A 72,089-nucleotide genomic window follows, 5' to 3' on the forward strand; every position below is an offset into this window, starting at 1 on the left:
TAAAAAAAAGTCCTGTGCAAAGACATCTGTCTTTTTAGGCAGAAATGTCATAGTGTACTTTGCCATAATCAAGCAGTCAGATCTTGTTTTTAATAGTAGTAGGAACACAGTTGCAGTTTTTACAAACAGAAAGAACTTAAATAGGTTATGGAAGAAGTATCAACTGCAATAATTTTTAGTACTAAAGTTTGCCGAATAAGCACTAGAAAAAATATACTTGTGATAACAGTCGTTCAGCAGATAGACCTGCTTTCTGAGGTGATAGTTATGAAAGTACCATGTCATTTATCAGATAATTTAGCTTCACTTTAGTAGAAACTAAAACAGGAGGGAGAAATAACTCTTGAGGAAGATAGTCCTTCTGTATACGTTAGGCTAGAATGAGAAACATCATTATCAGATTAACTCCGAAGGACGGAGACTTTAACTGGTAATAGCTCTTTCACAAGTGTAATATTCCATTATGAACTCAGTACAGGATAGATACAAGTGGTAAAGAATGGAATATTACACTTGCAACAGAACTGGAAGTGTAATATTCACAAGTGTAATGAAATAACAGAACTGGAACAGAACTGGAAGTGTAATATTCCATTACAATTGTGAATATTACACTTCCAGTTCTGTTGCAAGTGTAATATTCCATTCTTTACCACTTGTATCTATCCTGTACTGAGTTCACCAAGTTATACATCCTATAAAAGGTGCTAACTAGACGAAAACCTGCTTGATAAAATACGCAAATGATTTAAAATAGAAAGGAAAATTATTATTAAAAAAAGTGGAATATTTATAATAACCTAGTTTTTTCTAATACTCTTTGTAATACTGAATGTATTAATATCATAAGTAGAGGGACTAAGCAAAACTACTCTGCATAAGCAAGCAGCTATAACAAAAAAAAGAATATAAGTCTAGTAAGTCAAAAATAAATTAATCTAAAATTATAAGATGAATCAATCTGATTTAGCATTTGGAATCAGTTGTAAAAAATCATCCATGTTATTTAAAAGTCATTAAGCTAATAGAATTGGTGAAAGAGTAGTTGAAGAGATAAATAAAGAAGAAAACATTTGCTGCTGTTAAAATGTATTGCTGTTGCTCTAAGGTTGACAGTTTCATTGCAGATTTTTGTGAAATATAGATGAAACTGTTGGCTGCTGATATTGTGAAAGCATAAGAGGACCAAATAGATACTATTTTGAGATCATATGCTTCATCCGAAGTGTGTGGGATCCGAACAATAAATGAATGGGAAGACTGTAAAAGGATATTATTTCATGACAAATTCTCATACTTTGTTACCTACATTATAATTTTCAAGCCAAAATTCCTTTAGTTTCGTACATATTTTCTCCAGTAAAAGGCTTTGTTTCTTAAACCTTTTCATTCAAGAACCCTTTTTATAATTGATATTTTTTTTGCGACCCCAGTTATTAAATGTAAAGCTACAAATATTTTCCCATAAATAATTTATTTTGGTAATCATACACATATGAAAAGAAATAGTTTGAGTATTTGTTTCAGGTGTAAAAAAATTAAAGGAAATCGTATTTTAATGAAATAGATGTGTTTGTTTTGTGCCTCATAACAAATTGAATCTTGGTGCAAAGTTAGACACTGGTGGATGTAAAATATCATCTATATATCGAGTTGAATAAAATTTTAATTTAAAAAGGCTTAAAACTGAAAAAAAAAAAAAAAAAAAATCGTTTTGCACACTGTGGTGGTGAATAGCAGAAGAAAATTTAATGCTGCGTCAGAAATTGTGGGAAATTCAGGTCTAGTTTCGATCCAGAATTCAATCGAGGATTTTTGTGGGCACTCGTTTTCAGTCACTCGATGGCTCAGTCAGTTTCTCTTGCACTTTAAGTGGCATGTCAATCAAAAATAGTTTCTGATTCCAAGATAACTTTTTGAAATCAATTCGATATTCCCTGTGTGTTTAAAGTAATCTACAATAATTTTTGCAATTTCTTAAACATTTACAATTCTGAAATAACTCATGCTGAAACTACAATGGAACACCGCTATTGTTGATATGTTTAATGATATTTTTCAGTTTGTAAATATAATTTACAGCTCAACGTGGCCAGTATTACGATTTTATAATTGTGCTGTATAGAATGTTATTTATTATATTAAAGGTAATGAAGGGAATTGCAACTGAAGTTTCTTTAAATTCCTGCATCTGAATTAAATTTTTGCAGACCCTACGGGTGGTCATGACCCGCAGCTTAAGAAAAATTGGTCTGGTTTCAAGAAAACAATTTGCATGCTTGTACATTGATGACATTGCTTGCTAGTATTTATTACTGGCCATGAAAAGTGTACTGAAGTCCCCCTCCTTGTGATATGCTTGAGGAAATTTTTTGAATTTCAGAAAAACAACAAAATTGGTCTTCTGCTGTAAACTTTATCCTGAACGAAATCAGGCTGAACTTAGATGGTGAGTTTGCTGCAAAGCAGTCTTTGGATACATGTTTGAGAGTTTGTGCCTGTTATTTGCTGTTTTTATGGCAGAAACTGGTGTATGTTTTTAACATGCTAAATTTGATTGGTTATAAATAGCTGTTTTAATCAGTTTGGTGGAACTTGCCAGCCATGACTGAGATGTAATTATCAGGGCTCAATTAACAATCTGGGATTCTAGGCTTGGTATTCTTACAGGGATGCTTGCTTTCCTTGTTTTGTGAAGGCAAAATAGGATTATTGGATATTCTACAATATTGAGATCCCTTTAAATCTGAGGCCCTATAGACCTATGTAGTAATTCAGGACTTGATAATTACATTAATAAATACTTAACAGAAAAGATTTAATTTCTCAAGTGTAATTAAGTATTTATTTCTTTAATTCTCTTGAAATGTTTAATTTTGGCTGTATTAAAATCAATTAGTGACTCAGTTTAGTTGTATGAAAGTCATAAATGTATAATAAAGATATTTTGTGGCACTTCTTATTTGATATGATGGAATTTATTTGTTTTCACATCATTTGTAGCATTAAACAGTTGTGAACAGACAAGAAAAAAAAAAATAATAATAACGTTTATATTTGATAGTACTTACGGATAGTGCCAATTTATATTGGTTTTTATAGTTCCATTTAAATTAATGTGAAATATATTTAGAATTCATTATACTAGTTTTAATTTTGAATAAAGCAACATGATCATCAGATCAATAACAGCAAAGTAACAGGTCATAATTTTGTATTTTCACCATAATGTAACAAAAACGATCATATTGATGTGTCTTCTGAATCATCATTATTGCTTAAGTTTCTGCTTTTGATGTTCTCAAAACAACAGTTTTATTTTTGATTAATTTTAACAATTTTAGAATTCTTTAAAGAGTAATTTCACTGTCACGTGCGATCAGACAGTGTTAAAGACCAGAAGAATATTTGTCACGAGGAGGGGAGGGGGGATCAAAGATGTTTCTAAAGATAGATGAAGGAGTATATCAGGTACCACTTCTTTCCTCACAAAACAAATTATAGGTATTATAAGTCTATATCTATAGATGCTACATTATTGTTTCCAATACAGATATATTTTATTGCTTGATATTTAGTTTCTGTAGCATGCTACAGAAATTATTTTCTACTCTGAGATGAACCAAGCTTAAAATCGTAATGAAAAATATAGTATAAATTACCATATTCTCTTCCCCACCCCTTTTCATTTCTTCTAGCCAAAAAAAAGTTAGGTATGGTACAAAGTCCTATATTCCGACGTCCAGTATCCGGAAATCCGGACCTCAAAGCCAACCTTTTTTGGGAGGGGGTATGCCTTACGCATGCGCACTTGATTTTATTCTCCGGTAAAAACATTCAGAGTCCCGATTCTTAATTTCACTTCGTCACTCGTTATTGAAGAAACAATTATTTTAGCATAAATTTGTATCATGAAAAAATTTAGCTGCGTATCTGCTTGCCATACATCTCAAACCGAAACGTTCTACATGGAAACAGCATTGATTAAACAATCACTAATATTTTATATTCCTGACGCCAACCTGGCGAATCATTATTTATTATATTTTCCTTTCATTCCCGCATGTTTATCGGCATACGACAACTTGAGTGAAGACTCGTACAGGGAGCGATGCTTAAACAATTTTGTTTTTAGTAATTGAATAACAAAGAGTTTGGTAATGTTTTATGTTGACGTTACGTTTCCCGATGATTAAAGTTAAATGCGCTAAGAAATGTTGACGAGGAAAAATTTAACGAAAACTTCTTTCCGTATGCTCAAAATAAATTTTGTTCAACATACTCATAGGCCAAAAGATAATATTTAGTGCTATTTGAATTAAGAGTAATTGATTTGTTATTCGTATAAATCCAGAGCTCGTATGGCCGAATTTAGGAACGACAAAATTTTTGGAATTTAGAAAAAGCACCGACCAACACAATTAAGGGATGACAAAATTTTTAGAATTCAGGGAAAGCACTGGGACCCAAAATTTAGGACCCGCAGAAACTGCAGCAGGCGGTAAGATAGTATCTAGCGTCGGCACTCGATAAGCTTATGTATCTATGGAAATATATTCAGGACTCGGATAAGCATGTCATTCCGAGGTGGTACAGCGTTCGAGATAGACGTCTTATCGCTTCGCTCTCCGTTTCCTTGCATTGCTACCAATCCCGCTCTTGTATCGAGTTCATCGACCTCGCCTCACGGGCTCTGGGTTGTTTCTTTGGCTTTCGCCTCGCAAAAGCGTCGCCTTAACCACTGCTGTATCCTTCGCTGGATAAAACAGGTCGTATTTTATTCTTTCTTCTGATTTTCTTTATTCACCGTGCTGATAAGGGTACCTTCGGGTACGGCCTCTAGTTAGGCCTTTTTCCAACTTTTTGCCTCGCATGATTAATCAATATGACACAACAAACATAACTGTAACTAATAATAATATAAACATGGAAAATTCACCTCCAAACTCAGAAAATCCTCACATGAGACATCTCAATGATGAACCTAACGTTCTCCAAATATTAAGTCACAAAATTACTTTATCCAATGACGTCGAAGCTACCAGATCCTTGGTGGAAGATATCCAAGATATCCGTAATGACACAAATGTGATTATGCCCGCTAGTGATCAAAAAGAACTAAACTTTCTCCTTGTAAAAGCCATTAATCAACTGCGTATGCAGGAAAACGAGATGGCCAATGCAAAAATAAACGAATTACAAACCTCTAACGAAAAGCTCGCTAAGCAATTTGAAGAGATTAAAAACTTCTGCGACATGCTTCAATCCACTAGTGGTTTCAAAGAAAAAGAAAATTGCGCCATAGACAAACGGATTCTGACTCCGATGAGGAGCCTTCCCTCAAAACCAGCAATCGATATAACCAATTAGAGAACCAAATAGACGACATGCATTTGGACAACGAAGATGAATCAGCTCACTACCGCCCCAAAAGACCAACCAAACAAAAGTGACACCATTCCCGCAAATAGAAAACCAAACTCCAGCCCCAAAACAATCAGAATTGATAAAGTTCCAATTATTGTCGTAGATGACGTACCAAAAGCGGATGAATTCTTCAAAAACTTAAACAAACAAACCGGAAAATAGAACTGGCACCTTAAAAGGACGCCGCCTTGAAATACAGCCTGCAGACTCTGACTCACATCGATTCATTCGCAAAATAGTTGAAGAAACTAAGCTTAAAGCCCACACCTACTTATTGCCCGAAGATAAAGTTTTAAAAATCATAATAAGAGGCTTACCCATCACCACAGATCCCCAAACCATTACTCAAGAACTTCTTGACAAAGGATTTAAGGTTAACTTTATTACACTATTAAGAAACAGAAAAGAAAATAAACCAATGCCGCTTTTCTTAGTACATATACCAAAATGAGAAGAAAATAAGGAAGTATTCAAAATCAAACGCATAGGTTATATAAACGTAACAATATAATCATTACGCAAGAAACCTGGCCCTCCACAATGTTATAGATGCCAGGGATTTTTTTCACAGTTCCCTGCTCTGCACCAGAGACTGGGTATGCGTCCGTTGCGGAGGCAATCACAAACCTATAGAATACACCCGTAGTCGCGACCAGCCAGCCATATGTTATCACTGCAAAGGTCCTCACCCAGCCAGACCAAAAAACAAACAAGTTCAGTTCCAACCCAGTCCTCCACCAGCGACCAATCCCTGGATTAACAGAAGACAAGACTTTCCTCCGCTGACATCAAACAGTAACGAAAATATCGCTCAAACCTCCATTCAAAACCAAATTCTAACAGAAGAAACTACCAGCACCTCCCTGTCAGACCTCTTTGACTTCTCTTCACTAAAAACAATCTGGACAATAGTGATACAAGGACTCAAAAACATTAAAACCAAGAAATCACCTCTTGATAAAATAATCGCAGTAGTCGAAATCATTGAAAAAATAGGAAATCATCTGTAGTGCTAATAAATTCAAGAACAGATGCAACATAAAAATCTTCTCTTGGAACGCTAACGGTCTTTACCATAAAAAAGATGAATTATTCAACCTCATTATTGAAATTGAAGCTGACGTAATACTCTTACAAGAGACTCACCTTAAACCAGCACTCAAAGTACTTTATGCCAATTATAACACCTACCGTACGGATCGTGAGACAGGAAGAGGCGGTAGCATCATCACATTTGTTAAAAGGAACATAAAACACGCTCAAATTCCTAATCCCAGTACCACTTTCTAAAGTAACACAATAGAAATTGTAATAGAACATAAAAAATTCAAAATTTCGAATATATACATCCCACCAAATAACAATCCCAGCGCACAAGAACTGATTCACCTCCTTAATTCTAATACTTCTACCACTGTCGGAGGGTACTTCAACGCCAAACAGCCCCGTTGGAACCGAGGACCTGCTAACAAAAAAGGAAATGACATATTTAAACTCATTCAATCAAATAATTATAACATTCATGCTCCAGACGAGCCCACCCATTACGGGTGCAATAGCGCCACCACAATTGACTTCATCTCAAGTAACATTACTAACAGATGCAATATCTCTGTAATTTCAGGCCTGTCTTTCGACCACAACCCCATTGTATTTAAAATCCCCATTAATAAATATCCCCATTAATAATACCTCCTCTCACTTGACAGAAGTATAGGAGTTACAAATTGGATCAAATACTCTGAAATTCTGAATAACTCCATACAAGGTAACCCATGCATCAACAATACAGAAGATTTAGAACACGAAGTCGCAAAATTTACCAACAGCATCAATTCTGCTTTAAAGGAAGCCACCAATACTTTTTATGTGAACAAGCCTTTCCTTCCCCTGCCTGCCGATATAAGAAATAGGATTAAAGAGAAAAACCGGATCCGTAAAAGATGGCAAACCGCCAGCGATCCACAACTCAAACACGAACTAAACTCTATGCAAAAAGAAATCAACAGAAGAATCAAGAACTTCAAAAACCAAAAATGGACCAATTTCCTAAATAACCTAGCTATAGAGGACAATTCCCTATTTGACATTTCCCGCAAATTCAAGAAACCCTATAAACCTATTCCACCTATCCATGGACCTAGTGGAACTTCATATACAGAAGAAGATAAAGCTAAATCTTTTGCGGACTATATGGAAGATACATTCACTCTTAATCCCATTCCGTACGACAATAACCATATTGAACGGGTCAACCAGGTGGTCAGTAACTTCCTTAATACCCCTGCTCCATACAACTTCACTTTCCTGACTACCCCAACAATCGTTGCCAACACCATCAGCGCCTTACAAACGAAGAAAGCTCCAGGGCACGATGGCATCTCGACCAAAGCACTGAAGCATCTTCCGATCAACGCTCTTACCTGCCTAACTAAGATAATCAACAACATTATCAAATTCGCTCATTTTCCTAACTCATGGAAGCAAGCTATAATAATTGTTTTTGCTAAACCGCAACAAAATTCAACTCTCCCACAGAACTATCACCCTAACAGTTTACTTAACCACCTGTCTAAAGTTACTAGGAAAATCCTACTTTTCCACATCCAAAAAATTCACTCATCCATGAATTTTCTCCCAGAAGAACAATCCGGTTTTCGTAATCATCATAGCACTTGCCACCAACTTCTTAGAGTTATCAACATTATCACTGAAGGCTACAACTGCAAACTTCCGACCGGTACTATATTTCTCGATATCGCGAAAGCTTTTGACAGGGTATGGCATCGAGGCCTTATTTACAAACTAATCACTCTCAATTTTCCAGATCATTTTATTCGCTTAATAGCCTCTTTTCTCAGCAACAGAACATTCAGAATCAAAATCGGTATTGCTTACTCTACCAGCAGACTAATCAATGCTGGTGTCCCACAGGGGTCGGCACTTTCGCCGTACCTTTTAATATTTATACACAAGATATCCCTAAAGACCCTTCTGTTCATCTTGCACTCTTTGCCGATGACACCGCCATACTTACTAAAGCCTACACTGTTATAGCCGTAAGAAACCAACTCCAAAGCTATCTCATAAAACTGGAAAAATGGCTTACCCTTTGGAGGATTAAAATTAACACATAAAACTAAGGCAATAATTTTCCGTAAAGGAAACATGAAATACTATCCTCCACCCCCTGAAATATTTGACGAAGAAATAGACTGGAATAATGAAACCAAATACCTTTGAGTCGCTCTTGACCAAAAACTTACCTTCAGAACCCATTTCTGGTCCGTAGTACAAAAATTTAAAATCACCACAGCTACTATGCGACCTCTTCTTGGAAGAAAAAGCAACTTATCTACTACAAACAAATTAATTCTATATCGCTCCATACTGCGCCCAGCTCTTCTTTATGCAGCACCGATCTGGGGACATGCAGCTAAAACCAATATTAAACAATTACAAATTCTACAAAATAAAATTTTACGAGAAATTATCAATGCTCCTTGGTATATTCCCAACATCTATATTCACAGAGACCTTCGAATGGAACTTATTCAAGAGTATATTAAACGATTAGCGGTCAACTTCTTTTATTCAGTACAAACCCACAGTAATAGCCTTATTAGCACTCTCAGACACTCTCCGTGTCGCAGAGATAAACATCGCTACCCTTGTGACATCCTCCCCACATAAGATTCACAACCTTAATTGACTCATTCACGCAAAACTGACTCTGCGGTCTTACCACCCGCGGCTACATCTTATAACGACACTAAACTTGACACCCCCCCCTTTTTCGCGGCCGCTAGTGCGGACCTCACTCTCTTTCATCCGCCTCCCACACTCCTTTCACCCTTCTCTCTCTCCCCCCACCCAATCTTTAGGTCGCCGCTTTTTCGGATGGCAAAGAGTCTCCTTTCCCCATCGATGACGACTAGCTGATAGCTTTGCACTTTGTAATCGATTACGAAGTCTCGATACTTTGTTTACGTTTTAGGCGGAATTGTGGAAAATTTTGCGGAACGGAAAAGGGCCTTCACCTTCATATTTTATTTTATTTATTTATTTATTTTTTTTTTTTTTTGCGGTATACGAGACTGGGCGCAATGCGAATAAATCTGTATGATACACAGAAACTTGCTCATATTGCTGATACAATGATCAAGAGTATTGATATGTTTAGTTCATTTCTGTTGTTAAAATAAAAAACCGCAATTGTGCATGTAATGAGTGTAAACAATAATGAAAATTTAGATATGTCTGTATTGTTGACTAAGTAGTAATAATGCCTGATTGTAAAATATATATTAGACTACTGATTGTATATGTACGATTTAAAGTAATAATTACGTAGGGTAGAACACAGCAAAAGAATCACTGAATTTTTATTAATTTGAATGACCCATAATTTTTGTTTTGTTCATAGGGATATATCTTTTTTAGGTGATATATCTATTTTAATATATTGTGTACTTAATTGTGTGTGCATATATATACGAATAAACGGGCCTTAAAACTTGGGTTGATTTAGTAAAAAAATTAAATATAGTATAATGTGTTATTATAAACATTATAATACTATACCACACAAGCACTTTCTTATATATGTAATATAATCTTAGAGAAATACCAACTGAATCCTTCTTTGAATATCTATAATATTCTCTGACTGTGTTGTTTCATATACAATGATTAAGCAAAGACAGCGTTAAAATTTTGCTCCGAACAGCTGAGATGCGTGTCTTAAATTTTGTACTAAACAGCACAAACTTATGTCTGGAGGTAAGAAATTTATAAATTTTGTTTTGTCTACGATTTTCATTTCTCTACATCGAAAAATTATACTGGTGTGGGGGCACCACTTCACTTAACATTTGATTTCAAGTGGCATCTGATGTTTTATGTCAATAAAAATATGACAGTTCATCCTAATTTTAATCTCTTCTTTATTGTTAGCTTTTAAGAAATTTGCTTCTTATTTGCATTTTGTTCTCTTTCTGTCAGTAGATGATATTAAGGATTTGGTTTTTATTATTTAATCATACTCTCCAATTTCTTTCTGTTGCTTCTCATGTAGGCACATGTTTCTTTTTCATTCTTGCAGCAGATATTAAGATGTGTAGTGCTTCAAGTGAACTAATATTTTGTGGATTTTTGTTTGCTATTGATTTCTTTTTAAATTATAATCCTGCTTAGTGTTAAGATTTATGCGCTGTTTATATCTGGTAATTAATAATAAAAAAACTATGTATTTTCATCATTTTGTGTACATTTTAACCATACAATTATTTTTGTATGCGAATAAATTTGTATTTATTGACTTTTCTTTACACCCAATTATCCCTAAAGTATATATGCTATGCTGAATGCATTATTTCAGATTCAAAATGTATACACAGAGAGATGCATATCACACTATGATGATAACAAAAATGGTAATTTAATAACATTGACATCAAATATCACCTAAGACAACCACTTCCATAGAAAATTTTTTGTAGCAGCTGTGTCTGACTGTCTTACAGAAGTGTTTTGTGATTTAGAATTAACTCGCTGTAATACTGATGCAATTTAAGGTTACTAATATGTGCATTCAGCTGTTTTTCTTTATTAGTTCAAACAACCCATGTTATTGATCAAAAAGCAATACCTTATCGTTAGTCATATTATAAAAATTAAAAAATGGGTTTTGGAAATTTTCCTCCTTATGCAATGATTTCCAGTTTGGTAAAAAAGCTTTCATAAGTTGATCTTACTATGGGCACGTATTGAATTTTATTTAGTGTTAAAAATCATTTCTATGGTATATGTACATATTTTTACAGTTTTTAAAATACTTCAGAAATTCATTATCTCATACCACAAGGCATGCATAAAATAAGCTTATTTCCTTGTACTATTATTAAGCTGTCCAGAAGAAGCCTTTTTTTGACAATGGATCACTGAAAGTTATGCTGTATCTTTCTGTTAATTAGAAAATAATTTTGGATAATAAAATAAATGTATTAGAAAAATATTATATTAAAATGATATTTTTAAAACACATAATTAAATTAATGTATTAGAAATCTGTAATTTAAAGCAAACCTTCGTTCTTCAACTACATATTCATTTCCGATACCCAAAGGCTAATTCCATCATAATAGCTTGTATTTTAACTCGTCATTATTCAGCAAAACTTTTTGATTAAAAAATTCTGTATTCGTCCTTTGTGATAAAAGCCCAAGATACGAACCTCCACCGTCTGCAAAATGCATGGCTCTCTTTGTACAGGATCTCTGTGGCTGTTACTGGAAGCCTAGAGTATGTTCAAGCAGTAGTAAATAGGCTTCCTTATTCTCTGTTTATTTAGTGTGTGATATATTTGTTTGTGTGTGTTTATTTGATAGTGTGTCTGTATAAATACTTTTGTCTGCCATTGGAAATAAAAATATATGCATTACAAATCCGAGTTATTAAGTATATTAAGGCTGTTTACATTTTTCATTCCAAAACATATATTCAATTAAAATACATTATGCAATTTGTGTTCATCTACATTTGTTAATGTTTAATTAATGCCAACAGAAACATGTTCGCATAAATTCCTCTAAGTAATTTAAACATGAGGTTGTTTAAGAAGGTCATTTTTTATCCATTCATTTATTGAAATATTTGCATTACTTCTTATATATTAAAATTTACATATATTATGTACTTTTTTCAGTAGACAATCCAAGAATATTCTATATGTTAAAATGTATGGTATATGCAATAATTCCCCCCCCCCAAAAAAAAGAAAAAAAAAAACTTATCCTCTATTTGTGATCTTATTATCTGATTGTGTCTTCTTCAAAATACACAAATAATCTGATGGAATGAAAATATTTTGGTCATTAAAACTTTTTAATCACTGCTCTTTACATCTACATTTCTTTTTTCACATAATCTGAAGTTTTCGAGTAGTCTGAAGGTTTTCAAACTGTGTTTCACAGAAATTTTAGATACCATGCAACCTCTAGGGCATCTGTAAGTCAAAATTTAAAACAATTTTTAATATCACTGGACATCAAAATGAAATACTTGAAATAATCTTTGAAATTCTCTTATTATTGTTAAAAAATATTAAGCAGATTTTTGTTTATGATTAAATTTATAATGAAATAATGAATTTCTTTTTACTTTCTGCATAAAATGCACAAATTTTATATTTCAATTCTTTAAAATTTATTTTTCTGAGGATAGAAATTCTTCTATAGAAAAAATTACGATTTTAGAAGTTTTTCTGAATTTAAAGATTTGAAGACAACCCTGTTATAAGGGTTTACGATTATAATGTGAATGACCCAAATAATTGTAAATGGCCTATGGCCATACTTAATACACATATTATTTAAATTGACATGCTTTACCTGTAATGTACATTTGTGACTTATGTTATAATTTAAGTGCACCAGTTTACTCACACTTATCTGTATTGTATGTATGTATCATATGCATCTCTAGACTCAGGTTAAAGCTAGCTCGTTTCCCCTTTCTCAGCTTTCCCAGATGACATTTTTGGGTCTTTACTGGAACTCGACGCACACTTTATTTCGGCTAGAATAACCACTTATCTCACTCTTCTTTTATTCAAAAATTATAACATACTAATTTGGGGAAAAAATTATATTTTATGTTAGTTACTCATGACAACATTCGAAACAACCTACATGTTCGACAAGGGGTAGGGGTCTAGGAAAGCCACAACTTTTTCAATGAACTGGATGAATAAATGCAGCCCTGCCTTTTGTTGTGTTTTATGCATTTATAAATTTCTACCTGACTGTTTATTCTTTAATTCTATATAACACAATTAATCGATGCTTGTTTCTTATATAGAATTTTAACATTAATTCTACATAATAACATGAGTAATCTTTTTTTTTTTTTAATTGTATTTTAGCATTATTAAAAAACACTTTGGCACTATGAACTGAGAATATCTGTCAATCTGTCTTCTACGTTAATTTACAATAATATAAATGTGAATATCTGAATGGAGTTATATTGAAAGATCTACTGGATGCTATGATTCCATGATGGTCAATCCACCACATTGGAAATATTAAATCAAACAATAAGTACAGGAAAAGATTCAGCAAGACAATATATCCTCTTTTGAATGAATACATTTAACTGTAGTTATTCCAAATATGTTTTATACAACACCCCAAAATCATGGAAAATAACTTTCTAAACCGAGTTTACAGTGTAAAAAAAGTAGTGGAAAAATGTTGTAGTCATGTAACTGGGCTATCTAACATAAAAATTACAGCATATTACACCAGTGTTCTTACCTTTACTGCATATTACAACCAAATAACTACAATTAGATATGAGAAAGAACAGGCAGTGTCAGTACAACCAAGAGTAAAACTTTTACAGAGTTGCTAATTTGAAAACAAGTGAACCTGTAAAACTAACCCTGCATACTGGTTTGCTTTAGATGCATTTGGTAACCAATATGCCGTAAGTCTTTACCAGATTCAGTTTTGAGTGCATTAAATACTATATTGCTCATATGTCTTGATCGTGACAATCAATGCAGCTGCAGCATTATTGAATAGAAATAAGTTATATGACTCTCAAATAAGTGTTTGTAAAGTTGTTCAGGAAATAAATATTACTAAATAATAACATGTATTATGTTTATTGAATTGTACAAAACTTATATGTTATACTTTGAATTATCGTCAATTTTAATTGTCTGAAATCTGGTATTTGATAGTATATAGTTGTAGCAGTTTTTTCACTATAAATTCTGAAGAATCCGAAAATAAATGCACATACTAAAGTATTTCAAGTATGATAATATTCAGTATTTAAGATTATCCTAAAAGTATGAAATTTATTATTTTATTTGAAAATAAGTATTAGTGTATCCATGGCATGCAGGTCCCCGAGATTACTCTATTATCCACTCATAGGTGGGGGTGTCACCTTTGCCAAAGGCTCTTTGTAGCCTGCTTTAGGTTTCATACTAATTTTAATTACTAGCCATCTACTGAAATGGTTTCTTTATGTATATCCACCTTTATTCCAACTCTGGTATTTCTACGGCGATGGAGGTTTAGTTGACCATACTTCTTGACAATTCTTTTACTTTTTTTTAGTTTAATTTTTTTTTTCAATTTGAAGCGGTAGACCAGTATTTTCATCTCGCATAACTGTTTTTGAAGCAGACTCTAAAATCTCCTTCAAAGAGTTGGCTACATTGTGTAAATTTTCGCTATCTAAATTCCAAAGGAGTGACCGAATTGATCTGTAATTTGCATCGCACTCATTGATCAAATTTCTTTTTTTACTCAACGTTGCTTCTTCAGATATGGTGGGTAAATTATCTGATGTTCCACCTGAAGGAGTTTCAGTTGATGAATATTTTCGTTTTCTGGTGCCTGAAATACTTCTTGAGACTAAATCTTCATCAACTTTGAAAATAGGTGTTGAAAATAGCCATTCTGCAGTACATTCCAAACTCCAGGCTGGAAACTTCATGCCAGCAAACACAATATGCTTGCACAGCAGTCGGTTTCTTCTGAAATCTAAGCATGTGCATTGACACAGTTGTTTCTGTTCATCAAACGTGACAGAATAAACTGCATCATGCTTAGTTTCAGAAGAAACTTTAAAGAAGCCATGTGAATTTTTTTTTATATTACCCACATAAACTTCAGCAGCTCTTAATTTTGTTTTTATGTGATCAATTAACCATTTTGGCTTATTGATTAAATAATTTGGTACATGTTCATTGTATAATCTGGCCTGCGAAAGCATACTCAGATTTTTTCTGACGTAAATTCTATATCTTTCTGGCAGAAATTTCTCAACCAAGATCTTAATTATTTCAGACAGCATACAGTTTTTATATCCCTGAAGATATCTATATTTTAGTTCCTCATTCAACACCATTGTTCGAGTTTATGAATAAGTCATTTGGTTTGTAAGCCAAAGCTCATCTCTCAATTTCCTTGAACCATGTTAATTCAAAATAATCTTTCACAGCTTCATATTGGTTCCATGATTTTAATACCTCTATTGCTGCAACCATTTCATCTTGAGTTGGAGCATTTGCTATGGCACGTAATTTACACAAAAGCTCTTCTTTGGGAACCACTGCATTCTTTTTCTTAGAAGCCCATCTTGACCATGCCTGCTCTCGATGGAAACTACATATAAAAGCCTTAATTCCTGTAAAGACATTTTCCAAACTTGTAATTTCTTCCATTGCAAAATCAACCATCCCATATTTTGGTCTAACGAGAGGCGACCAATTTTTAATAATTATAAGAGCTTCTTCTAATGCTTTGGCTGTTTCATTTTGTGTAATTATTATGCTCACTATTTGATAGTTCACATTTGTTTTGACAACTAAAAAATAAAGTGGGAGAGCATACTTACAGGTTCGATAGGTCGCGTCGAGAAGAACAAGATTAGAACCATATAAGACATATAAATTTTTCATTTCTTCACTTTGATATACAAATAGCAGATTTAGTTTTGAATCTGTAAAGTCATTTGGCTCAGTACCATCATATGTATTTTCAGTACATGGTCTAAAAAAAACAGAACACTTGGAAGTATCCCAGCTATTTATTAACATTTCTGTATTTTCCTGGTCAATTTTACTAGTTCTAATATCGGATTTTGCTTGGCTTATTATTTTCCTTATTGCCTCCATTTCTGGATAAAATCGTCTGCGCGTTTTATCAGTTTCTCCCAATTCAGTTGAAACGTATACTTCTAATAGCTCTGCAATTACAGTGGCATTGCATTTTCCATTCTTAACTTTAGAAGCTATGAAATGCCGCACTCTAGCATCTATAGGTTCTATTACTGCAGCCATGTTACCCATTAGATGATTTTGATGATCTTGGCTATTAGGTAAATTAAACATGAAAACTTCTTCACCAGCAATACTATCTTTATTGGCTAGTTTTTCCTTAATTTTCCGAGATATCATAATCTTTCTTTTTCGGGTTGGCACTACCTGTAATTTAAACATATTTATCACAGTAAAATTTAGAAATTCCAGCACAGTCATCTAAAACTAATTATTGATAAAGGTTCAATTTTAAAAACTTTCTGTTCATAGCAAATTATTCAAAAAAAAAAAAAAAAAAAAAAAGAGGAGTCGTTTCTCATTTTTTTTCCTTTAAAAAAAGCTGTAAAAAGGATCTTCCATTTTTATAACAATAGATCAAATTACTTCTTCAAAGAAACATAACCAATAAAACTTCACTTTGAACAACTTATTTCTATTTGTAGCAAATTGGTTAGAATATAATTAGCATAAAAAGCCTTTATTTCTGGCCTGAAAACATCATTTTATTTGCATGTCAATTACTGAATTATTTATTTAGGAAAATATTACTGTTAAAAACCCTCTTTTGGCCAAAAAAAAAAAAAAAAAAAAAAACCTATTTAGAAAAATATGTTGAATAAAGAGACACAAAAAATCATTTCTCTTTTTTACATTGTGACTCTAAAAATACCTTTTGTTTTTATGTCAAAAAGTATGTATACTTTATCATAGAATACCTTCAATACATCTTGCTCATACGTGACAGAATTATATTTTTTCCTTTAAAAAAAATTCTCTAAAATTACTAAGACCATCTTAGAACAAAAAGTTAAATAAACTTCTACCTTGAACTGAGGCATCCTGTACATTCGGGTAACATTAATTACAGCTGGACAATTAACTTTTTTAGTTGTCTGGTTCTTGGAATATGCTTTACCAAAAGCATGATCAGTTTGACATTAAAAGAAAGAAAAAAAAAAAAAACACACACACACACACACATATATATATAATCCAAGAGGTGATATTTTTGTATAAATTTTTAAATATAACAATGTTATTTTACCTTTTCATTTTTTTCTTTAGCATAATTTTTCTTTTGACGTTTATTCAGATCTTTTCCTTGATGGCAAACATAGGTTTTTCGCCCAAAGTGGAAATAGGGAATATCATCTAACCAGTTTAATCGTAAATCTGGAGTTAGTTCAACTGGAAAGAAAATTTTGATTTAGATCACAATCTGATAAGCTTTGATTTTTAAAAGAAAGAAATTACAGATCTCTATAAACATATTATACATTTAACATTATACTTTGATTTTTAAAAGAAAGAAATTACAGATCTCTATAAACATATTATACATTTAACTGTCTCTATATATACTACATACTGTAGACACTGCTTAATGTATTGCAGCTGATGTCGTGTATATTGCTATTGAATTTCTAAGTTCTGCTCTTTCATATATGGAAACATAAAAAATGCATCATTTGCTGTAATTTTATTTGCTCAATTTGGTTAATATAATCAAAATATTATACAATAAATTTCTTAAACTGAAGAACGAAAATGATTTTAATCAAGCATTTAGAAAAAAGCGCAAAACAATAAAATAAAAAAAAATAAAAACTTAATTTCATACGAATTTTCAATAGCTATTGATTTGGAAGGGCTTCAGCACAGTTCCCTCTTCTTCAAAAGGGAGGTAAAAATTCCTGAAAACATCTTTGCCAAAATACACTTGCATTTTTGCCCAATTTCAGATTTTACATTTGCAAAATCTCTTTAAACAAGGATGCCCTCCAAGTATTAAGATTATAGGTATAGAATTGGTCCAATAAATTTCAGAAACATTATGGACTACTCAAATGAACTTTTGCAATGAAGACTGTAAACAATTGATAAACAAACTTTTATTTTTCCTAATTAAAATGTTAAGAAAGTGGCTAGTTATATTTATAGTTAATTCAATTCCTATTTTAAAAGATACTTTTCTCATCATCTTATATTATCAAAAATGGGCAAATGTAATCACATTAAGCAGCACCTACTGCAAACATAGAGAGATATTAAAAGCATTAAACTATTATGTAAAAAAATTATGTCATTTTGTCTCATATTAAAATTATATATGCTAGGTAAAGTATAGAATGAGCTAGCTGCCTTACGCAAAAGGGATGCCTTTGAGAAGGTCTAATGGGAAACTGTCTTGTATTCACTTATATATAAGGAGAACAGGAAAATTCCCATGCAGCTAATCCATTCAACAGTATTTGTACCTTGATCAAACATCCAGTATTCAGCTATCTTATCTGCTAGTCCATTGGTGCTAAGAGTCAAAATAGACAGTAATGTGATTTTAAACACAAGATAAGTAGCATTCATTGACTAAAGAAATATATATATCACATCACTAAAGAAATATATATACATTTCAGAAAACTTTCCTGTTTTCTAAAATTCAATATCTTTATTATTATAACTTCCTGATATTTCAATGCATTATAATTTTATGGTGAACTATTACCTGAAAATAAAACAGAATATTTTTTGAATTGGTAGTGTTTATTATAAGGTTATTTTGAAACATGTTGTTAATGATAAAACTAAAGAATGGATTTTCTTTATAGACTATTAAATGATTATATTTCAAATCAACAGACTGCATTCATACACTAAAATAGGATGAAAAATATAGTAGTCATCGAGACAATTGTCGAGTTTCTCAAGAAACAACAATAAAAATTTTCAAATCTAACACGGTATATCTTGTTTAATGTTTAATATAGTACGGAATGTTTCGTGAAGCATCAGCTATTTAAAAAAAAAAAAAAAAAAAAAAAAACATGCAATACCTGACAATGAAACCAAATAAAAATCAAACATAACGCTATTACACGTTATGCAACAAAATTAATGAATATGAACGTCTATAAACCCTTTTTTCAACTTGGACCGAATCTCGCAACATCAACTAGATCTTACGCAATAAAATTAATACAAATTAGTGCTGATAAGTTCTTTGGAACAAAATGGCCAAATATCAACTAAACAACCAAAGAAAGCATTTACATTCTAGAGGATTTTTATTTACTCATTACATCTTCAAAAATTACTTACTCTCTTTATCGAATGACTTTCCATAGTAATAAACATATTTTGTTACAGTTTCTACTTCGTGTCTGCGAAGTATTTCTTTAAATTCGCTCCAAGATTTCGCAAAATTCATTTTGCCTCTAAACACAAAGGGACTTTGAAACTCGTAATCGATAAACCGGCCATTCCCCTATCGTTGACACAAGTCTTTCTATCGATGGGAAGAGGAGACTCTAGGCCATCCGAAAAAGCGGCGACCCAATCTTTATCAGAAGTCGAGTAAAAAGATGTTTCTACATCTTGACCATGGAGGTAGGAAGTAAGATGGAGCAAGGCCAACTAGATATCTAGTTGGATGGCCTTGGATGGAGTCGCCCTAAACAAGTTACTCCCGTACCCTGCTCTGAAGCACCGGCGATCCCTACGTGGTGACCAAAACATTGGGTCATTTACCATTGAGTTCTATGGGATTTGACGCGTTCGGATGTAAATATTTTGTAATTACGTCGTAAATATACATATAAATGTATATATTTTCTTTTTCTACATTTCAGAGTTCTAAGTATGTGAAAACAACATATTTTTAAACAACATTTCATTCTGAACGGAATTAAATGCTATACTTTTCACAGGACAGTTTTCTCAGAATGGTTTAATTTGAATGAAATATTTTCACAAGTTTTCGTTAATTACATTAGAAAAAAAAAATTAAGGTAATTCGATTTTATTCGGTTAAGGTACAAAAATTAAGAGCAAAGTTTATTGTATTATTAATATTAAAATTATGCATTATTTCTTTTCTATTTATACAGTTTCTTCCTAAAATACTTTCTTAAATATGACATGATTTTTTGGCTTCTGAGGCATCTTTTAAATCGAAAAATGTAAGTCAATTTATAATTAATGCTCTATTTGGTTCATTTTAAATTAGAGAATTATTAGGAATTAAATAGTACTTGACTTTCTCTGAACATTTCTGAAAGGGAATAAAGTAAGTTTTTTTTTTTTTTTTTTAAGTATTATTTAAAACTTGTAACTGAGTTATTATAAAATGTAATGGGAATAATTCTTTTAATTATACTTATCAGATTTTTTTTTACCCTTCATTTCAACAATACATATTCCAAAACTCTTTATTACGTTCTTAAGTGCCCATCTCATAGCATTTGCTTTACAATACCTTTTAACAGATTGCTTTCCAATACGAACAATTCTTGCTTAAATAGTTTTATAACGTATTTGTCAACAGGATTTCAGTTTATGTTTACAATTCAATATTAAGGTTATTATATATTTAAATAACATTTATAATCATTATAAATTAGATACATTTAATAATTAGATTTCTTCACAGTACTTTCACAGTTGTTTATAAGTGAATAAATTTTTCATTTCAAATACATTTATAAATAATTTAATGAATATTTAAGTATTTTGTCAAAGGCAGATACATGCTTTTTGCAAGCACATGCATAAATACACATACATATTTCCTATTTTTCATTTCCGGCATGTGCAAATCTTTAATTTCTGTGCATTCACTATATTTTTCGTGTAAAGTAATTTACACTATTTAGCATACACCCGAAAGTTTTACATAAAAAATAAATATGAATATAATTTGAATGAAAATTGTAAGTATTATTTTTAATACCCGCTGAAAGGTCAGTTTTTCTTCAAAATTCCTCCACGATGGCATCTCTCTCTTTAGACAGATAGCCCTTGCATGCGTTACTCTATTTAATAAAAACTTAATCTGACCTATGTGCCTAATTACAAATATTTTAACATACATAATTTTATATTTATAAAACGTGTAAGCCCAAAGTGATTATTTTTCAGATATATAAAATTAAAGTGATGGGTTTAAAATGAGCAGCAGTAAAGCCTCTCCTCTAAAAAATTTTAAAAGGTACATGTTACAATAATATATGGATGTGAAAAAAATTTGTTTTATTTAAAACATTTTGAAGTTTGGAAAATAAAATAATACTGTATTAAATATACGAATACTCTATCAAGGGTATCGAAAGACGTATACAATTTTAAATGTAAGGTATTTTTCATTCTTTAAGCATAACATTTTTCTTAAAATCTATATTTTTGTAGTGCAACAGCTTATAATTTTATAAAACAAATTCATAATCAAAATCGCTGTTGTTAGTTATCGAAAAATAACCAAAATGTGATTTTTGCGTAAATGTCACTAAACTATACAAATTGCTATTATCCATCACACTATGAATGTTTCTTTCATACGAAAGTGTCCCTTTTTCGATTTCTAATGAACTGTCGTGTGTCGAAATACCATCAGAATCTTGTCAAGCGAGCTTTTGAATGTAAACAAAGAACACCCCATCTGGTGACCCAAGCTTCAAAGCAGTGCCTCACTTTTAGCGCGGGTTGGCCCCTCCTCCCTTTCCTACCTCCATGATCTTGACACTCGAGAATAAAATACGATCTGTGGATAAGCATGTGCAAGAAATAAACGTTAAGTATAATAATAACGAAACCAATACAATTCAGGTTTAATTTTCTCAGTGCGCGATAGAAGAAAGACAAAATGTAGCGGAACAACTTGTCTTCCGTCGTCAATCTCATGATATATAACCAAGAATGTATACCGGACGCTATTAAGCTAGGCTAAAATTATACTGTACCGATTCCAAAGAATATCATTTAATATAACAGATTGCGCTGTTCCTTAACTTTTTGAATTAATCAGCTGATTATTTTTGTAGACTGTTATTATTACACCTATTTTATGAAAATAAAAGGTTGAATTTCGATTATGTCGAAATAATTTTGTAGCTGCAACAGGATCTACAAATTGAAATTATGTTTCGATGTCCATTAAACAAAAAGTGGAATTGCTAAAAAAAAAAAAAAAAAAAAAAAAAAGTGAATAAAGGTATATCCGTTTCAAAATCTCGAGGAGTGTGGCATGAGAAAATCAAATGTATATGACATAAGAAATCAGAAAAAGGAACTGTGAATATATTTTGTGGATTCCGACATTCCATTCGCAATGAAAACGGGAAAATGTTAACAAATTAAATAGAAAAATCATTCATTATGTTGTAAATGATGATTGAATGGGGCGTTCCATTGACGGGTCCAATGCTAATGGCTCAAGCCAAAATATTTCATGAAAAAATTCACTTAAAAAATTAATGCAAATATTCGATAGGTTGGTTAACCAAATTTAAAACCGCCATGTCAAAAGGAAATTAAATTTTTTAGGTGAGAAAGCTTCAGCTTATACTGAAGCTGCTGAACTATTTGCACTGTACTCATTAATAGTGAAAAGTTACTATCTGCAGAACAAATTTACACAGGGGCGTAGCTACAGTTTCCAGCGCCCGGGGCAACTGAAGAATTCGCGCCCCTTTCTGTGTGCCAAGAATGGAAAACATTTCGTAGCAGGAATTTGGCGCCCGTTGGATGCTGCGCCCGGGGACAGATGTCCCCCCTTTCCCACCCTAGCTGCGCCACTGAATTTACAGCTTTGATGAAACGGGTCTTTTCTAGCCGCGCACTGGAACCTTAGCAACCTTTTACAGTAAAGGTTCCTACCGGTGTCGAAGATTCCAAAGCGAGACCAACAGTTTTAGCATGCGCAAATGCTGCAAGAACGCACAAGTGTAAACTTTTCGTTATCGGAAGAAATACACGACCTCGAGCATTTAAAGGGGTAAAGATATTACTCGTTATACAGGGTGGTTAAAGTTCCACTTTCAAATGATCATAAAAGGAAAACTACTGAACCAAATGGTTACCAAACTTGGTAATCGTGTGAAGGAAGTCATGGTAATTTATTTCCCACAGAAAGAGTTTGAAAACTCACCACTAGGGGGAAATAGCGCTGTATGCAATATTGTTAAACGAAATAAGGGTCGGAATCTAACTTAACCTTTTGTTACACGGGTTTAACATGTTGTATACCCTTAAAAAGCATTGTCCTAAACAAAATTGTCATTTAAAGGCGATGAAAGTCGAGTGCGCCGTTCGTGAAAACCATAAATTAGCGATCTGAAAATTCGAGATCACAAAAGTGTGCGCATTCTGGAAATCGTTTTCTTGCAGATCGCTAATTTGTGATTTTTGAAACCTGAATTCGGCCCTAAGACATGAAGATATCGGTTTAAAACGTTTTTAATCGTTTCTAAAACGAAACTGTTAGTGGGGTGTTGCAAAACCGAAATGGCTTGTAATTGGCTTACAGCAAGGAGAAGCAAATTATTTATGCAAATAATCTAAAGAATCTAGTCTATTTGAAAGATGCGATACACTGACATGTCCGTAACATTCCTTCTGCTATGCTAGGAGCTGCTGTTGAGAATGCAGTAATGCGATTTAACTTGCTTTCGAAAAATGATGGATACCACCTTGAACATGCTTTGTAACACGCTTCAGAAGCTATTAAACACAATTTAAACCGATGTCTTAATTCGTTTAAAAATATTGCATACAGCGCCATTTCCCTTTGGTGGTGAGATTTTGAACTTTTTTCCCCGCGGAAAATAAATTTCCATGACCTCCTTCTAGTTTGGTGCCAAGTTTGACAATATTTGGTCCTGCAATGCTCCTTTTATGACCTTTACAAAGGGGAACTTTATTTATAACCACCCTGTATATCGTGCAAATAAAACAGCATGTATGACAGAAGAAGCGTTAATGAATGATTGCTTTGAAAATCATTTCATACCCGAGGCTCGGCAACATTTGAATCTGGTTGGTTTACCTAATGACGCAAAAACTGCCTTAATGGTAGACAACTATTCGTCTCACACTGCATTTAAAGTTTTGGTGAAAGTTAATGTATCCGTATTATTCTTTTCTCCAAATTGTATGCCCATCATTCAGCTTATAGATTTCGGAATAGTGCGCGTACTGAGATTCAAATGCTAATTAGCATTTTTAAAATCCATGTTAAATTTCTTGAATAATGGCAAGACTATTCAAGAATTTTTGAAATATTTTAGCATAAAATCTGCTGCGTGGAGCATCGCAAGACCGCGGTAGAATGTATCTCCAGATACTTTAAAAAATGCTTGGCATAATTTATTGCCATCTACCATATTTGATGGTAGGATGATGAAGATGATAGCCGCGAATTTGAAAGCTTTCGAATATCGCAAATCAAAGGTGAAATTTTCCAATTAATGTATTTCGTAAAGAAATGTGGAGAATCGGTAATAAATGAAGATAATTTAACATAAATTTTTTATTGCGATGATACCCCAATCATCAGTCAATTAACGAACGGAGAAATCTGTAGTGTTCTAGATCCAGATTATACCGCTACCGGTAGTGAAGAAAGTGACACAGAGATTATTTGAAAACGAAAACATTTTTATTGACAACTTAGTCGGAATGCTTGACATAGCAATTACAGGACTTGAACAGTGGAACTTTATAACTGTATAACAAATTATGTCTGTTTGTAGAATTAAAAAGAAACAGTATTAGCATAAAAAATGAAGCAACTTACATTGAAAGTAATGTTTAATAAAGTAAATAAACAAATATTAAGTTTTTTTTTTTTTTTTTTTTTTTTTTTTTTTGTAAATTTTGATACCATTTAGATCATAAATGCTTCATTATTTCATAAATCATGATTTCATATTTTTAATTTTATAATTTCTACCTGCCATCTTACTAGATTTAAACTGATGATCACTATCCAGAAAAATCCCAAATACGGAATTCCTGAAGTTCCGACGAGTCCGGATCTCGGACTTTGTACTGTATTATTATTGCCAAAATTTCTGATATCTTGCTTACTTTAGACTTTTCTATTGTAACTTAATGTCTGTTGAAAGTATTTTTGGAACTGTTTGTACGTTTTTAGATGAAGTAGTATTCTCCCTAAATTTTCTAATCAGTATGTTGCTGCATTGTTTTGTATAAAATGCATTCTGAAGCGTGCTTGAGGTATACTGAAGTAGCTTTTAAAATTCCGTTAATTTTCGGTGTATTTTTGACTGGTTAACCAGATGTTTAAATTTAGGTGAGGAGTATCTTGAAGTAACTTATCCTGAAGTAAGTGGTAATTTAATAAAAAGCTATGCTATGGAATTTCGCTGGCAATAGTTGTAATATTTAGGACTTAAGATGTGCTGAGAAATGTTCCACTAAATATGTGTAATTGAACTGCTTTCTTAAATGCAAGTGATTTTACTTTAATTCTGTCATATAGGTATGAAATATTTTTAAAACTTTTCAATGTGTAAAAAGGAATCCTGTTTGCCTTAATTTCGTTTGTTTGTTCATATCTCTCAAATATATATATTTTTTCATCCTCAGGCTATTTAAGAAATAATAAGTCATATTTTTTCAGTGATGAACATATTCTTTTGATGTGAAGCAACTGAATGTTTCATTCTTTGAAGTTCTAATATTGTGTTCAACTGATTTGCTCAAATGGAAAATCAGTTTTGTGAGCATATAAACGTTTTTTAGTTTCCAGTGCAGTAAACCTTGTTATCTCTATATTATCATGAATGTAAGTACAAGTTTTTTGTACAGATTTTATCGGAATTTTATTGCTTTCTCGACTGAAATTATCATTGAAATTTGAATTTCCACATGAGAAGTATCTATAAATGCATATTTTATAGGGCTTCTAGTCATGAAAGGTATTTCAACACTTTAAAATGGTCTCTGAGATGCTGTTGAAGTGCTTTTCTGCAGAAGTCTGCAGTCATTTTTAACACGAATACCACGCTAATTTCACATGTCTGGTCAATATGAATTTCTTATTATACATTGAATATTTTCGTGAAATATTAATTACAATAGACAAGTCACTGGAAAGTGTGCTACGAGAAATCTACGTGATATAATGCGGAGATTACATTGGTTCACCTTTCATTTCCTTGGAGTGTTTCAATGCAACATATGGACAAATGACCATTCATCCTCCTCTTCTTTACCAATCTAGCTGTTGAAAACTCTGTTTTATTGTTACATTTTTTATTTATGCCTCACCTTAATTCTTATTCTTAGAACCCACAAGACTAAAGAATTAAAGATTTAACAAGACTTTTAACTTTCAAAATACTACGTATGTTCTATTTCAAACCAAACAATTCCTTATAATTTAAATTTCTTAGTACTTTTAATTAAGCTTCTTACATGGTAATTTCTTAATACTATTAAACTTTGTATATAGTGATTAAATTATTAAACACTATTACTTAAACTTTGTGCACAGTAATTAAATTCCATAATACTATTTATTAAACTTTATACATGCAGGTACTACTCCCAAAATTGTAGTTAGAAGAGTTTGTTCTCATTGTACGTCAGGAAAAACAAAAGATTCAATTTCTTTACGTAATGATTTAATTCAGATGTGGGATATTAATCCTGACTTTTTCAAATAAATTGGGATTGGACACGAAATCGGTGTTTTGCTTATAAATGGCAATCATGTGCTTGGGTTGGAGAAGGTTTCGACGACTACACACACTTCTTTCTGATAAATCTGGAGTAAAGACCATGTTGGGGGTCTTTTGGTTGTAAAAGGAGTGTTCATAAAGAATATTCCTGAGTGAAGATGGTGATGAATCAGTGACGGCATTTCGTGACTTGATTTGGGGGTGCGAGTTTTGGAGTCAGAATTTGACCACAATGAGGAATGAATTCAATACTTGCAAGTGCGCCCACGTATGTGTATGTTGGGGGTGGGAGAGATTTCAAAAGTGAAAATGATAGCTAACACAGTTTAAATTAGCATGTATATTTAGTCCTTGAAAATCAGTGGTTGTGTCAGTCCATAACATGTGCCTTAAGTATATGCATTAGAATTACACTAGTCTATTTCTTATGGTAGATCTTTTCAATAAATACACTTAAAAATCTTTTTGAGCTACTTTTAAAATAAAAAATTCTGCACATAAATTATGTAACTTACAAGATTAAAATAAGTAAATTTATTTTTTGAATATTTAAAATGTGTACAGATAGTACTTTTTTATTATTTATCATTATAAAATGAAGAAAAATGTATTATGAAAAATTATTAGTTTCACAGCTAATAACTGCAGTTGCACAAATATCTAGTGACATTTATATTATAGTATACAAAATGTGTAAATTTGCAGTTTATACTATCAATAGGATAATAATCAGTGGCTAAAAATTAAATTTTAAGTTGTATAAAATTATATATTAATTTTGAACTGCGCAGAACATTGGCATCGTTATTCTTATATGATTCAAGGGCCAACTGCATTTACAGTGGAAATTTACGCAAAATCTTTAGTGAATGGTTATTGTTTATAGCCGTAGTGTATTTGAGGAAAGAGGAGAATAATTCACTGCTGATGTATGCATTAACAGTATGAAAATATGGAAGCTGATACTCAGCAATAAATGTGATGTATTCATCTCAAAATTCAGCGACGCCAGTAAAACAAACGAGATTGTTCGAAAAAAATATCCACATCTGAAATCACTATACAAAAATTGTATGTGTACCAATACATCAATTTTAATAAAAAAAACACACACTTTCAGAAAACTTCAGATCAAGGAATAAGAAAGAATTGCAGTGCCTCTGTGTGCTTAAAAACTAAAAAGCATTCTTCAGACTTTTGTACCAAAATCAAGGTTGATAAATAGGTTAATACATTTTAATGTTTCTTTTAGTGTATATATTTCAAAATTATTAAAATAATTTGCACAGTTGTTTAATTGCTTGTCTAATTAATTGTTGCTTTGGTGAAAAACTGAAATTTACTAAATTACCTAACTTTATAACATTAAATATCTTCATGACTGTAGTATTATATTCTGTTTGATAAAAGCTTAACTATTTTATTCATTTGTACATTAAAATATTTTCTGATTTATTTAACATAATTATCAGGCTTACTAAATGTGTTAAGAATTTCCATACATGCTTGTGCAGTGTGATTGCATGTTTGTGTAATGAACTTTGATTTTCATGAACGAAAAAGAAATATAATCTTCGAATGAGTACTCTATTGTTTTTCAGCTCCTGTCTCTATTGTTTTTCAGCTCCTGTGTTTAGCTGTAAAAGTAAATTCACTTCAAGTATGTGTCTGTGCACTTTTTTGACGATGTAAATACTGAAATGTGTGTATGGTTAAAACTCGACTAAAAAAATATCCGGAAAGCTCTTGAAATTTTGGATAGTCGAGCATATAAAAAATGAAGTACTGTAGAAAAGTAAGCGAATGGAAGAACAAACTACTAGTCTAAAATCATAAAAACATTTCATCTTATTTGTATCAACTTGACTATCAAAGGTCAATATTTAATATTATGCACGATTTTGAACAATATGTATGCATTTTAGCAAATGCTTTGGAATACGATAACCGGTGATTTTTGCAATGGTTGTTATGTGGATTAAAATTGCAAGTTGAGACTTTAAATATGAGCAATAGTAATCTGAAAATTTGAAGTAGTAATTTTATATCCAACAATCTCTTCCAAATAACTTCCATGTTTTAAGTAATTAAAATATATATTTTTAACCGCTTGTTATCAATTTTATAAACTACATTCTATTATTTAAATTTTATTTACTTTCATCTATTTTAATGTTTGCCATTATAAATTTCATAGGTCAGCTCGTACTACTTTTGTAAGATTTCATAGTTGCTAATTAAGTGAACAGAACAGGATATTTTTTATCCTGATTTCCTTTACAATTTATTTAGTTATTTTATGCATACATATATATTTTATGTAAGAAAGGGATTTATGTGCAATAGATACATACAGATGTGTTTGGACTATGTATATACAAATAATTTTTTAAAAGGAAAATTTATAATCCTTCCAAGAATTTTCGTGCATTATGCTGCTAAAAATTGATCAGTAAATATATAAAGAAAGAAATTTAGAACCAATTTTTCACAAAGACTAAAAATTGAAATTCAAATTAATTTGATAAAATCCCGTAAATGTAGAGTATCAAATATTCTTTTTAGACTAGTAAAATCTTTTTAAATAGGAAAATATTTTTAATGATTTTTTTTTTTTTTTTTTTTTTTTTTTTTTTTTTTTCATTTTCCTTTGTTACTGGTGTTTGGTAAGAGGTTCTAGTAAAGTTTTGTGTTAAGATTATTTTGAACTCTCAAAAATTTTTTATCGTAGGATTTATTTTTTCTACATTTTTAAGGCCATATTTTCATTTTTTTAAGATTCTTTTTAGATTAGAAAAATATTTTTAAATTGGAAGATATTTTTAATGATTTTTCTTTGCTCTGAGGAGGACCAGAATTTTTGGGTGAACCATTAAGATAAAAAATATATTGAAATGATTCACCAGTTTATTCTGGATACAGAAAAGCAAGGATTTTATTTTAGAAGGGGAAATGTAATTAAGTTCGACATATCTCTTCTTGACAACGTTATGTTGAAGTTGGTTTGATTCATCACCTTTCTTGTTCTTTTATACTCTTTTTTTTTTTTTTTTTTTTTTTTTGTGTGTGTGTGTGTGTGTGTGTGTGTGTGTCATGGTTTATTTTAATTTTTACATTTTAAAATATTCTTATTTTACATTTGTAGGATTTTATGAAGTTCATTTGAATTTCAATTTTTTAGTCTTTGTGAAAAGTTGGTTCTAAATTTCTTTATATATATATGCAAGAACTCTTACACTCCTAGAAAAAACTAATTTATTTATTTATTTATCCCACATTTTCCTTTTGAAACATTTTAGCACATGCTTTTCCTCAATATTTTAAAAGTTGATTTTTTGTTGAACTGAAATTTGTAATATTCAAAACTTCTAACAAAAAAAATAATTCAACTCAGAATTAAAAGAGGAGATAAATAGAGATAATAATAATGTAGGGTATTTGATCCTATTTCCCTAATAGTCATTTGAAACATTTTAGCGTGTTTTCTATTCAGCTGAAACAGTAAAAATATAAAAAAAATTCACACAGAAACATAATTCGGCTGAGAAACAAAACAGCAAAAAAATGGGTTGGCGTCGGGAATTGATAGGTCTAAAACGGGGCTTCTTAAACTTTTTTCAGTCGCGACCGTTTTTGAGCACAGACTGTTACGTTACGTAAAAATACAAAATAGCAAATTAATAAATCGAATTTACTTTGTACTTACGTTCAATCTGACTGCCAGGTAGATCTTCACAAATCAAATAATGTGAAGCTATTAGAACAAATTTTATTACAGTCTATTTACAATACATCATTAATAATTTTGTTACAGTTCTGCGTTTTATTTTTACATGGGATTATTTTTTCCGTAATCAGTTCTCAACTGTTTATTTTTTATCTCAAAAACATCTGCATTGCTCGAGCGCTGTTAGTCAGCGCCCTCTGTCTGTCAGCTCGTGGTTTCGTAACTATCTCCCCACCTTGAGTACGATGGAATTGTACTCAACATCACAGAACAAGTCTCTTTGGCTTATGTATTATTCGCCCACTCCTCGAAATAAGTGGTGGAGATTTCAGATCTGCTTTCACTCTTCCATCCGGAATAGACTGCAAAACCGTCATTTCGTTTGCTTGTTCACCCATTTCTAAAACATAAATATTCTGCACGGGTCTTACTATATCACCATTCCTTGTTTTTACTTGAACAACACGAACATGTCCATCCTTCCCTGGATACAGCTTAATTATTCTTCCTAGCTGCCAATCAATCAGTTTACTCTTTTCATTCCCAACCAAAACTATTTCTCCTAATTTCACTTGTTCCTTTATTCTACCGGCTTTCTTAGAATTTTTAAGTTGTCCTAAGTATTCAGCTCTGATTCTTTTTCTTAAATCTTCTCTGAGTTTTTGACGATACTGCCAACGCTTATTCAGCTCTGTTCCATTTATGTGATCAAATTCAATCGTAGAACCTTTTACATTACATATTTGGATTTAAAGGCATTAAATCTTGAATGTCTTCCGATATGTATGTCAAAGGACGGGAATTGACGTCATTTTCAACTTCATATAACACAGTGAGTAATTCATCGAAATCTAGGCTTGCCCTGCTAAAATACTCTTGAACATGTCCTTTATAATTCTAATCAGTCTTTCGCACCATCCTCCCCACCATGCCGATGTAGGAGGATTAAATTTCCATTTAATTTTTTTAATCGTGGCTTTTTCCTCCACTCCCTTCCAATTAAATTTTCTGGAAAAGGTTATTAGTTCCCATAAAGTTAGTACCATTGTATGAATATATAATACTTAATCTTCCTCTCCGAGCTATGAAATTTCTCAGGCTTTGCATAAATGCTTCTGTGGATAGAGTAGTAACAATTTCAATGTGTATTGCCCGATAAAGGGCACATGTAAATATGCCTTCTTCTGGTCTCGAAGGCATCAGCAGGTCCAGCCAAATCGATACCCGTAATCTGGAAAACCGGAGTCTGTTACTCTCTCCTCTGGTAATGGTATGGGGTTTACGTCAAAATTGGTTACCTTAAATCGTCTACAGCGACCACAGTTTTTTATTACATGACGAAATGTACGCCGGCATTTGAGAATCCAAAATTGTTCTCTCAGAATTGCCATTAAGACTTGAATACCTGCATGGGAATTTTTCTCGTGTTTTTCCTTGATTAACAGGCTGGTAATAATATGGTTGGGAGGAAGAATTATCGGAAATAGAAAATTTCTACTATCGTTTCTCTGAGAGATCTTTGTCGTAGTTCGTATCAGTCCTTTCTCATCCAGAAAAGGTTGCAATGATACGATTGTTTTGTCTTCATGAGATTCAAAACTTTCTTCTTGGATTAATTTTAAAAGAATACTTTCTGCTTCTTCATATTCTGCAAAAGTTATATTATGGAAGATACAATCTTTCGGTAAATTTCTGGCATTTTTGCCGAATCGTTTTATCCAAGCTATCATCCTTACTATCTTTTTATATGAAGAATATCTGTTGTAGAATAAATCCCTTGTATTTATAACGTTGGTAGCTGTTATGGCACATTTTCTTATCTCCGAATTTATTACAGATTCGTCAGGTTGCACTAGTTCATAATAAGTGTCAATCCTTAAGTTTCCCTTCAGCCTTTCTGGCCCGTTCCACCACTGAGCCTTCACTAATTGTCGTACTGTACATCCTCTTGAAGCTATATCTGCTGGGTTCTGTGAACCTGGAATGTAATACCAATCATTTATGCTACTTAGTTTTCTAATTTCATTTACTCTATTGGCCACGAATGTAGCCCAAACAGCTTCTCGTTTAATCCAACAGAGAGCATTGCTGGAATCTGTCCAGTAAAAAGTTTTAATATCCGTTAGATGTAAGTCTCTTCTTACCACTGCTGCTAGTCGAGCACCAATTAGGCAAGCTAATAATTCTAAGCGAGGTATTGTTGTCACTCTCATTGGAGCTATTCTGGACTTAGCTTGCACTAACTGACAATGTATGCCTTCATTATTTTCTATTCTAATAAATATGCATGTAGCATAAGCCATTTTTATGGCATCACAGAATACGTGCAGACTCCATTTATCAGGTTCATAAATTTGAGAGCGTTCCGCAATCCAACGAGGAATTTTAATATCTTTCAATTCAAGAATTTGACTATGCCATAAATTAAACTTCTTCGAAATCTTGTCTGGCACTTCTTAATCCCACAAGAGTGGTAATCTGCAACATTCTTGTAATAATAATTTCAAGAGAATCTAATCGGGTCGAAAATCGCTTGTGCTATGGATAAAATTTTCCTTGTCTTTACTATTGGTACTTCTTGAGCAGGAAATGTTTTTGTGTCACAACTGAGGGTATCTTCCTTTACGTCCCATACAAGGCCCAATACAGAAATACAATTTGTTGTATTTTCTCTTGCCTTCAAAGAAGGTTCAGTTTCTGAGAATAATCCAAGATCATCATTTTTTTTTCAGTTGTATTGTACTGCCAGTCCCGAAGCTCAAATTTAGCATCTGACATTATCCGTTTTGCTAAATTCATAAATTTCTCAACTTCCTCAAAACTGTCGAAACTGGTCATGCAATTATCGACATAAAATGATTCTTTCAATTTCCTGGCCGTTTCTTGAGTTTCCTGCTCCACATTATCCAAGTGATATGCTATAGTATCACCTAATAAAAAAGGGCTTGAAGTTACTCCAAATGTTACTCTGCAATGTCTATAGATCACCAAGTTATTTGGATCGCCATCTTCATAATACAAAACCTCAAATAATCTCTATCTTGTGGATTCAAATTTATCTGCAAAAAGGCTTGACGTATATCAGCTGTTACTGCGTATCTTTTCAATCAAAATCGTAAAAGTATAGAAGGTATCAGTTGTAACAGATTGGGACCCTTTTCTAAGCAAGAATTGAGAGAAACAAAATTGTTTTCATGAGCTGAAGCGTCGAATACTGGTCTGATTTTAGTAGTGGAAGAATGCTTTATTACTGAATGATGCGGTAAATAGAGTCTGACTTGATCTTGCAATGGAGCTTCTTCTATAATACCTTGTAGAATCCAGTCCTTAAAAATTTCTTGATAATCATTCAAGTGACCGTTAGCAACAAGTTTACGAACAGTAGTCACAAGTCTTTTTTTCAGAGAGTTCCCGACAATTAGAAATTGGTGGATGTATTTCCTACCACGGCAGCGATACTACATATCTGCCGTCTTCATCTTGCTTTATGGTTTCGCGAAATTTATACAAAGTAGCCGCTTGCAAGTTTTGTTTTAGCAGGCTTTCTGGAGGATCGGTGATACCAATAACTTCAAGCTTCCAAAGATCGGCAACTGCGCTTTCATTAACGAACAAGGATAAAACAGAAATAGTATCTTCATGTGTATACAGCTTTGGTAATTTTCCTATTACTGTCCACCCTAAATAAGTTTCAATTGCAGTTAATCCGCATTTCAATTTCCTCACTCTGCCAGTCATCAGCTTCCCAGCAATATCTGCCCCAATAAGAAGTTATATTTTTGTAGGTTGCAGTAGAGGATCTTCCTCCTTATTGTAATCACTCAGCCATATTCCTTGTTGTCTAAGTTTTTTCATCCACATTCCCTTTGTCACACTCTTTACAGCAGCACATATTTCCTTTTGGTTATTAACTTCAAAATTACATTTATAAGTACCTTCTATATTACTTATTATCACGCGATATTTTTTATGTTCCTGCACTAATTCTGTACCTCCAAACAGACTATATTTCATTTTTTCTTCACCCACTGGTTTATACTCCATATCTGATGCCAGTTCTTTCGTAATATATGATCTTTGAGACCCAGTGTCAATGAGGGCTCTAATAAGCTGTTGATTCTGATTTCCATGAATTCGGACCTTCAGAGTTTGCATCAGTACTTCAGGCATACTTGTCTGATTCGCGAGAGTATGCCCTGTAATTTCGGTCTTTTGATCATGTTTATCCTTTTCGATTTCCCTGTACTCACTTAGGTTGGGACACATAAGCAAATAATATTTTCTAAAACACTTTGTACCCTTAACAAATTTTCTACAATCTTTAGATAAATGACTTGAAGTTAAGCAAGTAAAACACACACCTTTCTTTAACAAAATCTGTTTTCTTTGACCTAAAGACATACATCTAGCGGATTTGCATTCTACACAGTCGTGGTTCTCACCGCGAAAAATACAATTTCCCTTTTTTATAGGTTTTGCTTTTGTCGATTAGCTGTTTAAAAGTCTCGCAGCTGTCGGTATTTCATTCCTCCCTCTATGTTTATGTTTCGGAAATGCTTTCGTTTGTGATCGACATTCTACATTAAACCCTTGTCTGACCATTGTTATTCTCTCTTCACCTTCAACTTTTTCTTCAGAAATGTCATCAAAAGTTCTAATTTGTTTGTTGAAATACCTTTGTCAGCTGAGGCTAAATTTCTTTCCCATATTCTCAAAATATGATCCGGTAAACAGGCTTCAACAAGAGGTTAGAACATAGCGGCATATTTCTCGGTTGTAACCTTTAAACTTTCTAACGCACGTAAATGTGTTTCTATTTTATCATACAGTTTAAACACAGAAATTTTATTCGCAGAATTACTACTATTTTTCATCACTAAACAGAGCAGTTCCCTCACATAAACTGCAACCAAAAGATCGTCTCTTCCAAACCTATCTTTTAAATATTCGATAGCTTTATTATAATTTTCAGAAGTAGGTGGAAAACTCTCTACAAGATCTCTAGCTTTAGATCCAGGTTCCGTACATTGTAGTAAATACTGATATTTATCTACGGGGTCTATTTCCTGATCTTCATGAATTTTTCTAAACTGGCCCCAAAATCCCAACCATTCTTTTGCCTCGCCATTAAACTTTCTTAATTCAATTTTAGGAAGTTTAAATTTCCGTTTAACAGCTTCAATTTTATCTTTAGGTAAAATATTTTTCCTTTCACTAAAGTTCTGTTCAAGTCTAGTAACTTTCGTTTTAAAATATATAAATTTATCATTGTATGATTCAGTGGTTTCGATTTCATTTTCAAATTCTTCATTAGAACACTTGGTATCTTTACTATTCAATAACTCTAATACCTGTTTATTCAAAGTATTTATCTTTTGCCATTCATCTTCAAGTTGAGCGAAAAAGACTGTAATCTTATCTAATTCTAATGTATGGACCTTTAAAAGTTCATCTAAATTATTCGCAGTCTTAGTAAAATTTGTTCTTAAACAACCTCTAAATCGTTTAAGTTCTTCCATAATTGAAATCAAAGGTAGTGAGTGTTATTACTGACCGTAAATCAAATTCTTAATAAATAATCCAAAGTTCAACAAATATTCATTATAGAATCAATCATTCAAATTTTAGCAGTAATACTCTCTATTTAAAATAAAAACTCAAAAGTCTCTATTTCACTGTAATAAATTTTGAATTAAAGCTACCCGGCATCCTGTCGCGGACGCCATTATGTTACGTATAAAAATACAAAATAACCTAAAAATACAAAATATCAAATTAATAAATGGAATTTACTTTCTACTTACGTTCAGTCTGACTGCCAGGTAGATCTTCACAAATCCAATAATGTGAAGCTATTAGAACAATTGTTCTAATAGCTTCACATTATTGTTTACATACATACATAATAAAAATTACATTGTACATAATAAAGTTTAAACTTTATTACAGTCTATTTACAATGCATCATTAATAATTTTGTTACAGTTCTGCGTTTTGTTTTTACATGGGATAATTTTTCCGTAATCAGTTCTCAACTGTTTATTTTTTATCTCAAAAACATCTGCATTGCTCGAGGGCTGTTAGTCAGCGCCCTCTGTCTGTCAGCTCGTGATTTCGTAACACAGACTTTTTTCGCGACCCCAGACACCAAAATATTTACAAAAATTTTATGGGACCCCATAAGCATTGCGAAAATCCGACACACGCGTGAGTGAAATTGTCAATTTTTTCAATTGTACTGTAAGATACTATTGCAGTTTTAGGTCATTAACTTTAATTTCTAATTTTAAAACATAGAACAATGTGAAAATTTTTATTAAGCAACAGACTAAATGACAGCGGCACGTGCAAAGCAAGTGAAATTCACGTTTATATTATAAAACGAACGCGTCGAAACATTTTTGTTTTTCTCTTTGTCTGTATTGTCTTATCTTTATCTATTTTCAAATGCATTGTGTAAAAATATTTGGTAATTCTAAAATTATTATACTAAGTTAAAGAAATACCAAAACTGCTAAAATTGTTTGCGACCCCAGCTGTAGAAGGGGGTTGCGATCCGCAGTTTAAGAAATTCTGGTCTAAATTAACGTTACAACATTTGACTTTGCTAGAACATTGGAGTACTGAGGCCACATCCAATGCGGTTAAAGCAGGTGTACAAAATTTTGGAATTTACAAAAACATCAAGTAGCAAATATTTTGGAATTTAGGAGAGGAAAAGTTTTTAGAATTTAGGACCCACAGAGATTGCATAGCACAGCAAAATGTACCTGCTGAAGCTAGGACTCCAGTGCATGGGTATATTCTTGCAAGGAGTGTATGCCTGAACGCAGAGATGCATTTTGAGTCATCATCGCTAGATCACCAGCCTACACAGCATTGTGTGATATGTCATTCATGTAAATAAGGAATAAAATTGATTGCACATTAGTTAAATAACCTAACTCATTCCTTGTAAATATTATACAAGAGTACTGTAATTGTTGAATAATAATACAACACTTGCTTTCTGTTCATCTGAAATGGGATAGATCTTCTATCAGTTATTCCGGCAGAAGTTTGAAGGAACGGATCATTCTGCATTTAGTTAGGTAATCAAAATACACAAGCTACGGACATATCATATTAAACCGTAATTCACTTTTCACATTGGACAGCCAATGTTTATCCGTTTTCACATAAGTCGTACTTTCCCGTAATTTTGAAAATACTCTATTGCATGCTGTTCTCTTGAAGACAAGTCTGAAATCATTTTTTTCCCTTCAAAATGCAATTAATAACTTGTATTGTTTTTTTTTTTTTTTACAAAATTTAAACCTGGGAGTCATGAGCCAATTTGTGGGGGGTCACCAAGTTCAAAGAAATTTATTTGACAATAAAAGATATACGGAATTTGAAGAAAATTTGGATGCTTTTTAATATTTGCCAGGAATTTTAAATTAAACATTTTCGTATTTTTATTTTATTGTTTTCCACTTGATTTGTGTGTTATGCTTGATAATTTTCAAACAGCTCCAATCGAATTTTAAAGTAATTGCCCATACGCGCAGTATGTTGTAGATGTAATTTTTTGGGCTATCTTAGTAGTACCTTGCATGCAATTTGTAATTGTAATACGCATCGTTTAGAAACTATGTTTCTTATTTCTAATCAAATTTGTTGTCAAGTAAGCACATAACATTTCCTAAGTATTGGAAAATTCACTAGCGTCTCGAAGGATAATAAAAACAATTTTGTTTTAGTTGCAATTTTGTTCATGATGGTTAAATGGCCGAAAATAGATACCCAATGTTCACATGAGAAACGGGATTGGATGGACCAACATCAAATAAACTTAGGGAAAAACTATTAATGAAAACGCAAACAAAATGGAATCCACTGGCTCTCTTTCTACTTCTAATAAAAACATTGAGCAAATATCAAGAAGAGTTTATTTTATACTGTTTTACATGTTGCATTATCAACGGAAAACGAATATCCATTGTGTGTTAAATGCAGTGAAAACTTGGCACATGGAAAGCATGAAACCTGTGAAATTAAAAGCACATCTAGAAACTAAACATAAAGATTTAGTAAATAAATCTGAAGAATTTTTTAAGGAATGAGCTGAGAGCATGAAAAATTAATATGTATTTTTGAAAAAATATACAACAGTTACTGAGAAGGTTTACGAGCATCCTTAAAAGTTTCATATTTAATTGCAAAAAATTTAAAACATCATACAATTGGAGAATCTACCATAAGAAATAGACTAGTGTAATTCTAATGCACATGCTTAAGGCACATGTTATCTCAAACGATGAAAATTTAGAATTAAGTATAAATTCTTATAACAGCATCCTTTTATATTAAAATATTTCAGTATTACTGATGTTTCTAATACTGCAGTTATTGATATCCTTAATATCTACAATGGAAGGTATTAAAAAAATTAACATTCCGATATTTATGTGTATTCATTAAAAATCGATTACAACAGCTAAAAACATATCCTGCTGAAATTAATAAAATTTTAGCAGCATAAAATGTTCTATGACACTAATTAATGAGAGAAAATTGGCTTTGTATTTATGTTTTTGCAGATAAACAGATCTTTCCCGAATTCGGCTATTTCAGTAATTTAGAAGAACTATTTATGAACGTTCATGAATAGTTCTATTATGTTCATGAATAGTTCTATTATTAAACTTACATTTAAAAGTTTAGAAAACGTTATTCATGGTCTTGGGAATAGTTTTCAATTAACTGATATACACTTAATATTCTTAATAAAAACATGGCTCTACTCTTATATGCGCCCTAATTTCGCCAAATGTGTCAATATGCATTCTGCGCTGGTTTTTGGCGCGATTGCGTGTTATATGGAACCCTGTTGACGTTGAAAAATCTTTTCCTGGAGTGGTTTAATTGCTTGTTGGTTCGTGGCGAGCGTGTTCTGAAATGGCCTATGTTGCAATGATAGACGTGATGGGAAGATTTCAGTCGCGTATTTTAGATTGTGTGGAAAGTAAATTTAGTATTAAAAGGTACGATGTTGGAGTTGTTAACGAGTCTTTTGTTCACCGTTGTGTTTATGAGAATTTAAGTGTATTTTTGGAATTTCTGTGTGACTTTTAAAACAGAGTGCGAAATGCGGAGCTGCTATGAGAACTCGGACGAAGAAGGACGTTTCTGATAATTGTTGTGTGGATTTGCAGTCAAATGGTTCAGCCTAGTTTAAGATTTGGATTGTGGTTTTGGTGTAGTAAGTTAACTTTGGAGGAAGGTTTTATCGTTACTTTCGAAATTTTGAATAACAGAAAGACATGTGATATAGCAAAATCATGGCACTTTTGCTCAGAGACGTTGTGTGACTGGCGAAATGAATGTATTATGGTAAGTGCATTTTATTTTACTGTTTTTATTTTGTAGAATGTTATGTTCATTGTTTTTTACTATTAATTTTTGTTGTTATTGTTGTTTTTTGAATTGTTTGTAATTTAGTTTAGTTTATTTGGTTGATTTGTGCGCAATGCCTAGATTGTGCAATTCCTAGATGTTTTTTTTTTAAGTTTAAACAGGATGCTGTGTACATGGTATTCTTTAAAATTTATTGTTGTTGTGTTAATTTATTAAAACGAGGTGTGCGTAGTTCGTAGATTCTTTCGTTGCCTAGATTGTGCAATTCGTAGATTTTTTTTTTTAAATTAAAATATATCGCTGTGTACATGGATTCTTGTCAAATATTTTTGGTTAGAAACTTTACGTTTTTGCTATCTAAATTTTTTGTTTTTGTTTCGGATTTTGGGCTTAAATTGTGTGTTCAAAACGTAGTTTTTGCATGTGCGAAAAACGCGTTTTTGGAGACATTTTAGGCTTAAAGTTCGAAATGTAGTCAAAACATTTAGATAGTAATATGGCAGCGAGGAGTTTCTCTCCAAAAATGTTTGGCGAGGAATTTGGCGACCTGAGGGCGCATATAAGAGTTGTTCTAAAAACATTATTAATACTGGCAAGCATCACGCATAAGAAACATTTATAAATCTTACCTCGTTTTCTGAAGAAATTTGCACAGATGTTTCATAATTAATTGATTTCTTCATTTCGGCCTTAGCACGGCTTGTTATAAGGACCGTGATATCCGCATTACTTTGAAACAAATATTGTTCACATGTTTTTCCTTGAATAACAAAAGACCCTACTTGTTGACATCAAGAAAAGAGAAATCATTTTCAAGCATATTTTTTAATTTCTCGCAATAGCTACAAATTTCTAAATTCTAAAAATCAATTAATTTCAGCGGAATATCGGAAGCACTTCCACAAAGGATCCATTAAATGTAAACGTTGCCCAAAATGGCGATAAAAGTTCAAAGCTGGTAACCCGGCGAATTGGATTGTCGTAGGTAGCAACCTGGTTCTACAAGCGCTTGCCTCGTCTATTCGGAGCTCCGTTTTGCCGCTGGCCAGCGGTGCGTCACCACCGAATGAGGTTCGCCTTTGTCCATCACCTCTCTCTCTTTCAACCTAGTAAAACAGGTTGAAAGCAGAAAGAATTTATCGTCCATAGTGTGGACTCCTTATTCACTTCCTTCCTTGTAAACCCTTAATGGTCTCCTTCATTACCCTTCAGCCAGTGCTTTGTCTTAATCACCTCAGTTCTCCTTAACGAAGTTGTGGAGGTAATTGCATTAAGTTGCAAAGGTACTCCGGAAAACATCGCCTTGGGCCTTGGGCCGAATGAGGTAGTGAAAATCGGCTGGGGTGAATGATAATTGATAACATAGAATAGTATGGTTGTGTTTTTACGTAATTTTTAAAATACTTTAAACACGCAGAACCATAGGGCTCCTAAAATATTATGATTAACATGGGCCGCAATAATATACGTTTTAAATAATTAAGTTTTTATTTTTATTACTGTTATTTTTACCTAAAATAATAAGAATTAAATTAGTTTTCGTGCTTAAAAATTTGATATATTTTTTACGCATTTTAACAATTACTTTTCAGAGGATGCTAGTTGTTGCTAGGTATACAATAAATGATTAGAATGAAAAAAAAATTATTATTGGTTCTCTGAGATGACAAAATACTTTTATGTATTCCCAGGCTCATCAAAGTTAGTAAATCACTGCTTTGAGTAATTAATCAAAGTTTGAATGAATCTTGAACAATAACAAGATATATAATGTTTCTTCCAGTTTTACTTACAATGCTACTTTAAAGGATTTGAATATTATTGAAGATTCTTCGCATTGTCAAATTTATTATGAAAAAGGCAGTTGTTTCAAAATAAAATATTTTAAGCTATCAGCAAGTAAATTCAAAAAACAACTTTTTGTAATTGAATAATTGTAATTTTTTGTAATAAAAAAATTGCTTGTGTAAAATGAAGGTTTCAAATCTATTATTTATTAATGAATCTATTAATCTATTATATGTACAGTAGCACTAATTATTAAACATAATTTTGAGAATATCGACAAGCAAAGCACTTAATGGAAAACACTTATACTAAAAATATTATTATTCTGTATGAATGATAGAGAATATATGTAATGAATACCATGGCCAACCTATATAAAGAAAAAGAAACAAAAAAAGGTATTCTCTGCCTCGACACTTGAAAAAGTAATCCTGCTGTGTAATACATAGTTAATTTCTGATTACATGGTATTGCAAGCATTTTCTTCAGATTTTTCCTACAACTGGTTAAGACCATTGAATACAGATAATTTGATCTGGTTTCATATCATGGTTAAAGGGCTGGCTGCATGGTTGATTTTCTAGTTTTCCTCATGTGTAATGCAAATACAAGCTAGTTTCCCTTAGAAAGTTGTTCAAAAAGGCATCCTTCTTCAGGTCAATAGCCGGTATTCTTTGCCATATTAGAATAACCTAAACTTTCCTTCAAATTCTACATTGACATGTTATATCTGCTGTAAGCAGGATAATGTTTTAATCTTGAAAACTTTATAAATTTTCCCGATTTTCTTACGTCATGGGTTTCACTAACAAGATATTCATACTTTTGTTCGCAAAGCATTTACTACTCATTTCAAATGCAACATTTTGCGAAGTGTTTCATCTGCCTTTTTCATACGTATGGCTGCATCATTCAGAAGAAAATGGTGTCATGTTTAAATTTCATCAGATGCAAAGTCTAAAATACTGGAATAGCTGCTTTTTCCCACATCTGTTATAAGGAGAAATAATTTGATGATATCCTGGAACTGGAATTATCCTGGGGTACATATTAATTTGTAAACAGCATGGGTTATATCATAAATGGAAATGAGAATACTGCTTTTTCCATTCTCACTTTGGATATTCTAAATTGCACTAATCTTGTACACATTAGTGCAATACATTAGAGCATTGAATTATGTCCATTTTAAGGTAAATTTGTGGAACATTATTTTGTATAAATTTCCAAACATCTTTTCAGAGATGGACTTTCTTACAAGATTCAGATAACGAAGATATATTCAGTAATCATTAGTCTTAATCAGAAAAAGAGTGCGACCCTTCAGAAGACATTCCTTGTGATGAAACTGACTATTTTGTAGGAAAAGATAAAACAACAAAATGGAAGAAAGAACCCTTTTGGATTCAAAGATGCATGGCTTCCCATAAGATCATAAAAAAATTGCCTGGCAATGCACATATAATCTAAAGATGTGGCTTCACCTATAGATATATGGAAGCTAATGTTTGATGACACAATGATAGAAATGATTGTGAGATGCTCTAATATTTATGTAAAAAGTATTTCGGGAAATTTTAAAAGAGAAGCAAAACCTATGGGGAAAGAAGAGTTTCTTGCTTTTTTAGGACTCTTATACATAGCTGGTGTCGCAACCCCCACAGTATAGAATGGAGTGCTTCCAACTTAAACTCCGGGAATCTGCGCAGGCGAACTATTAAGACCCTACCAAAGACTTTATCCTCTTGAAGTTGAAGACAGTCCAGAATGTTCCGTCGTAAAACCTAGATATGGACATATAGTAAAACCAACTCAGAGACTGAATTTGTAACCTATCTTATTGAGACTTTGGTTGCATTCCTACACCAGAATGCAAGGTGAAAGGAAATGTCGCAACCCCCCACAGTATAGAATGGAGTGCTTCTAATTTCGTAAACCTATCGCTTAATAACGAAAACGCTACATCAATTTCTTCTAAATCTATCGGTTTAGCTTTTAGAGCTTCATCTAGCCTGTTAGCGACTTTGGTAAAATTTGTTCTGAGTGGTGTTCTTACTTTTAATAATGCATCTATTATTATCAATCTCTCTTTATTAAAAAAAACAGCCTTTTACTAAAAACCAGCGTCCCCATTAGGGCGCCAAGATTTCACGAGCAATCTAAATTCGAATTAAACACTTGAAACAAAAGGAATAATCTTAAATCTTCTTACCTTGTCTCTTTGCTCGTAAATAGATGTTGAAGCTGAAAAGGCTGTCTTCTTAAATCCAAAAAGGTACTAAAAGTTTACACACACCATTTATTAATCATTTTAACACACACTCGTATTCAATATAGGAGACACTTAACGAAAAAAAAAAACACTATTGATCGAGATATTTTAGATCTTTTCTCAAAAGATCCGAACACGGATCAAAATATGTTTGATCAAGAATATGAAAGGATAAATTCTTATTCTGACACAAAGATATCTTTGAAAACGAAAGTAGAACGATTTCGAAATGAACAGTGTAATAACGTATCTATTAATGATTCTTCTGTTGAAGTGGTAAATAAAAGAAGTGTTAAATTACCTAAAAATCGAGCTACAAAAATATGATGGTTCAATTAAAGGGTGGCTTGGGTTTTGGAGTTTGTTTAAGAAAATTTATGATGACCCATGTTTATCGAATGAAGACAAGTTTATATATCTCATTCAAAGCACCACAGAGAAGTCGCGAGCTCGTGACCTTGTGGAAAGTTTTTCACCTACGTCAGATAACTATCCGTTGGTGATAAAATGTATGAAGTTTCGTTTCGGTAAAGACGAATTACTAATTGAAGTGTATGTGCGTGAATTGTTGACTTAAGTATTGAGCCATAATAAATGTAATTTATCGAAACTTTATGGTAAGATCGAAGCATATTTAAGAGCCTTAAGCACCTTAGGTGTTACCTCCGATAAATATGCAGCTATGCTCTATCCTCTGGTCGAGAGTTGTTTATCAGAGGATGTTTTGAAAATATGGGAACGGCATATCAATTCTCTTGTAGTTAATGAAAAGGGAAAAGAGGAAGTAAATAAATTAGTTGTTCTAATGGAATTTTTAAAATCAGAAGTGGATGGGGAGCAAAGACTTGCGATTGCTAGAAGTTCATTTGATAATGAAAGGGAACCTCTCAAAAGATCATTTAACGGAATCTTAACGAAAAAAAATGTGATATTCCGACCGCTGCTAGTCTTTTATATACGAATGGTTATAACGGAAAGAAGTGTATTTTTTGAGATAAAAAACACGATTCTCAAGATTGCAATAAGCGAAAAAAATGAGTCTTGATGAAAAAAGGGATATAGCTAAGAGGACTGGTTGTTGCTTTTCCTGCATTAAGAGGGGACATGTTTCGAAGCAGTCCATAGCAGAATAAAATGCTTTATATGCAGTAAATTTCATTGTACTGTTGTGTGTCCAAATCCTTTATTTGAATCGAAAGCAGATGTTCAAAAATCGGTTGAAAACCCGAACTGTACCCAGCTCAATCATCCGGCCCTTGCAAGTCAGTCTAACTCAACAGGGGTACTGTTACAAACATTGCAAGTTTCTCTTAGGGGTAAAAATGGTAGACACATCGTAAGAGCCCTTTATTATACAGGAAATAAACATTCTTATATTAGTGCCAAAGCAGTTAAGCTATTGAACTATGTGTGTGTGTGTGTGTGATTATGGCAAAGCCTCGAGGGCTATCTGCCTAATGGGAGGGATGCCTTCGTGGAGGACTTTCTAAGGGAAACTGGCTCGTATACACGTTACACATGGGGAAAACCACGAAAACGCCCATGCAGCCAGCCCGTTCGCGGGATTCGAACCTCGGACCAAACTACCAGTGTTCAGCGACTTTACCGCTCGGCCGCTGGTGGTCCGCTATTGAACTATGAGTGTTTAGGAGAGATACCAATAGTTCACAGTTTATTTGGTGGTCTTGAATCTCCTCAACAGAAGCATCGCCGTTTTAGAGTGTATTTAACCAGTTTAGATAAGAATTACAGTTGTAATTTTGAAGTATTAGAACAAGTAAGAATTTGCGGTAACGTAATGAAAACCCCGCAAGGCCCATGGATAAGAAATCTTCGCAAGAGGAAGATAACTTTGACTGATAGTAGCAGTAACGCCTTACAAGAAGCTGATCCTGAAATTTATCTACTTATAGGATCGGATGTGGCTGGTAAACTTTTAAATGGGAAAGTACAAGTTTTGGTTGATGGTCTCATTGCAGTTGGTACTCATTTCGGCTGGGCACTCATGGGAGATTTCACAGGTATCCAAAGTATCTGAATCTTATTTATCTATCATATCTCTACTCACCCACGACTTAATCTTCCAGATATGTGGAGTTTAGAGCGTATAGGTATTGCAAATCCAGTTGAAAACCAAACTGCTGCTGAAATGCAACAAGCTGCAATTGTACATTTTCAGCGTAGTCTAAAAGTTAATGATGAGGGAAGGTACGAAGTAACGTTACCTTGGCTCAAATTGCATCCCACAGTTCCTGAGGGTAAAGACTTAGCCGAAAGAAGATTGCGCACTACAGTTAAGAGACTCAAAACTGCTAACATCTTAGAAGCCTATCAAGAGGTCTTACAAATGTGGTTAAAGGCTGGAATAATTGAAGAACTGAAAGAAGATGAGATAATGACTACTGGCCATTTTTTGCCTCATCGAGGATCGAACGGTAGTTAAGAATTCAGCAACAACGAAAATTAGGTCTGTGTTTGATGCCTCTGCACATACTAAAAACTCGGTATCTCTGAATGAATGTTTAGAGAAAGGTCCGAATCTCATGGAACTCATTCCAGCGATATTAACTCGTTTCCGCATGAAAGAATTTGCTGTTACTGCAGATATAAAACAAGCCTTCTTGCAAATTAGTATCTCTAAAAGTGATATGAACTATCTTAAATTTCTCTGGATGGAAGACGAGGATCCAAATAAGTTGAAAATCTACAGATACTGTCGTGTCGTTTTTGGACTTACGTCCAGTCCCTTTTTGTTGAACGCGACGTTAAAATACCATTTAGAAAATGCTCCTCCTCAGTTTAAAGACACAGCTTTGATCTTACTAGACTCCTTTTATGTCGATGAGTGTCTTGATAGTTTTGAAAGTTTTAAAAAAGAGTCAGAATTATTCGTTCAAGAGAATTGTTACTCTCGGGTAAATTTGAGTTAAGAGGCTGGCGAAACAATTAGAGACTGTCAAGTTTCCAAATGAGAATGCTAATGGACTCGAGGATCCAAACGAAGATAATTTAGTATCGGTTTTAGGACTACAGTGGGATCTGACGTCTGATACATTATTTTGCAATTCCACTTACCATCAAACTGCAGATCCTCCCGTTACTAAAAGGAAGATTTTAGCCTTAGCGCAACAAATATATGATCCTTTGGGAATTGTTTGCCCATTTACACTGTTGCCAAAATTGATACTACAAGAATGTTGGAAACAGAAAATAGCATAGAACGCAGAATTACCTGAAGCTATAACGAAGAAATTTTTAAACTGGCAAAAAATAACACATCTGAAAAATATCTTTATTCCTAGGTGGATGACGAAGATAACTTCTCCGGAGAAGCAGTGTAGTTTACACGTGTTTGCTGATGCCAGCAAGAATGCTTATGCAGCTTGTATTTTTATCCGAATTGAAACCGAAGAGTCTGTATCTTGCGAATTCGTTACAGCTAAAAATAGGATAAGTCCACTAAAGAAAATCACAATTCCCAGACTGGAACTCCTAGCATGTTTGATTGCTGCTCGTTTAGCTGCTAAAGTGAAGACAGATTTAAAAAGACCAGATCTTGAAACACATTACTGGACGGAGTCTAGCAATGCCTTAAGTTGGATCAAACGAAATGAGCATTTAACAACTTTTGTCGCCAATAGAACACAGGAAATAAGAGCTCTGTCTCACCCTGATGACTGGCGTCATGTTCCGGGAAGTCTTAATCCAGCAGATGTTCCGTCTAGAGGAAGTTCTGTTAGATACCTTATTGAAGCAAGATTGTTACAAGGGCCAAAATGGTTAAAATCTCCAGCAGAGGAGCGGCCAAACTTTCAAATCATAGCTGATGAGGAAAATTTAAATCAAGAGAGAAGGAAGACGGCCATAATCAATACTGAAAGGGGGATACCCTGGTACCAGAATAGATTTTCTTCCTACTCGAAGATAGTTAGAAAGTTTGCCTGGATGAAACGTTTCATAGCAAATGCCAAGAAGCCTAAATTAGAACGGTTCTATCAAGAATTGACTGTCAAGGAAATAGAACAAGCTTAACTGATATTACTAAAAGGCATACAGCAAGAAGCTTTCAGCTTAACAACTAATCTCGTTTTGAAATATCTGTATCCTCAGCTTGATGAAGATGGTTTAATCCGTGTTACTATATGTCTCATACAACGAGATTATACTAACAGTTTCAAACGGCGAGTAATATTGCCCAGCAAACATCCCAGTTGCTCATTTGCTTATCTTGGAACATCATAGAAGATTGAGCCATGCTGGAGTACAAACGTTAATGGCTCAACTGAGACAAAACTTCTGGATATTAAGATGTAGAAAAACTGTTCGCGAAATTTTGAAATATTGCAAGAATTGTAGAAGATTTGAAGTTTCCAATGCTGAGGTCGTGTCTGCCCCTTTGCCAGAAAATCGTGTAAAGAATGCACTGCGTTTGAAATAACAGGAATTGATTTAGGAGGGCCATTATACTTAAGAAGTGGAGATAAAGCTTGGTTCGTTCTCTTCACATGCGCTGTGATTCGAGCAGTGCACATAGAGTTAGTACAATCACTGAGCACCGAAATCTTTTGTTTAGCATTTCGAAGATTCGTATCAAGAAGAGAAAGACCCTTGAGACCCTTGTAGGTTTATTCTGATAACGGTACATATATTGTAGGAACTAATAACATTTCCACCAAATAGAATGGCAAAAGGTACAGGAATTGGCTTCAGTTAAGAGTATTCAGTGGATTTTCATTCCTCCTACCGCCGCCTGGTGGGGCGGATGGTGGGAGCGACTAATTGGAATGACTAAAAGAATCTTAAGAAGAAACTTGGGACGAGCTCGACTACCAGAGCTTAAATTGCGCTGGAGTCCACCGGAGCCCAGCTCCGGTACTTCTTAGTTTTTGGGATAAATCATAATTCTAGCCGGAGCGCAACGGAGCCCTAAATAAGAAGACTTCGGCACTTTTTTAATGTAACTGAGTAACAATTTTCGTAGAAATCTGATTTCGAAAATTTTACTTTTAATGATAAAATTATATTAAAAATCGATTCTAACTTCTGAATGCATGCTTCTCTTTTCTTGGGAAACAAATTCTTGGATGGAGGTCGAAACTTTTAAGAATCCAAATCCTTGGATGGAGGTCGAGACCCCTACCCGTATGTCAAAGGTTTATTCTCCAAACAATACAATGAATTTATGACAGCGGGTAAATTTTTCTTTCTAATGCTAGTGTTTTCCCGCGGGAAAGAGCACCTGCAGATTTTTTGGAATAATGTAACCAAAGACGGAGGGTGTAAAATTGCCACTTGTTACTTCTTTCAGCTAATCCTCGGATTCGAAAATTTGTTCCCCTGTAATATTCTGGTTGACAACTAGAATTATATTGAGAGGAAATAGTGGTCAGAAAAATGTTGGACTCTTTTCTTTTTGTTTTCGTACCTAAAGGTTTTCCGTTAAAATTTTCTCCATATTGTCTTACTGTTTATAGCATCCTCTATATTTTCATTAATGGCGCTTTAACCATTTTAACTTTTTTATTGGTGGCTGGAAAAAAAATGGTCTTTATTTCCATTATTTCTTGAACTAGCGCATTATATTCAGAGCTTAAATTAAACCAGAGATCGGTTAAATTTTTTCTTATTTTTTGTGCGAAAACAAACATTCCAGCCAAAAACCGCAAATAAGTCAATGTCTTATACTTTATTTTAATATTTAATTATTTACCATTTATTTGATAACTTATTATATTTTAGTTATCTCTTTAGGCTTACTTTATTAAATTTTTTTATTAATTGTTTAATTATTCTAATCATTAATTAGTTAATTTTAATAATTAATTGTTTAACTGTTGACCTTTTAATTATTTTCCTAGCCATTTCATTTATTTATTTATCTTTGTTCGTCTTTCCTAACATTCTTCCATAGGGCTCCGGCACTTCTAATTTTAGAAATTAAGCCCTGTCGACTAGATTATGATGAACTGGCTACCATTTTATGTGAAGCAGAATATATAATCAACAGCCGTCCCTTGACTTATCTGTCAGAGGATGTTGAAGACTTACAACTATTAACCCCATCTTTATTTTTACAAGAAATACGTACTGGATCTCTCCTTGGATTAGATGTTTTCGATTCGAGTCATTTAATAAAACGTTTTCGTCAGAAACTTAAACAAGACCTGATGAAAAGATTTCGGATAGAATACCTGGGTCAGTTGAAATCTTACTCCAAGTGCAAACACCCAACCACCCTTAGAGTAGGTCAAGTTGTTGTCATTAGAAATGACAACAGGAAACGAATAGACTGGCCTATGGGCAGAATACTTAAACTCTAGCCCGGACAAGACCAAAATACTCGTTATGTTACTCGCATAAATGTTAATGTTACTCGCATAAAAACTATGAACGGCGAACTATTAAGACCCTACCAAAGACTTTATCCTCTTGAAGACAGTGCAGAATGTTCCGTGATAAAAACTAGATATGGACGTATAGTAAAACCAACTCAGAAACTGAATTTGTAACTTATCTTATTGAGACTTTGGTTGCATTCCTACGTCAGAATGCAAGGTGGGAGGAAATGTCGCAGTCCTCACAGTATAGAATGGAGTGCTTCCAATTTAAAATCCGGGCATCTGCGCATGCCCAGAAACTTTGATGACTAACTTCTTTTTGATTTATTGCTATGTTGTTTTATCAGTTAAGTGTCTCCTATATTGAATCTGAGTGTGTGTTAAAATGATTAATAAATGTTGTGTGTAAACTTTGAGTAGCTTTTTGTATTTAAGAAGACAGCCGTCCCAGCGTCAACATCTATTTACGAACAAAGAGACAAGGTACGAAAATTTGAGATTATTCCTTTTGTTTCAACTGTTTAATTAGAATTTATATTGCTCGTGAAAGCTGGATTGCACAAATCCTCCTATGTAAATGTTCGAGAATTATGGGCGACTGAAGGAACAGGATTGGATATTTTTCGTAAAACAAATGAACTATCAGCGTTTTCTTTTCATTCTTTGTGCCTTACGATACGATGATGTCGAAACACGGGATGGCAGAAGAAAGAGTGATAAACTAGTTCCAATAACAGTTTTGTTTGAAAATTTTGTCAAAAAGTTTCAGAAATTATATCATGTAGGGGAATACATGACTTTGGATGAAAAGTTACAACCTTTACGAGGACGATACTCCTTTTGGCAGTATATGCCTAACAAACCTGCAAGATATGGTATAAAGATATTTATTATGGCTGATTTTAGAATCTTCTATACTTTCAACATGAAAATTTACTCAGCCAGCTGGGCCATACAAGAAAGTCAATAGTTCTTGTGAAAAAGCAAAGTGCATCCTAGCTCCATTATACAATTCTGGAAGAAACGTTACCACAGACAGTTGGTATACCAGTTATGAATTGGCCAATTTCTTACAGAAAAATTAAATTTCTATCGTTGGAACAATATGCAAGGATAAGAAGATTATCCCACCTGAATTTGTGTCGAATAAGATTAGAATACAGCATTTAACCCTCTTGGTGTTTCAAAAAGATATAATGCTACTTTCTTATATGGCTGAAAAGAACAAATGTGTCAACCTTTGTCAACTATGCAGTACAGATGAAAAATTGGGTGTCCATGGAGCTGCTATTGTAAAAAGAAATTTTTTTTTTTAAATTTCTAGTTTCTAGTGAGAAATGTTTGTAAAAGATTGGCTTCGCGTTAGATTCTAGAGCTAAAAGTTTTCAACAAGGTCGTTTTAGACCTCAGTTTCAAACTAATTAACTCTGGCGGGAAGTATGTAAGGATCTTAAGTTTTACTAACGTTTATTTTATTTTAAATCTTTACTATCACTTCTTATTTTCTACTTCCGGCCAGAATTAAAAGCGTTAACTTATTTATGCAAAATTTGTCTGGCGAATGCCAAGTACTTAAGTTGTGGCTTTTTGCCAAGCGAGAGAGAGGAAGGAGTTAGTCGAAGCAGGCCGCTTGCCTCAGAAGTTTTACTCGGTTGCTGTTTGCCTTCCAGGCCAGAGGTTTAATCCTCGTGATAATTTTAAACGTATTGTAGTGTTAACAGTTCTCTGTACTACATACGGCTTCCTGTTAATATCCGGCCAATCTTCCACGTTTATTATTCCAAAATTAAGTTAGAGTTTAGTTAAATATTTTTATATTCTTACGTTCAGACCACAAGTAGTTGGTCTCTGTATTCCGAAGTACGGAAATTATTGTAAAGAGTGAAAAATAAAGGGTTTTGTATACCCTTCCTGTGTATCTTGTCTACTTCCCACATTTATTGAACATAGCTTTAGTAAGCTCTCTGTTCCGAGTCAGGTCTGTGCATGTTCCCAAAGAAAGTAAGACGGAACATTGAACCTGATAGTGGCGCCCAACGAAGAAAAATAACCATGGCCGAGTTTCAAGAAGATCCTGTGCTGCCTGCAGAAGCGGCTCAGAATCCAGAAATGCCAGCTGCCGCCCTGGAAGAATTTGGTTACATCGTCCAGACCATGCGCGCTTCGATGAAACCAGAAGCAACATTTAATGGAAACTCACCGGTAACCAGTTTTTTGGAAAAATTGGATGACCACTTCATGCTCTACCCCGTGCACGAGTTTCAAAAAGTTACCTTAGCTACCAGCGCTTTGAGGGGCCAAGCGCTTAACTGGTTCAAATGTATAGGCGGAAGTCTCTTGGGTCAAGCAGGAAGTCCCACCTATACTTACGAGAATTTCAAGACTGCCCTAGTAAAAGCCTTCCCTGTCGTAAGGGATCGTGCGAAATTAGAAACGGAACTTTTCAGCATATATCAGCAAAGAATCTAAAATCTCTCAAGCTTTATTTTAAGAAAAATTTACGTCTTCAAACTCTTGTATGGAAACCGTCCGGATCCTGAGATAATTCAAGTAATTTTGCCGAGGTTACTGTCCCAAGTGCAAGACTTTATTGAATTAAGGAATCCGACTACACTGGAAAAATTATTTGAGCTAGCAATCCAGTTTGAAAGTAGAAGAACGGCGGACACTGAAAGAAGACGCCAATATCAACAACGAAACCAATTTGGTGCGCCAAGACCACAGCAAAGTCAAGCACACGGCTACGGAAGCAAAGCGAATCAGTGGGCAAGGAAACCCGAGCATTCAAAAACAGCCGGCGAACGTCGACAGTTCAATAGCAATCCAGGAAAAAAGTCTCAAGGCCAGTGGAAAAAGAAGGAAAGCATGGAAATGAAAAATGATTTAAACTAAAACGGATTTCTGCTGACGGGAGGGTGCGGAAATCCGAAGGCCAAGAAAACCCTCTTCCTTCAAGTTAAATAAATACAGTAATGGTGAAAAATTTGACTCTTCCGAAGATTGAAGTGTTGGTGAATAATATCCCAGCCACCGCACTCCTGGATACAGGCGCGCAGTGTTCCTGTGTGGCAGAAGATTTTTTTAGGAAGTATTTTCGGAAATACCGCATATATAATTCGGATAATACGACAGTGTTAGCGGCGCAAGGAGAAAGGTGTAAGTGCATAGGTAAATTACCACTATACATCCGTATCAAGGACGAACAAGTAAAGGTTATGTTTTTCATAGTAAAGAATCTGCAAGCACATATTATCTTAGGAATAGATTTTCTTTCAGAGGCACAAGCAACGCTGGATTTTAATGAAGCGTCCCTTAAGCTGACGATGAAACCAGTTCGAGAAGAAAAGGCTGAACCGCCGATGTTAAACCTTGACCACCTGCCTAATAAAGAGCAACGAAGAATCCGACAAGTTGTAAGTGAATTTGCTTCGTTATTTAGTGATATTCCAGGATTTATTCAGGTTAATAACCATAGTATTGACACCGGAGATTCAATGCCAGTTCGCCACAAAGCATACCGGTATGATAAGAATAAGGAAAAAATTATAGAACGGCATATCACCGATATGCTACGTAAAAAGATCATAACGCCCATCTCAAGTAGTTATGCTAGCCCGGTGGTTTTATGTAAGAAAAATAATGACTATCCATTGACACTCCAAAAAGGTGGAGATTCGCGGTTGACTACCGTAAATTAAACTCCATAACTAAATATCCGGTATATCCGTTACCTATTATTGAAGAAATTCTAAGGAACATAACATCCACCAAATATATGACGACTTTAGACTTAACGACTGGTTATTTTCAAATAGGGGTTAGGCCTGAGGACGTGCCTAAGACTGCTTTTATAACAAAAACTGGCACTTATGCATTTTTGCGTATGCCGTTTGGCCTTTCAGGGGCATCGGCAACATTTCAGCGATGTATGGACATTGTGTTAAGGCCTGTTCTTGGAAAGTCCACATTTATCTATTTAGACGATATCATTATTACTAGTGATAATCTCGACCAACATGTACAGGATTTAAGACAGGTGTTTTCTTTATTAAATGAGGCCGGTCTAAAAGTTAATGTCGAAAAGTGCAAATTTGCAGCCCCTGAATTAAAATATTTAGGTTACAAAATATCTCAGAAAGGAATCGAGACAGACGAATCAAAAATAATTGCTGTACAAAAATATCCGACTCCAAACACGGCGAAGAAGCTCTCTTCTTTTCTAGGACTTTGTTCATATTATAGGTCCTTTATAAAAGATTTTGCAGCTATTGCTGGACCATTGTTAAAATTAAAAAGGAAAAAGGAAAGATTCTCGTGGACGGCCGAAGCCAATAGTGCGTTCGAAAAATTAAAGCAAGCATTAACGCAAGCCCCTGTGTTGAAATTTCCTGAAAAGGATGAGAATTTAGAAATTTGAGCGGATGCTTCGGATTATGCGGTAGGAGCGGTACTTTCACAAAATCAGCAGCCCGTGGCATTTTTTAGCCGAACTTTAAATCAAACACAAAGAAACTATTCCGCGACCGAGAGAGAGGCACTTGCAGTTCTGTTAGCAGTGCAAAAGTTCCGAGTCTATTTTGGAAAGGCGCCAATAACAGTGTACTCTGATCATGCGGCGGTAACTAGATTGTACTCAGGGAAAAACTTATCCCCAAGGTTAATAAGATGGGCACTCAAGCTACAAGAATATAATCTGGTAATCAAGCATACCCCCCGGAAAGGAAAATATCGTAGCAGATGTCCTATCAAGAATTAAAATAGATGAACAAGGTAATACTGTAAAGGTGGCAATGCTCACAGCATGTACAATAAATTCCCGAGAAACTGTAATAACCGAACTGGGTAAGGATCCTGAGTTTGGAAGCATTTATGAGTATTTAAAGGATCCTGAAAATTTTAGCCACCAAGATATTGTGGCGATAAGAAATAGGGCGGCCCATTACGAACTAATAGATGGTCTATTATTTTATACAAAAACTACGAATTCCAACAACGAATTTCGACCTGTTATCCCAGCTAGTCTTAGATTAAATATCCTGCAGGAGTTGCATGACAGCCCTTTAGCTTCTCATGCTGGTATTCGAAAAACTATACAACGCGTACGCGAGGCAGTCTATTTTCCTGAACTGCGAAAGTTAACAAGGGCGTATGTCCAGTCCTTCCCAACATGTCAAGCAGTTAATTATATTAATTTCCGCCTGGCCGGGTTTCTAAATAGTATTAAATCTGAATTTCCAAATGAAATAATTGGCATCGATTTATTGGGCCCTTTCCCAAAAAGTCAGTTAAATAAAAGTTGCTATCTCCTTGTTATGGTTGATCATTTTAGTAAGTGGACCGAAATTGTTCCCTTAAAACGAGCCTCCGCGAAATTAGTTACTTATTCTATTTTAAATAAATATATTTTAAAATACGGGGCGCCCCTAAAAGTTATATCGGATAATGGTCCTCAATTTGTAAGTAATGTATTTGAAGACATGTGCCAAAAACTGGGCATACGTCATTTAAAAATGGTCCCGTATCGGCCGCAATCAAATATAGCGGAACGGGTGAATAGAAATATAGTGAAAATTATCCGTAGTTATTTTAAAAATTTTCATAAAAGCTGGGATAACTATGTCAATGAATTTGCTTTCGCCCTTAGGACCGCAAAACATGATACAACGGGCAAAACTCCTGTTGAGTTATTTCTAGGCAGAAAGATTATAACACCGTTAGATAAATTATTTTATGTGCAACAAAGAGCCCCAGAATTTAAAATGCGTGATATAGAAAAATTAATTAAAGAAGCAAAAAAGAATACTGAAGTAGCACAGAGAAAACAGAAGCTCTATTATGATTTGAAACGACGGGGAGTAACTTATAAAGTAGGGGATGAAGTGTTAAAAATTTAGCATTCACTTTCTTCAGCACCAGAAGATAAAACTGCCAAATTTTTTCCACGATTTGAAGGACCATATGTCATAGAAAAAATAACTCACGCTGTAGTGGTGTTAAAAGCCAGAAATGGTGAAATGTGCTCCGCAAACATTGATCAAATAAAACCCTACTATGATCGTAATAAAATGCAAATTTTCAAAGATCTTTTGCAGGATCCGGCACGGCAGACACGGCAGGCACAAGCTCCAGAGGTGGAACAACGTCAAGCACAAGGACAAGCCATTAGGAGGCAGGAGCAATTGAAAAGAAAGTTTCCCCGCTGGAAAATTGAAGGTAACAAGAAAAAGAAGCCGTTCCACCGTCCAGAAAAGAGAGCTCACGAACACCCCCAGAATGAAGAAGGGAGAAGTACGACGAATCCAAGAAAGCCAGGAGAAATAACGGCAACTATAACCCGGCTCCCAAACGGAAGATCAACTCATCGGACAGGACTCTCCGCAGCAAATGTCGCCGAACTGCGGAAGGGCCACCAGCGGCGGAGGAAAAGTTACAAGGAAAATTTGAACGGCCAGCAACGAGGTCCAAGCAGGAACGCGAAAGAAGTGTCCCGGTTCCGCCAAGACCAGCTGCCATCAAACGGCCAAGACCCCAGGCAGAGGCGAAAAAGAAGGTATTCAAGGGTGACCGAACTGGAGGAAAAAGAAAGCTTCTAGAGGAAGGCACTGAAGGGCGAGCCCGCACAAGAAGGAGGATAAATCAAACCAGAATCTGCGCTACCTTCTAGGACTGGGCTCAAAAAAGAATGTCCGAATATCACAAAGATAAGTAAAATTTTATGTTACTTTGCAAACTTAAGTTAATCTTTCATTCTTACTGCAAGTGGCAGATTTCAAGAATTTTTACCTCATGTGAAGTGTACCTTTTATCGCCAAAAAGGCGAGAAATGAGTTGTTACCGATTTTGGTATTATGTTTTTCAATTACTCGCGCGTAAAACTAAAGTTGATGTATAATAGGAATGTGTAAATACTTAAATATTGTAAAAGTTATTGTATAAATTTTATTTAAAACATTCTGGCAAGAAAGAAGTTTTAGTCTGAAAGACTTTTTGAAATGTAGTATTTCAATGTAGAAGAAATGGCACTTGCTTTGAAAAGAATAGAAGTTAACAATGTACTACTAATGTATGTTTTAAAATGCGTAAAATTAACGGCATGTTAATATGTTCTTAAGTACAATGCGAACTGTTATTTTAAATATTAAGAAATACTATGATATGGTAAAAGTGAAAGTAATGCCAAAAATTTTAAACTTATTCGTGTGACTGTAAAAAGACCAAATTGTGGTGAATATGTGTTAAAGGTTGAATGAATGTAGTTAGGCTCTCTGACGCTACAATTCAGAGTTAGCCACTTTCAGAATAGTACCTCAGGGTTTAAAGTTGAAGATAGGGTGTGTTACGAGGTCTGGTTATGTTGAATTTTAGCACGTTAGTGTTTTGATTGTAGGAGGCAGTGTTGATCACGTATACATAAACACATTCGTGTTTGGTGTTCTTTTACAACACATATCAGAGAGCACGGGGAGAGATAATTAAAATAGTCATGAATGAAATAAGAATGTTAAGAGAAATATAAATATGCATGTTACTGGCCATTTCATTGCGTAACATTTCATTAAACTAGTTTTCCTTCCAGATCTCTGGAAGGAACCAGATTTGAATAAAAGCTCCTGTTTAGATGCAGTACAGATGAAAAATTGGGTGTCCATGGAGCTGCTATTGTAAAAAGAAAATTTTTTTTTAAATTTCTAGTTTCTAGTGAGAAATGTTTGTAAAAGATTGGCTTCGCGTTAGATTCTAGAGCTAAAAGTTTTCAACAAGGTCGTTTTAGACCTCAGTTTCAAACTAATTAACTCTGGCGGGAAGTATGTAAGGATCTTAAGTTTTACTAACGTTTATTTTATTTTAAATCTTTACTATCACTTCTTATTTTCTACTTCCGGCCAGAATTAAAAGCGTTAACTTATTTATGCAAAATTTGTCTGGCGAACGCCAAGTACTTAAGTTGTGGCTTTTTGCCAAGCGAGAGAGAGGAAGGAGTTAGTCGAAGCAGGCCGCTTGCCTCAGAAGTTTTACTCGGTTGCTGTTTGCCTTCGAGGCCAGAGGTTTAATCCTCGTGATAATTTTAAACGTATTGTAGTGTTAACAGTTCTCTGTACTACATACGGCTTCCTGTTAATATCCGGCCAATCTTCCACGTTTATTATTCCAAAATTAAGTTAGAGTTTAGTTAAATATTTTTATATTCTTACGTTCAGACCACAAGTAGTTGGTCTCTGTATTCCGAAGTACGGAAATTATTGTAAAGAGTGAAAAATAAAGGGTTTTGTATACCCTTCCTGTGTATCTTGTCTACTTCCCACATTTATTGAACATAGCTTTAGTAAGCTCCCTGTTCCGAGTCAGGTCTGTACATGTTCCCAAAGAAAGTAAGACGGAACATTGAACGTGATACACTTACTGAAAAAATTCAGAAAGCAAAATCTCCAGTCGAGAAATTAGGGGCCGATTTAAAGCAGCGCAGAGACTCATTGACTTATTGACCGAATTATTGACAGAGACTCAACCGAAAATGGCAGTTAATTAGGTGACGAAATATGTAGCTTTTCCGACACCTCCTACGCGAGGGATCATAGCCCAATGGTAAAGAGCAGAGCTGGTTTTCTCCGCGCAATCGAGATCGTGGGTCATTCCGAGGTGGGACAGCGTTCGAGATAGACGTCTTATCGCTTCGCTCTCCGTTTCCTTGCGTTGCTGCCACCCCCGCTACTGTACCGAGTTCATCGACCTCGCCTCACGGGCTCTGGGTTGTTTCTTCTTTGGCTTTCGCCTCGCAAAAGCGTCGCCTTAACTCCACTACTGCACCCTTCGCTGGATAAAACAGGTCGTATTTTATTCTTTCTTCTGATTTTCTTTATTCACCGTGCTGATAAGGGTACCTTCGGGTACGGCCTCTAGTTAGGCCTTTTTCCAAATTATTTGCCTCACATGATTAATCAGTATGACACAACAAACATAATGTAACTAATAATAACATAAACATGGAAAATTCACCTCCAAACTCAGAAAATCCTCACATGAGACATCTCAATGGTGAACCCAACGTTCTCCAAATATTAAGTCACAAAATTACTTTATCCAATGACGTCGAAACTACCAGATCTTTGGTGGAAGATATCCAAGATATCCGTAACGACCGAAATGTGATTATGTCCGCTAGTGATAAAAAAGAACTAAACTTTCTCTTTGTAAAAGCCATTAATCACCTGCGCCTGCAGGAAAACGAGATGGCCAATGCAAAAATAAACGAATTACAAACCTCTAACGAAAAGCTCGCTAAACAATTTGAAGAGATTAAAAACTTCTGCGACATACTTCAATCCACTAGTGGTTTAAAAGAACAAAGAAAGAGAAAATTGCGCCATAGACACACGGATTCTGACTCCGATAAGAAGCCTTCCTACAAAACCAGCAATCGATATAAACAATTACAGAACCAAATAGACGACATGCATTTGGACAACGAAGATGAATCAACCACTCAGCTCACTACCACCCCAAAAGACCAACCAAACAAAAGTGACACCATTCCCGCAAATAGAAAACCAAATTCCAGCCCCAAAACAAGCAGAATTGATAAAGTTCCAATTATTGTCGTAGATGACGTACCAAAAGCGGATGAATTCTTAAAAAATTTAAACAAGCAAACCGGAAAAGAGATAACTGGCACCTTAAAAGGGCGCCGCCTTGAAATACAGCCTGCAGACTCTGACTCACATCGATTCATTCGCAAAATAGTAGAAGAAACAAAGCTTAAAGCCCACACCTACTTATTGCCCGAAGATAAAGTTTTAAAAGTCATAATAAGAGGCTTACCCATCACCACAGATCCCCAAACCATCACTCAAGAACTTCTTGCAAAAGGATTTAAGGTTTACTTTATTACACTATTAAGAAATAGAAAAGAAAATAAACCAATGCCGCTTTTCTTAGTACATATACCAAAATGAGAAGAAAATAATGAAGTATTCAAAATCAAACGCATAGGTTATATAAACGTAACAATATAATCATTACGCAAGAAACCTGGCCCTCCACAATGCTATAGATGCCAGGGATTTTTTTCACAGTTCCCTGCTCTGCACCAGAGACTGGGTATGCGTCCGTTGCGGAGGCAATCACAAACCTATAGAATACACCCGTAGTCGCGACCAGCCAGCCATGTGTTATCACTGCAAAGGTCCTCACCCAGCCAACTTCTCCAAATTGCCCGGCCAGACCAAAAAACAAACAAGTTCACTTCCAACCCAGTCCTCCACCAGCAACCAATCCCTGGACTAACAGAAGACAAGGCTTTCCTCCGCTGACATCAAACAGTAACGAAAATATCGCTGAAACCTCCATTCAAAACGAAATTCTAACAGAAGAAACTACCAGCACCAAAGAATCCTCCCTGTCAGACCTCTTTGACTTCTCTTCGCTAAAAACAATCTGGACAACAGCGATACAAGGACTCAAAAACATTAAAACCAAGAAATCACCTCTTGATAAAATAATCGCAGTAGTCGAAATCATTGAAAAAATGGGAAACAATCTTTAATGCTAATAAATTCAAGAATAGATGCAACATAAAAATCCTCTCTTGAAACGCTTACGGTCTTTACCATAAAAAAGATGAATTATCCAACCTCATTACTGAAATTGAACCTGACATAATACTCATACAAGAGACTCACCATAAACCAGCACTCAAAGTACTTTATGCTAATTATAACACCTACCGTACGGATCGTGAGACAGGAAGAGGCGGTGGCATCATCACATTTGTTAAAAGGAGCATAAAACACGCTCAAATTCCTAATCCCAGCACCACTTTCGAAAGTAACACAATAGAAATTGTAATAGAACATAAAAAATTCAAAATTTCGAATATATACATCCCACCAAATAATAATCCCAGAGCACAAGAATTGATTCACCTCCTTAATTCTAATACTTCTACCATTGTCGGAGGGGACTTCAACACCAAACACCCCTGCTGGAACCGAGGACCTGCTAACAAGAAAGGAAATGACATATTTAAACTCATTCAATCAAATAATTGTACATGCACCAGACGAGCCCACCCATTACGGGTACAATAGCGCCACCACAATTGACTTCTTCATCTCAAGTAACATTACTAACAGATGCAATATCTCTGTAATTTCAGCCCTGTCTTTCGACCACAACCCCATTGTATTTAAAACCCCCATTAATAAATACCTCCTCTCACTTGACAGAAGTATAGGAGTTACAAATTGGATTAAATACTCTGAAATTCTGAATAACTCCATACAAGGTAACCCATGCATCAACAACACAGAAGATTTAGAACACGAAGTCGCAAAATTTACCAACAGCATCAATTCTGCTTTAAAGGAAGCCACCAATACTTTTTAAGTGAACAAGCCTTTCCTTCCCCTGCCTGCCGATATAAGAAATAGGATTAAAGAGAAAACCCGGATCCGTAAAAGATGGCAAACTACCAGGGATCCACAACTCAAACACGAACTAAACTCTATGCAAAAAGAAATCAACAGAAGAATCAAGAACTTCAAAAACCAAAAATGGACCAATTTCCTAAATAAAATAGCTATAGAGGACAATTCCCTATTTGACATTTCCCGCAAATTCAAGAAACCTTATAAACATATTCCACCTATACATGGACCTAGTGAAACTTCGTATACAGAAGAAGATAAAGCTAAATCTTTTGCGGACTATATGGAAGATTCATTCACTCTTAATCCCACTCCGTACGACAATAACCATATTGAACGGGTCAACCAGATGGTCAATAACTTCCTTAATACCCCTGCTCCGTACAACTTCACTTTCCTGACTACTCCAACAATCGTTGCCAACACCATCAGCGCCTTACAAACGAAGAAAGCCCCAGGGCACGATGGCATCTCGACCAAAGCACTGAAGCATCTTCCGATCAACGCTCTTACCTGCCTAACTAAGATAATCAACAACATTATCAAATTCGCTCATTTTCCTAACTCATGGAAGCAAGCTATAATAATTATTTTTGCTAAACCGCAACAAAATCCAACTCTCCCACAGAACTATCGCCCTATCAGTTTACTTAGCCACCTTTCTAAAGTTACTGAGAAAATTCTACTTTTCCACATCCAAAAAATTCATCCTTCCATGAATTCTCTCCCAGAAGAACAATTCGGTTTTCGTAATCATCATAACACTTGCCACCAACTTCTTAGAGTTATCAACATTATCACTGAAGGCTACAACTGCAAGCTTCCGACCGGTGCTATATTTCTCGATATCGCGAAATCTTTTGACAGGGTATGGCATCGAGGCCTTATTTACAAACTAATCACTCTCAATTTTCCAGGTCATTTTATTCGCTTAATAGCCTATTTTCTCAGCAACAGAACATTCAGAATCAAAATCGGTTCTGCTTACTCTACCACCAGAGTAATCAATGCTGGTGTTCCACAGGGGTCGGCACTTTCGCCGTACCTTTTTAATATTTATACACAAGACATCCCTAAAGACCCTTCTGTTCATCTTGCACTCTTTGCCGATGACACCGCCATACTTACTAAAGCCTGCACAGTTATCGCCGTAAGAAACCAACTCCAAAGCTATCTCATAAAACTGGAAAAATGGCTTACACTTTGGAGGATTAAAATTAACACTGATAAACTAAGGCAATAATTTTTCGTAAAGGAAACATGAAATACTATCCTCCACCCCCTGAAATTTTTGACGAAGAAATAGACTGTATTAATGAAACCAAATACCTTGGAGTCACCCACCTCTAACCAAAAACTTACCTTCAGAACCCATTTCCGGTCCGTAGTATAAAAATTTTAAATCACCACAGCTACTATGCGACCTCTTCTTGGAAGAAAAAGCAACTTATCTACTACAAGCAAATTAATTCTATATCGCTTCATACTGCGCCCAGCTCTTCTTTATGCAGCACCGATCTGGGGACATGCATCTAAAACCAATATTAAACAATTACAAATTCTACAAAATAAAATTCTACGAGAAATTATCAATGCTCCTTGGTATATTCCCAACATCTATATTCACAGAGACCTTCGAATCGAACTTATTCAAGAATATATTAAACGATTAGCGGTCAACTTCTTTTATTCAGTACAAACCCACAGTAATAGCCTTATTAGCACTCTCAGACACTCCCCGCGTCCCAAAGAAAACATCGTTACCCTTGTGACATCCTTCCCACATAAGAATCACAACCTTAATTGACTCATTCACGCAAAACTTACTCTGCGGTTTTATCACCCGCGGCTACTTCTTATAATGACACTGAACTTGACACCCCCTTTTTTCGCCGCGGCTAGTGTGGACCTCACTCTCTTTCATCCGCCTCCCACACTCCTTTCACCCTTCTCTCTTTCCCCCCACCCGATCTTTATCAGAAGTCGAGTGAAAAGATGTTTCTTCATCTTGACACTCGAGAATAAAATACGATCTGTGTCTGTGTGTGAGATTGTGGGTTGGAACACCCACCTTAATTTTGGACTTTCTGCGTCTGCAAAACCTTTTTAATTTCGTTTCTCCATCACTAAATTCGAACTGCATGACTTAAAAGTCACTTTTTATTTTTTCGCCTACGGGTGTGCTGTTTATTGAATTTTAACGACTTTCTTTTTATTTTTGGAATGGCCGTTGGCACGTTTTTTAGATCTACTGGTCAAGAGAAAGTCACAAGTCATAAACTCAGTTTTGTGTTAATTGAGTTTTGCGAAAATAAATTACAGCCCAATTTAATATAATATTGCTGAATTTTATTAGCTGATTAACTGATAGAGTCATATGATCATAGTTTTCAGACTGTGTTAGTTATTTAATTATGCTGATATTAGTTTTTTAATGTTCAATAAATATACTACTTAAGACTTTGCACCTTTATGATATTTCTTATTTCAAATTTTTGCACTAAAATTACACTGTTGCTTTGTAATGTAGTAATCTTTATTACTACTTTTTACTTATACTGGTTTGATATTCACGACATTATTGTCTATTTATTCATTAATAAAGGTTTTGATTTAAAGCACAGTAGTTACTTTTTTTTTTTTTGAAACATGGTTATTTTATTATTTCAAGATTTAAGGGCACAAATAGGAGTGCGAAAAAATGAAATTTAAAAATAAGAAAATAAAATAAAAAAGGAGTCTTCTGTAGCAGTAGCTAAGTTTAAAATTGTAGCTGTATCTATAGTAGCAATTTAAAATAGTCATCCATTATTTTGACTATTTGACAACACCGTAAGCTTTGTTTAAAAATCGTAGACACTGTGACGCTGTAGAGGGCGGGAACACTTCCTTTCACAGCGATTGGCTGAGTGAATTCCTGTACTGAGAGGACAATCGTTCCGTGTGGACAGGCGAGATTTTTCGCTGATGATACTGCAATTATGACTCAAGCTTCTACTGTTACTGATGTCCAGCTCCTTCTTCAACATTACCTCATCATCTAAAAAATTGGATCACTCTTTGGAGGATTGCAGTTAATACCGAAAAAAAAAAAAACCAATAATTTTTCGCAAAGGTCAAACAAATTTCATTCCACCTAGAACTCTTCTGTTTGAAGAAATTGACTGAGTTGACGAAGTTAAATATCTAGGAGTCATTCTTGATAAAAAAGATTGTCTTTTCAGAAACATCTCAGGGAAACTGTGAAAAAAAATCAATATCACGCTTGCAACAATGCGCCCACTTCTTGGCGCAGTCATATGTCCGTTTCTAATAAACTCCTCATATAAATCTATACTTCGACCAGCATTACTCTATGCTAGTCCTGTCTGGGGCCACGCTGATACATTCCGCAAGAGAAGAAGAGGGAAAAAGTGGTCCCGTGATCTAGTGACAACAATCTCCGCACGTGCGCTGTTTACGATGGAGTCTATAGCAGATGTACCACTAAAATTAATTGATTTTTCTAATTTAGAAATTTACAGCTATTGTGAAAAATTAAAAAGTACTCTTGGAAGTGATTTCTTTTTTCTTGATGTCAATAAAAAGGGCCTTCTCTTGTTCAAGGAAAAGCATGTGAATAACATTTGCTTTGAAGTAATGTCAGATAGTAGAGCATTTATAGTAAGCTGCGTTAAGGCAGAAATGAAGAAAACAGTTAATTATAAAACGTCTGTGCAAATTTCTGCAGAAAATGAGGTAAGATTCATAAATTTTCTTTTATGCATAATACCTACCAATATTCATGTTTTACTTTCCTAGGAATATTAAGTGTATATCAATAGTTGAAAAATATTCCCGAGACCTTGAATAATGTTTTCCAAACTTTAAAATGCAAACATAATCATGTAAATATTTGTTAATGGTTTATGCATAGTTGTTCTAAATTATCGAAATAGTTGAATTCACGCAAGATCTGCTTATTTGCAAAAACATAAACACCAAGCTAATTTTCTCTTATTAATTGAGTGCCATAGAGAACATATTATACCCCTGAATTTTTATTAATTTTGTTACGTTGTGTTTTAATAATGTGGCTGTTAGAATCTAGTTTTAATCAATACGCATAAATGTAGTATTTTTTTATCGCTTTCTACTATAAAATAAAGAAATATCTATGATAAAAAAATTATTAATTTCACAGCTAGAATTACAGCGAACTCAGTTGTGCAAATCAATACAATTTTCTTTTTGACATTTTTACTGTAATATAAAAAATAAATGTTAATCTGAAGTTCATGCTATCTATAGATTTAGAATCAGTTATGAACAATTAAATTTCAAGGGGTACAAAATTATGTATTAATTTTGAACTGTGTATCATATTAGTATCACTACCGTCACATAATTTTAGGGCAACTGTATTTATAATGTTCCAGACATTTTAGTCTAACATTTTTGAAAACCATCTTGTGCTTGTCAGGCTGATAAAATTGTGACTTAAAATTATAATAGTAATTACATTATTATTGTAGAACAACATACATGAGCATTATTTTATGTATTTCCTCTTGCAGTATACAGAATTATTATTGCAAATGATTCATAAGATTTCAAAAAAGTACTGAAAATAATTTTAAAAACTATAATTATTAAAAAACTATTAAGTTAATTAATACTATTTGAAATCAAGTAGAAATATTTCATATTTTACTGATAAAACTATAAATGTTCAATGTGTGTTGTTCTGGTTTTATGATGTACACAGAAATGAGTATCCCAATCTTCCCAACATGTATTGTAACTTTTTCGACACTGTTTCTTTAGAAATGCTTGGCCATCTAAAGTTGTTGCCTTTACATAGGCAAGTATTATTCTTTAATTGTCTATACCATCTCATATTCTGGTGGCTTTTTGGAATATACAGTTGCATTGTGGTGCTTTGAAATAATTTTGCATAGTAACAAAAATATAAATGTTGCATATTTCCAAAACACAAAATACTTCAACATTTTCATAAATGGTCACTTATTGGCTGCATGAGATGAACACAAGAATGCCTCTATATGTAAACTTAAATATTTAACATATTTAAGTTTACATATATGAATGTGTGTGTGATTCATAACTTAAAAATTATTGGACTTTGAAACCCACTGAATAAATTGTAACAACCTTGCATAGTTGGTCCCAGAATTTAATTAATGTTCATATTTTTTATTATAGATTCAGACTGCTATTTGTGAGTGCCCTGGTGGATCTAATCCTGCAAGTTGCAAGCATGTTTTTGCATTGCTTTATGCATTGGTTGATTATAGTCAAAAAAATTATATGAAGCCCCAACTGAACAGCTACAAAAATGGCATCAACCAAGGCCAAAACTCTTATCACCAAAAAAGAGTTCAGATATATTTAAGCCACAGGCTTCCAATTATTCAACCACGAATTCTGTTAACTTTTCAGCACTTTTTGGAGAAAACTGTAATTTCCCAATATTCTCTGTACTTGAATGTACAGACCATCTATTTCAAGTCGGAACAATTCCCCTACCTGCATTGGTATGTACCAGGATAAATATTGAAATGCCCGACTTCTTAAATATAGAAGAGGTGCTTTACTTTCATCAAAACATAAAATGTAGCCTAGAAGAAGCATGGGAGATAGAGCTTAAAACTACAGAACAGAGTGAGAGCAATTTGCGGAAGAACCACCGTCAGATAAGACTAACAGCTTCTGCCTTTCATAGTATTGCTCACAGGATGGCGGACTTTGATACACTGGCAGCAAATATATACAGAAATCATGAAAAAGACCTCAGCAAATTGCCAGCAGTCTCATTTGGTTCCAGACATGAAAGTGTTATTAGAAATTTTATCAGGAGCCAAAATGAATCTTATATTTTGAGAAAAGTTGGGGTTGCTACCAACCCACGTATTCCATTTTTGTGTGCATCACCTGATGGCTTACTTTTTAACAAAGAAAATGTTCGGCTTGTCGAAATAAAATGCTGTTACAATCCTGAAAATGTTGAGCTGAATCAGCTTGCCAAAAGACCAAATTTTTGTTTATACAATGTAGATGGAATTTGGAAGCTTAAAACAACTCATGCATACTTTTATCAGATTCAAGGGCAATTAGCGATAAGTAATTTAACAGAATGCCAGTTTACTTTTTATTACAAATATCCAAATTATATTCATACACAGATTATACATTTTGATCCTGTATTTTGGAATAATTTGAAACAACAACTTAAAAATTTTTATTTTGATCATTACATTAAATTCTGTTTAAGATGTTAAATTTTATCTTGGCAGTATATCTGAAATCTCATATATACATTGTGAGCAATATATTATTATTGACATGTTCTAGCTGTAAAAAGAATTATATAAATATGTAACTTGCCTTTATGTATAAAAGCAGGCAACAATGAGCTGTTGGTAACAGTGAAACCCCCGCAGTATAGTGGATAATAGAGAATTTGTTCTCGGGGACCTTGCATATCATTTTACATTAAGGCTGTAATTACTTTAAATAATCATCAATAATTGATCATTCTTTCATCAAGCCTTTGGTGGACTTAACTCATTTAAGGTATAATTATGTATTGGGATCAGTAGGAAATCAATATTTCCTTAGCATGTTTGATGTGACTGAAAACTAGCTAAATTTCTTACAACTTTAGCTCTTTGATTTAAATCATTGGAAAAAGAATTTGACCATTTCTTAAAATCTGATGTGATACTTAACAAATCTTACTAATAAAATAATTCAGTTAAAATGGATCTATAAGGTGCACAGACTGATATTGTTTTCTATATGAAAGAGTTTAAAATAAATCAAATTACAAGCTGTAACACAATGGCCAATACAGTACAAAGTCCGAAATCTGGACTCGTCGGGACCTTGGCGATTCTGGATTTGGGATTTTTCCGGATATCAGATCATCAATTTAAATCTGGTGAGATGGCATGCAGAAATTATACAATTAAAAATATGAATTCGTAATTTATGAAATAAAGAACAATTATGGTTAAACAAAAGGGTATAAAAATTTACAAAAAAAAAAGCTTAATATTTATTTGTTTACTCTATTAAGGCTTTATCTAGGGGCGGCGCTAGATACCGCCTGGTGCAGTCTGTACGGGTCCTAAATTCTGCTACAAAGCGCCTATTTAAGTTATAAATTTTCACCGCGCCTAAAATTTGGATCCCAGGTGCTTTCCCTAAATCATAAAAAACTTCTCATCCCTTAATTTTGCCACTTGGTGCTTTCCCAAATTCCAAAAATTTTGTCTTCCCTAAATTCTGCTGCCGCTTCTGGGTTTATGGTGAGTAACATATCAGTTATTCTTAATTAAAATAGCACTAAATGTAATCCTTTGGCCTAAGAGTTTCATTAACAAAATCTATTTTTAGCATATGAAAGAAATTTTTGTTAAATTTTTCTTTGTCAACATTTCTTAAAGCATTTAAAAATCTATAATCATCGCCAAGCATAATATTAGCATAAAAGGTTGCCATACTCTTGTTATTCAATTACTAATATATATGAAAAAGAAAAGTTTAGACATCACTGCATGAGTTATTACTGAAGCTGCCATGTATTGATAAACATGCGGTGATGAAAGCAAAATATAATGAATAATGACTCGCCAGATCGCATTTCGTGATATAAAATAGGTGAATGTTTGATTTGAGATGTATGCTAAGCAGATACTCAACTAAGGATCCAAATTATTAATCTCACAAATTTATGCTTACATGATTGTTTTTCCATGAGGGATTTTTTTAGTGCCTAAGTGAAATTAAGAATCGGAATTTTTAAGTGAAAATCTCCACGTTTTATTACGGAAGGGAAAATCAAGTCCGTTACAATTATGCGACTACAAACGCTGACGGTTTACGGAAGTTAGCGGGTTCTCACGTGACTGGTGGCAACAATACGTCACAAACTATTTGTCTGGGTTACTATAATTGGCTGTTTTCCACTTTTTTATGTGAATTTCGAGAAGTTTAGTTTATAGAAAATCCTTAATACCGTGATGTAAACAAACACCGATGGCAAAAAATTATTTGGTAACTACATCCATTACGTATTGATAAATGTTTCTACATGATTAAATATAACTGCATTAATAACCAAATAAAACAAACTTAGATTACAAATGCGTTGTGTAATGGAGCATGTAACTAAAACTTCAGAATTGTAGAATCCGGAAGATTTTTTTTTTTCCGAGTTAGAAGTATAACAAAATACGAGCAGTGTTCTAATAAATTTTTAAATCTTCATATTCTTTAATATTACTGCTGTTTTTGATAACATGATCATAACATAACTGATAATTAATTATACTGCTGTTTTTGATAACATTAACAACTTTCGTTGGTGTTAAAATAAAATCTAGTAATTCTGCTGAATACTGCTTTTCATGAAAGCACGAGAATATTTTAATGGGATTATTAAAGTATCTGTAATAAAGAAAAAAAGAAAAAAGTAGGTTAGGAATAAACAGTTAAGTAAAAGGAAGATTGCTAATAATATATATTAACAATTGTATATATGTGTAATTTTGTGAATTGTGAAATAATGATATTTGTTCATTTTATAATTTAATAAATAAAAATTGTGAAAAAATTATATTTGTTCATTTTATAATTTAATAAATATTATGAAAAAGCTACGTACTTTTTAAAAAATCATTTGCACTTGTTTTTCATTATTGCATTTAAATTTTATTCATTATTTGAATCAATATATATAAGAATATAAGAGAATCGTATACATTTTACAAGTAAAATATTATACGCAGTATGAATGGAGATATGTTACTGTAAGATCCTAAAGTCTGGTAAATCCTAGGTTTTACCAGTAAAACCTAGCTTTTACCAAAGTAGCTTGTTAAAAGCTCGAAGTATGCTTTAATATGATTCCACTTCAGCCTTTGAGGTAAAACCGAGGAGTTACCAATGCCTTCTGGTAAAATCCTGAAACGAGGGATTTAAATCAACCTTGAATAAGCCTCCGCACACAAATTCCGTCATGACACATTTCTGTTCCTGCCTCTCCTTATTTGCACCATTCGCAGTCTAACTTGGACATAATTTTTACAAGCAGCTACGATCTAAAAAAGAAGAAGTTTGGGCGCAAGTGCAGAATCGCCCACTTATCGATGTGCACATGGACAAAGTCAAGGGAGTGCGTAGTGCCAAGTTTGTGTAATTCTCTGATGTTATTTTAAGCAAAAATAGGTCGTTGTGTACATGGACACTGAGTTTGTGCAATTCTTAGACTTGTTATTTTCAAGTTGGCGATTTTGAGAAATGCGCTAAGCAGGGGTGATTCTGCACTTTCCCTGAAGTTTGTTTCCATTTTTACATACTTTGCTTTTTTTATTTTGCTGATGGGAAATGAGTGATGTTATGCGGAAAAAGATTATGAAATTTTGTCTGAATTTGTAAAAAATAAGCCTGATAACTGCTTTTATTTAACAAGTGAGAAATGTGTGATGGAGAAACAAACAGTTCATTACAGAAGGTTGAAACGCTGTCGTATTCTAAGTGGAGGAAAGGACAAACTTATAATATCACTATTTGCAAAAATCCTATATTATGTTACAACTGATGAAGTCTTCAACACAGCACTCATATTGCAATTGGCCATGGTGAAAGAACTTGCATGATTAAAGAACTGAATCTAAGTACAAGAATGTAACAGTAGAACCTATCTTCACATATTTAAGACTATGCGAACCATGTCAGAAGAAACAAAAAACTGTGAAAGAGGGGATTGTAATTAAATCAGTTGTGCATAGTGAAATGAATTCTCGATGCCAAGTCAACCTAATAGATATGCAGTCCAATACTGATCGTGATATGAAATTCATTTGAGTGCATCAAGATCATCTTACACAATTTGTCCTACTCCGAAGTTTACACAGTAAAAGAATTGTTGAAGTAGCATATCACTTTCTGGATATTTTCATAGCTTTTGGAGCCCTGAACATTCTTCATTCTGATAACAGGAGGGAATTTTGCAACCAAATCAAATCGTAAACAGTTTATGTGAAATGTGGAGTGATATAAATATAGCTCACTGAAAACTGAGACACAGTCAGTCACAAAGTTCTGTCGAACGGGTGAACCAAGATGGTGAGAACATGTTGGAAACAAATAAGATAGGAAATTGGTCAGAAGGATTAAAATTTGTTCAAAAATAAAAACAAAGCATGTCAGGAGGGATTCAAATGTTCATCTTAATGAAGCTATCCTGTGATGTCCTGCAAAGTTGTCCTATGAAGCTAGGACTTGCTAACTCAGTTTTGCCACATAATTTGATTAGTAACATGACCACTGAACGGGATTTAGAAAAAACTTATAAGTATGTATTACTAATGAATGTGTGGTTA

General features: G+C 33.8%; 1 protein-coding gene and 1 long non-coding RNA gene across 2 annotated transcripts; both read right to left on the reverse strand.

Annotated features, from left to right (window-relative positions):
- Positions 1 to 15,400: 15,400 nt before the first annotated feature.
- LOC118205478 (uncharacterized) lies at positions 15,401 to 17,203 on the reverse strand. The gene is made up of 2 exons (XM_085808819.1): positions 17,095 to 17,203; positions 15,401 to 16,435 (listed from the first exon to the last, which is right to left on the reverse strand). Exons 1-2 carry the CDS (start codon positions 17,116 to 17,118, stop codon positions 15,401 to 15,403), a joined length of 1,059 nt encoding a protein of 352 aa, XP_085664945.1. The 5' UTR covers positions 17,119 to 17,203.
- A 40-nt stretch (positions 17,204 to 17,243) lies between these two features.
- On the reverse strand, positions 17,244 to 19,513 carry LOC146992879 (uncharacterized). The gene is made up of 3 exons (XR_015038956.1): positions 19,370 to 19,513; positions 18,418 to 18,578; positions 17,244 to 17,458 (listed from the first exon to the last, which is right to left on the reverse strand). It is a non-coding gene; the product is annotated as an uncharacterized LOC146992879 (long non-coding RNA).
- Positions 19,514 to 72,089: the final 52,576 nt, after the last annotated feature.

The sequence above is a fragment of the Stegodyphus dumicola genome, chromosome X2 (assembly GCF_044657685.1).
Source record: "Stegodyphus dumicola isolate Sdum_Otavi_A_Nest chromosome X2, ASM4465768v1".
In the NCBI taxonomy this organism is placed as follows: domain Eukaryota; kingdom Metazoa; phylum Arthropoda; class Arachnida; order Araneae; family Eresidae; genus Stegodyphus; species Stegodyphus dumicola.

Excerpts from the sequence above, each read along its gene's own strand:
- LOC118205478 (XM_085808819.1), bottom strand. The coding sequence starts at position 17,118 with ATGTACAGGATGCCTCAGTTCAAG. Across the intron at positions 16,436-17,094 it reads ACAGGATGCCTCAGTTCAAG|GTAGTGCCAACCCGAAAAAG; the intron begins GTAGAAGTTTAT and ends TTTAAATTACAG.